General features: G+C 44.2%; 1 long non-coding RNA gene and 2 pseudogenes across 3 annotated transcripts; 1 reads left to right on the top strand and 2 right to left on the bottom strand.

Annotated features, from left to right (window-relative positions):
• The first annotated feature begins 289 nt into the window (after window positions 1–289).
• On the top strand, window positions 290–27,050 carry LOC141568560 (uncharacterized). Of its 3 annotated transcripts, XR_012491714.1 has the most exons (6): window positions 6,477–6,723; window positions 9,198–9,350; window positions 10,035–10,134; window positions 18,501–18,678; window positions 20,322–23,271; window positions 23,353–27,050. It is a non-coding gene; the product is annotated as an uncharacterized LOC141568560 (long non-coding RNA). The 3 variants fall into 3 exon arrangements; XR_012491712.1 differs by lacking the exon at window positions 6,477–6,723 and adding an exon at window positions 290–401 and having other exon boundaries at window positions 20,322–27,050; XR_012491713.1 differs by lacking the exon at window positions 9,198–9,350 and having other exon boundaries at window positions 20,322–27,050.
• Window positions 21,840–23,355, bottom strand: LOC109458619 (RNA polymerase II subunit A C-terminal domain phosphatase SSU72; annotated as a pseudogene).
• A 10,385-nt stretch (window positions 27,051–37,435) lies between the features above and the next one.
• LOC141568566 (RNA polymerase II subunit A C-terminal domain phosphatase SSU72 pseudogene) lies at window positions 37,436–38,026 on the bottom strand (annotated as a pseudogene).
• Between the last annotated feature and the right edge of the window lie 15,554 nt (window positions 38,027–53,580).

The following is a 53,580-nucleotide window of genomic DNA, read 5'->3' as shown; positions in this document are numbered from 1 at the left end:
TCTAATTAGAAAACTCCTTAGATCACTGATCTCATCCATTGTGTGTTGATTTTATAATGTGATTAGGTAGAAACTTATTTCCAAATCCATAAGCCCTGTCTCACTGTGGTTGCCCCCTTCTCCATGCCTCCTTCCCACCATGTAATGACCACATATCTTGTGGGCTACATATACCTTATATGTGAGGGTAAAATGACTTACTATAGAAAAAGACCATTGCATGGTGCCTGGACATATGAAGACTCAGTACATGTTCCTTTCCTGATTTCCCTTTTCCCCTAAGGTTGTTTGGAAACTGCCATCAATGACACTGAGGCCTGAACTTAGCAGCAGTGGGGGTGCTGTCCTGCCTTTTCATTTGAGATAAGAAGGGCACCTTCTTTCCTCCATGGCCCAACCTGGTGAGTAATCCCTTGTACTTATGATAAGTGATATGGAGAGAAAAGCTATGATAGTGCACTATAGAAATAATGCCAGTAGAGTTCCCCAGAAAATACTCAGGTTGTACTCACTAGAGCTAGGGACCACATCTAGACTGTGCCATCTTTCCTACCAACATGCCATATATATTATAGGACTTGTGCAACCCTGTTCTTGCCTCACATACATGTTGAACATTTATCTGGCTCTTAATCTCATCTTGGGAAATAGATGCAGCCCGACAGCATACTTAAGAGAAATGTATACTTTACTGAAGATATCGTCGGAATTCAGAAGGAAGAATTCACAATACATTCCACACTTGAAAAACATAATAAAACATCCTGTCAGACATTTCTTTTGCCTCCCACAAAGTGTTTCTTTTTCAACAGCTTTTTTGTCATTCTTTCTTCTCTTGCCTCAAAATCCTCTCTTTTCCTGAGCAATTCAGCTCAGTATTTCTTCTTCTATTCCAGCGTATCCTTTTAGGATCGTTTTCTTCTTTTAGATGTCCGTCCTTTAGAAGTTCCTTTGCTAAGAGGCTGTTAACGGTAAACTGCCTCAGTTTTTGTTTGGCCAAAATGTTTTTATTTCTTATCTTTCTCGAAAGATAATATTTCTGAGAATACAGTTCTAGATTGACAGTTATTTGCTGCCAGGCTTGATGCAGTTCCACGGTCTTCGGCTTCATTATTCCTGCTGGAAGTCTGCCGTCAGACCATAGTTATGCTATGGTAGGTGATCTTTGTTTTCCTTGTAGCTTTCAAGATTTTCTCTTCAACTTTGGTGTTTTATAGTTTCACATGATGTTCCTGGTGTGTGTGATCATTTTTTAAAAATGTGTCCTGTTTGGGATATATTATACCTCCTGTCTCTGAGGAGTTACTTATTTCATTAGTTCTGGCACTATCTTAGCTCTTATCTCTTCAAACAGGGTCTGTCCCTCATTCTTTCTATTCTCTCTTGTGTAATTTTGTTTGGATGTATGTTAGAACTTCTCATTCTTTCCTTCATTTCTCTCTGTTTTTTTTTTTTTTTTTTTTTTTTTAATCCATTTGTGTAGCATTCTGAGTGTTTTCTTAAAATCTGGCTTCAGTTCACTAACCCTCTCTTCATCCATGTTTATTTTGTTGTTTTACCATCTATCAGTAACACACACACACACACACACACACACACACACACACATACATCTGTCTATCTGTCATCTAATATGTGTATGTATGTATATGTTTACATGTTTTTAATTACATATAGTTTTATTTTTATTTCTATAAGTTCTTTTTTTTTTCTTTGTCATATCTGTTTGGTCACTTTTGATAGTCCCCTTTTCCTGTTCATTTTTCCAGCTTTTATGTCTTTCATCATTTCATACATAGCTATGTTATGTTCTATGTTTGATAATTCTATTCGATTTGAAGTACTTAGAGGTTTAAATCATGCTTGTTTCTGCTGACTCTCACTAATGGGGGTTGGTTACCTTGTGGTTTATTAATTTTTTTCTCTTTTTTAAAACTTTAATGGAATTTAAATTGTGGGACTCCTTATATGACTGGGTTAAGAAAGCTTTGATCTGGAGAGAATTTGCATTTCTCTCTGCCAGGCACACAGGTGTCACCAAACTGGGATACATTAATTTATTTTCTTTGTTTGGGGTTTTCAAGATTAGGTTTCACTATCCAGTGAGAATTTGAACTTGAGACTCATGTGACAGCAAGCCTATACTTACAAATTCCTAGGGGAGACCATCATTATCATTTTAAATTTTTATTATTACTACTCTTAATAATACTTTTCACCTGGAGCTGTGGCAGAACTAGACTTCTGTCCAAGTTGTTTTGCCAGCTGGTGTGTTTTTCTATTCAACCCTTTCCTGAAGAGTGAGCCCCTTGGAAGGGTCAAGCTTTATGTGAGTTACAGGTTCATCCTTCCACTTGATACAAACCCTAAGACCCCGTTTACCTGTACAACCATTAAGGGGTTTCTTAAAGGTTCAGCATAAATATTTTAGTCTTGCTGGCCATATGGTCTCTGATGCAACCACTCAACTCTGCCGTTGTAGCACAGATGCAGCCATCCACTATGCATAATTGAAAGGGTGTGGCTGTGTGCCAATAAAACTTTATTTACAAAACCAGGCGGTTGGCCTGCATGTTATGGTTCGAGAATCCCCACCCTGGAATCTTGGTATTGGCAATTACTTCCTGAGCAGCCCCAGCTCCTGAATTTTCTTACTTTTTTTTTTGCAATTTAGGTTACAAAAGTTTATCTCTCCTTTCAGCTAAACAAAACCTGGTATGTTAGCTAAATGACAACCATCTATTTTTCCTTAAGCATCTCCCCTAGTTCTTTAGCATCTGTCACACCAATTTATAGTTCCTCTTCCTTCTGACAGCTTATAGTCTCAGGTTAGCAAGATTTCAGAAGAGGTTTACTAAGACTGTGACTGCTTTTCTGTCATGTCAGAGGATGGAGTAGGGGAAATTTGGGTGTTATGTATGAATGTGGCCTTCTGAAAGCTCTTTCAGCCATGCTTATTGAGGCTTTCCTACGCGCCTCTCACTGCTCTAGGGGCTGGGGTGGAAGGGTGGAAGGGACAGAAAAAAATTCTGCTCTCTTAGATCTGGCATTTTAATGGGGAGGAGCAGAAAATAAATAAGTGGATAAAACCAGGAAATATCAGGAAATGAGAGTGCTATGTTGAAAATAAAAGGAGTTGTTTTAAGAGAGTGACTGGGAGATGGTTTTGGTTGTTGGTTTGTTTGTTTCGATTGGCTAGTAGGGGAGGTACGCTCAGTGAGGAGGAAACATTTAAACCTGACTTGAATGATATTAAGGAACAAGGTCCATTAAGACCTGAGGCCAGGGAGGGAAGAGGAGGGAAGGGGAGTGTGAAACACAGAGAGAGCTCCAGTGCAGAGGCTGCAAAAAAGGAGTATTCTTGGGATCAGAAGAGAATGCTGGTATGGCTGAGATATAGCAATGGCAAAATCGAAACAAAAAGGTCTCAAAGAAAAAGGAAAAAATGGGAATCTGAGAAACAGTAGAACTAACCCAGGAGTATATTGAAAAGGAACCCTGGGATGACAGCTGTGCAGCAGTCTTAGGAAACAATTGGTCCAAATTAGTACAGGAAAGCCGAAGGCCCCATAAAGAAGGTTTTCAATAAGAGAGGGAGTTCCATTACACACATTATATGATTAAGAACCTGGAAGGTTTTCCTATGTCTTCTGTTAATCAGAAAAAAAAAAAAATGTTGTTTGGTACAGAGAGATTCATAACTTTGTATATTCATTGTAAATTACATTCCTTATCATTATAAATGACTATTCTTTGTCACCTTTAATACTTGTTTGTCCTAGAGTTAACCTTGCCTCATATTAAAATTACCACCCCTGAAAAAAAACAAAAAACAAAACAAAACAAAAAAAAACCGGGAATATAAATTGTGAGAAAATTTTAAATTGTATAAGAAATGTATAGTTCAGATATGAAGTAAGCTGCAGTGTGGCATGATTTAGAGTCGCTGATGTAATTAAAGAAAAGAGAGTGCACTTGACTTTGATGCGGGGAACATTCTCCTTTGGGCACTGCAGATTTGTGGGGAACATTCTCCAGTGGCATACGGTCCAATTGCTGCACCAACTTTTCTGTGAGTACAATCTCATTACTCAGTGGATGATAGTTACACAGTAGCAGTCGTCTTATAGCTGTTGTTTTGGGGTTTAAAGTTTTTAGATTCAACCTATATTGACAAAGCAAGAAAGGCCACACGTAAGTAAAGACAGAGGGTAAAAGTTATAAAGCTTGACACTGTAAAAGTACGCACGGCAGCTGAAGGAGCCTGGGAGGACAACGTATTGGGGCTTCTCTTATTTCTTGTCTTATGTAGTGTGTCTGAGAGGTGAGGGTCTGAGGAAGGATGTAAATTTTCTGTTCTTTGGTGTGCTAAAAGCTTGTCAAATTCCCTGCTTGTCTTATTTTTATAACTTATTTTAGAAAGCAGTATCCTTCAGTTATTTTATTCCACAACATTTGCTACATTCCAGAAGCCATGTACTGGGGAGCAAGTGGGGACCAAGACAAAAAATATCCCTGTCCTCATGTAACTTATAGTTCAGTGGGGGAGAATGTGCCTTTCTACAAGTATCAAAAAGACCCAAGTGAAAGAAATGGAATATTAGTAATGTCTCAGTCATACTCAGCAACTCCCAATTCAATTGTTGCGTATGTATTGATGCGTCCTGAATCTCTATCTTCAGACCCGATCTCGTTCCTGAGCTTGAGATCTTATGTCTAGGTGCCTCATGAGCGTCTCTAAACTTGATCTTCTTCCAATTCCTGCAGCTCTGTCAGAAAACATCTTTCGTCTTCCGCCGTCCTTCCCTTCTCTACCCACCACCACCTCACGTCCAGTTACCAAACTCAGCTGGTTCTGTCTCCCGTGTAGAACGCAACTCCCTGCATTAGTGCTATGCTCACTACTCCTCAGTCATGACCATTGTTTTTTCACTGGGATTATTCCAACACATACTTCACTGCTCCCCAATCTGCTTTCTACACTGCAATCAGAGAAACATTTCCAACAAACAAATCTGATTATCTCCTTAATCTGCCTAAAGTCCTTCAGTGACTTCCCATGGCCCTTAGGAAAAAGTTCAAATCTTTAGTATGGCTTGCAAAGTCTCTCTCTCTCTCTCTCTCTCTCTCTCTTTCTCTCTCTCTCTCTCTCTCTCTCTCTCTCGTGTTTGTGTGTGTGTGTGCACAGGTGTGCACACACACGCACATGCACACACACATACACAGACACTTGGGCCTACATATATGTGGCTTTCTCTTTCTAGAATGTTCTCTCCATCAGCTAGCTCTCTTCTACAGAATCTTCCCACTCCTCCTGTGCACTCAGCTGCTTGTGTTGCTGACAAGACACAGGCCACACTTGGCCGTGAGGCTCTGCTTGTTTTTGGTGTCCCGTGGACTGTGTCTGGGGCACAGTGATTACAGAATGTAGACTCTGGGTTCAAATCCTGATTCTACCACTTCCTTGGGCAGGTTACTTAACTTCTCTTAAGCTGTGTGAACATCTGTAAAATGGGACCAGAGTGAACTTACCTCACAGGTGTTACAAGACATATGACGTGCCCACAGTGCGTCTTCACTAATGCTGTGACTCACGCTTCTGGGCTCAGCTTAATGAGTCTCCCAGGGAGGTCTTCCTTGAGATGCCCTTCATTGTCATGGCTTTCACATACCCCCTCCATGCATGCATCCACCTTGATCATTAGTAGCTTACTGCCAGTGTGTAGTAGCAGTAATTGTCTGCAGGTCTGTGAGCTTCATGAGTATGGAGACCAACCTCTTGTTTTCTACAACATTCCCAGTGTTCAGTGTAGCGCTTGGTGCATGGTAGGGCTCAGTAAAAAAGGAATAAATGAGAAATACATGAGATAGATGCAGAATTTAATTAATCTGACGACTCTGGAAAGAACTTTCTAACCTTGAGAATCAAGGGACCCTGGCACACCTGAGCAGACAGGCCCACATCTGGAAGTGCATTCTGTCATTCTATGGTTTAGAAGAGCTTTAAAAATGTATTTCTGTGTTGGTTTTTGAAAATGCCTGTTTTTCCAGCCATGTTTCTAACTTAGAGACTATTAGGAGATGTGTCTAAATGTCCAAATGGTGGAATCACCTCTCCCAGCTGAGTACAGAGATCTTTAGAGGTAGGCTTGCAGAGCACCACACACCCCTCACTCTGCCTTGGGAGGGTCCTCTTTTAAGAGACAGTGTCATTTCTTCATCTAGTCCCCCATGCAAACCAATCACAGGACCAGCCAGCATTTTCCGTTGACAATGTTGCTCTGACCTGAGGCTGGTAGACCAGTTTGAGGTGGTTATAACATGAGCTCAGGCAGCAGTTTGGCTCCTTTAAGAGCAGGGACAAGCTCCAGGAGTCCTGGGGCTCCCACCGTCACTGCCAGCCGCAAAGCCCAGCTGTCGGCAGGCCCCAGGGGACTTCACTGTGTTTACAGGAACCGTCATATGGTAACCTCTCCCAGCTCACGGACAGGCTGCAGTTACCTCATCTGCAGTCCAATGACCTCATCCACGTAAAATGTGGCAAGTGCGAGAGAGAGAGAGAGAGAGAGAGAGAGAGAGAGAGAGAGAGAGAGAGAGAGAGAGACTGCACCAGCCCAGCCTCTCACTGGGAGCTGGAGCGGGAGAAGCTGTCCTCCACGTGGGCTCAAAGAATCAGCTGGAGAGCTGTCCACTTAGTGATTGCTCCCAGCCAGGAGCCAATTCGTAAGTCAAGTGGTTATGTCTTCCAGGGGGTGGAGCTGGGAGGGGCCTGTGCAGAAATGTGTGTGCCCACACCTGGGACTGGCTTATTTCAGAGAATTTGTGAAGTACCACTGACCCCATGAGGTACCACTGACCCCAGGCTAGGCAGAGCCACTATCCACCATCCCCACCCCCAGCCACTCTTAGGCACTTTGTAGATGTGGACGCACAAACAGCATGAGAAATGCACCACAGACGCAGAGAAAGACACATGTTCTCGTAACTGGTGTGTGTGTGTGTATGTGTGTGTGTGTGTGTGTGTGTGTGTGTGTGTGTGTATCACTAAAGCATCACTAGATGTATTTTTTTTGTATTGTTTATCACTTTCTTTGAATTATATTTGCTCTCTCCCTCCAAAAAGTATTGCATGTGATGACTAGGAATATAAAATAAATTACCTTTGCCATAGGCCGCTGGGTTTATTAGCCCCTTTCAAGCTCTTCACAATGTAAAGGACAGGCTGACCTAGAGTGATCTCCTCCTCTCCTCTCTCTTGGTAACAGGAGCTCTGCTATTTGTGCATTTAAAAGCTTAACCCTTTGAGTTACTCCAGAGCTACATGTTCTTTCTGGAATTTCTTTTGGGAGGGTGTCCAGCTTTGGGAGGGCATTTTAAAATTTAAGGCCGCTGATTTGTGTTATCCAGAGCATGTGTATATTTTAAAAATATAAAACAGAGACGAAAAACAAGCCAAGGAAATAAAAATGGAAGAAACAACACAGAAGTTAGATAGCTTCAGAGGTCAAGAATTCTTTTGGATAAGGTCTGCATAATGAAAGTCTTGTGTGTGTGTGTGTGTGGGGGGGTGTGTAACTCATTTTAAGAAGCAAATGTTGATAAACATGCAGAATCATCTCCTGACAACATGGGGATCGATTAGCTATATAGGACCCATTGCTCTTCTTCTTTAAATGCCTGACAAAACTAGTTATTTAAGGTGGGATCTAAGTCTTCCAGGGAGGGAAGCAAATTCTTGGCTCTAATGAGCAAAAGAGCAGAGGTCATTGTTGCGATGGGGTGTTTGCTATTTACTCCCAGTCACGCACTTGACAGATTCTTTCTTATTAGCAAGCCTGGAGCAGCACTGTAGTGTTCAAATAATTTCCCCCAAAATCTGGATTCCAGGATACTCCCTCCTACACACAGATGAATGTCCCCACGAGCAAAAGGCCTCCCCAGCCTGTCCAGAGTCATCTAGGCTGCAGGGAAGTGGTTTTTCATAGCAAGGTAAGGACTACAGAGAACCCAAGGCTGTATATTTAAACAGTTACGGGCCTGTGTGTGTCTCTGCCTCCTGCTGCAGAGTCCGGAGCAAGATGGTGTAATCTGTGCGTTTTACATATCAATGGCAGAGGAGGCTGTTTCCAGATGGCTGTACCTATTTCAAAGCCACCTTTTTTATGCCGAAAGAAGACTGTGTGACCTCCCTCCAAGTAAATGTGTTTTGTAAGCCCTGGGAATGAATGCTTAAAAAATGGTCCTAGGCTATATTTCATGTCCAGTGCAACGTGTTGTGTATGCACAGCTGTTCGGGGCTGGCATGTGGTAGCATATTAAAAGGAAGATTACCATTTCCCATTTTTTTCCCTTTCTGAAGGCTTGATATGCATATATAAAACTTGTGGAAAAAAAAGAAAACAGGCATAATGAGACAAGGAAGCCTGGTCTCAAGGCACTAGTCGGTGCACATCTGGAGTTTGTAGCATTCTAGAGATAGTTACTTATTCCCAGGAGCGGCTGCCGGGGTGGGAATGGTGGCCCGGTATCCATGGTGAGCTTCCGTATCGCACTGTGCCAGGTGTGCGTGTGTGTTGTTTCTTGGAAAGGCTGTCCTCTGAGGGGGGTGGGGAGGGGAGAGGACAAGAGAGGAGAGGAGGGAGAAAAACAGAAGGGAGGTAATTAGGCGCCACCTTGCCCAGTGGAGTCAGCTCAGGCGTCTGAAATCAGAGGTGGGTATTGGACAGGCACTGGTGGAGTCAGATGGTGTGCTCAGAGGCGCCTGCCAGCTCCACGCTTGTTTCTATGGGGACAAGGCCAGGGAAAGGAGGCCCTGGGGTCAGAAGAGAGAGACACACAGATAACAACACCTAGCAGGATGGGCCTGGGAAGGTCCTTAACTTGCCTCCAATGCAGTGTGATATCCGTCTTGAATGGACAACCTGAATTCATGCTGTTTTTTCCCAGTTAAGACATTGGACGTGTTTCAAACCTCGCAGGCTGTTATTTAGAAAAAGCTTCATCGGGTTGCATTTTGACTGGATAGCTGACTAGCTGATTTTGATATTCCCACTTAATGAATAGGGAAAGTGAGGTTTTAGGAGCTGTGTGGGCCTGCCTTACAATGAGGGATAAACCAGGAGTGGGGCTGGGAGGTTTTCCCAGAAAGAGAGTTCGTTTCAGTTTCACAGATTCATGATTTTTTTTTTTTTTTTCAGCTGTAAGATTGTGAGGTTCCAGATGCTCTGTGTAAAACAATGCCCCACAGGGGAAAGTCGAGGAGTGGAAGTGTGAGGTCCAGCTTGAGGCCACCCTAAAAAGGCTACAAACAGCAGCTGTTTCTATTGTGTGTGCCAAGTGCCGCCTGTTAGGTAGGTCTCTCAACCCCTTGTTTCTTTCTCTTAAACCAGATGTGACCAACAGGAGTTTGTCAATTCATAGGTGGCCCCCAGGTGCTGGGGATCAGGGAAAGGAAGCTGAGGGGCACGTGGTGGGGGGTCTGAGGGCCCAGGTAGGTAAGGCTCTCTGCCCTTTCCTGGGTACTTGGTTTTCCTCCATCCCCACATCTGATCTGCTATCTGCCACCCAGTTCTGTAGATTCGGCAGCTGAGGTAAAGTGAGAAAAGGGTGCCTAACATGTCTGATCTTCACGCTCAGATGTGGGCGTGTGAAGAGCACCTGAGCAGGATAGGTGATGGCAGAGGAGGCACAGTTAGGGAGCCCCCAGATGGAGGGTCAGAAGAGGGTAAACAAAAGAACTCCATGCTGCTGGTACCACGCAGACCCTGGGTGATGAAACATGAGGACACAGGCAGGAAAAGACAGAGACATTTTACTCAGCCACACCTGGCGAAGCCCTCATCTGTTCCGCAGTTGGCGGGGAATAGACCGTCATCCTCAGAACCATATTGCTTCTAGTTCAGTGTGTGTGTGTGTGTGTGTGTGTGTGTGTGTGTGTGTGTGTGTGTGTGTTTACTGTTTAAGATACTGTGGATTCAGGTAATCTTAATTAATGCCTTCTTATTTCTCTTTCCCTCTTTCTTTCTTTTCCTAAGTTAGAGAACTTTTTGAGATATGAATCAAAAGAGCTGTATGAAATAAATTGTGCCCTGACGGGTACAGTCAAGAGTCAGAAGCACAGAATTGAGAGATGGGGTAAGCAGCATCTCTTAAACACCTTATTCTTGTCCCCACTTAGATGGCTGTGGCCCAGGTAAATGACCCACAAGCAACCTCTATCTTTTTGTGGAGTTGACAACAATCATTGCAAGACTTACCTTCTGAGGTCTTAAACTATGCTCCCAAAATGATTTCTGTCATTGTATTTGACAGCTATTTCCAAATTACATAGCAGTGAATTCTCATCCTCAGCTGGTAGAAGTGAGATAGGTGTAGACTTTCTGGAGAGTGATTTGAAAATACTTAGCCAAATTATATATTTTTGTATCTATGACACGGCACTCACAATACATGCCAGGGAAACTCTTGCATACGTCCATATGGGAACAAACATGTCAGGATGTTCTTCACAGCACTATTCTGGGTCTCAGGGAGCTGGAGGCAGCATAGCTATCCATCATTTGGGGAATGGATTGATGAATGTGATAGAAGCTTATGATGCAATATCGTGCAGTAAATGAAGCAATGCACAAACAGTTCTTTAGAAAGAATGTTAAATGAAAAAGTAAGAAATAGAACAAGGTCTATATAGCATGATACCTTTGGAAAGCTAAGAAAAGCATACAGATGCAAACAACACTCAATTTTCAAGATATGTACATTTCCAAAGGCAAATTCTTAATACATTAGATGGGTATCTATTGGTGGGAATCAAGAATAAAGGGGAACAATAAAATAAAATTAATGAAGAGAAGTATTATGCTGACCAATTATAAAATGTGCCATGAACTGAACGGACAGTGAACTCAGATCTGTACCTGAATTCCTGTGTATAAAAATTCCCTCTCTTTGATCTACCTACCTATCAAATACCATAGTTTCTGTGATAAGAGGTATCATAGAAATGCATAAAAGCATCCATAATATCACCACCAATAATCAATCATCAAGTACTCTTGAAACCTATATTATGGGTTTAATCCTGTGCTAGGTGTGACATAGGCCACGCAGAAGCACATGGTATGTCCGTGTTCTTATCATACAGCTTGGGAAATCTCTGTGAAATAATGGTATGCAATTCAAAACAGTTTATAATTAAGGCCTGAACTGTGTGTGACATACTACATGAGTTGCATGAGATTAAAAAAAAAAGATAGCTGGTAAGGGAAGGAGTGGTCAGGAAACATTTAATGGAGGGAGACGCTCTGTGCTGGGCCATGGAGGAAGGAAGGGCTTGGCTTGGAGCAGGGAGGAGGTCTTGGGGCTGTTGATGGGGCCATGCCTGGAGTAGCCAGACCCCACAGAAGGGGGCAGGTTTGAGGTGAGCAGAAAGTGAGATGCAGGGCACACTTACCCGTCACCTGTGTGGCTTTCATCTCCTGGGAACTGCACTTCCCCTCCCCTGGCTCCTCTGTCCCCTCAGAATCCTCAGGAAGCCATTTTGTGCAGTCTCTACAAAGCCTGTCTTGTGCCTGCTCAGGGCCTGGGCACTTGAGAGTGGGATTTGGGGTTTGGCCAGGAGGATGCATCTGCCAGCATTGCATTCCCTTGGACTTTATTTTCACTCTTACACTTGGGGCTGCCTCCCAGCTTTGCCTCCTTTCATAGGACAATGTGAAGGGTTCATGTTTTAAAGCAACGATCCTCCCTTGGCAATATTGCATAGGCCATTCTCACTCCACATACTCGTGGGCAGACCTCCTGATGATCGTTTTCACCATCTTTTTAAATTAAAATCACACTTGAAAGAGTCTAGCCAATACTGTGAGGTTTTCAGAAAAATGGGAGTCCCAGGCCCCTCCCCCTCCATTTCTTCTTACTCAGAGACAGTCACGTGGAGCTATTGACGGATTCCTTTTGTATATACTTCTATGTTTCTATTTAATAGGATTACACTGCTACATTTTAATTTTTCAGTTTCAGGCATTTAGGATTTCACTTTCTTGCCTCTTCTTCCCTTGACACAACAAACGTTTCCCATCCCCATCTTCCTGATTATAATCATATTATAATTTTAATTAAAAGAATATTCAGAGTATGTTATTTGAAGCTGAGCCATGTAGTAACTATGGTTATTTTTCTTTTTCCAAATACTTTTTGATCTCTCTAGATCTTAGCTGTCTAATTCAATAGCCACTAGGCATACGTGACGATTGAGTACTCAAAATGTGGCTAGTGTGACTAAGGAATTAATTTTTAATATTATTTAATTTAAATTATTTTACATCTAAATTTAAAAACCGATGGCTTTTGGGAAAAATTTAAGTATGTTTGAAACACCTTTGGTATGTGAATAACCTTTTCAACTACAAATTTAATAAAAACTAAATGTAGATAAAATCAAGTATTGCTGATAAATTTTAGTGTGCAAATTGAGATGGGCTGTAAATGCAAAATACACGCTGAATCTCAAAGATATAATATGAAAAACAAAGATAAACTATCTCATTAATAATTGTATATCAATTTTATATTGAAATAATATTTTGGATGTATTGGTTAAACAAAATATATTATTGATATTAATTAATTTCAACTCTTCCTTCTTAAAATGTCATTACTAATAAATTTAAAATTAGATATGGGGTTCATACATTGTTTCTATTGGAGAGCATTGCTCTGGTTTATAGTTGTTTCATTTATTTGTTTGATTTTCATTACACTTATCAACCTCTGATTCTATGCCAGTAGTATTCTAGCTCTCCTCTGGAGATGTGCATTCACATCAGACATTCTCTCTCTTCATCTCCTGGGGGAGTCTGTCCTGGAATCTCTGATGAGCTCTTGTCTGGACTGTCCATACTGTCATTCTGAGGTCCCTATTTCTTTCCCTTTATTGTTGTACTGTGTCGAAGCCCATTTCCTGGGTCTCATATCTTCTTCCTTTTTGCTCCATTTCTTTGTTTTATGAGACACACTTTCCCGTAGTTTCCTAAGAAAGAGTGTTGTAGAAGATTAATTTTTCATATGTTTGCAGTATATTTTCATTCTACATATGCCTTTGTCATAGTTTGTCTGGATACATAAGCCCATTATGGAGATAATGTTTTAGAATTTGGAAGGCATTGCACCATTGTCTTTTAGTTTCCCGTGTTGCTATTGAGAAGTCCCAAGTCATTTGATTTCTTAACATTTGTACATGACCTTTCTCTCAGTGTCTCTCTCTCTCTTTCTCTCCCCCTCCCTTCTTCCCTCCCTCCCTCCCTCTTTCTTTCCCTCCCTCCCTCCCTCCCTCTCTCCCTCTCTCCTTGCAATCTTTTTTTTCCCTCACAGATGTTGTAAGGTTTCATGATGATGTGACTTGATGTGGGTCATGCCTTTCAATTCTGGGAAATCCCCTTGAATTACTTTATTGGTGACTTCCTCCCCTCCATTTTTCTCTGTTCTTTCTCTTGGGAACTCTTTATTATTTGGATGAAACAGATCATTGTTGGTCTGTAGTGGTCCTCTAATTTTCTTATGTATTCCCTTTTATTTTCCATCTCTGTATTTTGCTCTCCTTTCTAAAAGCTTTCCTCAACTTATCTTCCAGCCCCTCTGCTGAGTTATTCACTTATACTACCATATATTTAATTTCCAAAAGCTCTGTTTTGTTCTTTGACTACTTTTTCGTTTTAATAGCATCCTGTTTTTGTTTCATGGGTGCAATACCTTCTCCTATACCTCCTTCTCGAGAACAACAGTGACCATTTTGCTTTTTAGTTTCCTTTTACCCCTCATAATCTCCTCTGTATCCCCTTTTGTCCAGTGTTCAGCCTCCCTTTCACATTAAAGCCTCTCTCACATGGCTAGCAATCCCGGGTTGTTTGCACATGCTAAGGGTGAGAAGCTGGCTGGAGGCTGTGTGCCTGTGGGGGTGGGATCCCCATGAAAGGTAGCTTCTCTGTAGGGTGGCTGTGGGGAGCTCCCATGGGAGTTGCTTTAGGTCTTTCCCCTAGAGCTGGTCAGCATTCCCAGAGGAGAATCTGTGTGTCTCCTTCCTGCAGGCTAGTATCCTGGCTGCAAGCATTCTGGGAACTGAGTTGAGGAAGAGCCCTTGGGATTTCGACATTCAGCTAGTGTAATTCACCAAACAAACCCACCTGTTTCTGTAAGGTACCCGAGGCTGCTGGTGGCTGCTTCTGCCTGCTGTCTATTTCTGTTTAAGAAACTAACCCTAAAACTTTGTGGCTTGGAATAACCATTTTATTTTACTCATGATATTTAGGGTCAGGAATTTGGTACCTCGGCTGGGTGGTATATCTCTGATCATATGGCCTCAGCTGGTGTAGCTGGGATGGAGGGTCCACTTCCCTGCTGGCGTCTCACTCCCAAGTCATGGTCTCTCTCTCCCCCCCCGTAAGATCTCTCTGTATGGCTTGGGCTTCTCATAGCAAGGTGGTCATATCTTTTACATGACTGCTGACTTCCAATGGGCGTGAAGCAAAAGCTGCCGGCCAGCTATGACCAGAGCTGGTACAGTGTCACTTCCAGTACATTCTATTGGTCAGAGAAGTCAGAGTGTCCCAGGCCCCTGCCCAAATTCAAGAATGTGAAGAAATAAACTCCTCCTCTTGATGGAAGAGGAAAGTCACATTGCGTATGAGTGTGTGAGTTGGGAGATTTGCCATCTTTGGAAATTTTTATCTGCCACACTGTCCATGTTACAGCTGATTAGAAAAAAATTCCAGTGAACATGATTTTCAAGATAGGAGTATTTGTCAATTGTTTCCTTTTTATAGCTCTTCTCCACGATGGCCTTTCAACATTGGTGAAAATTCATGTTAGTTCCTGCTTTTTGGAATCAGTTTATTTCATAGATAAGCATTTGCTCTGAGTCTTCAAATATGTTTTCTTTCCTTTTTGTGTTCTAAGTCTTTTCATGTGTTCTGTGATTTTTTAAATTTTGATTTGCTTTTTCCTTCAGAGGAGATCTATATTTGCCCAGTTTGGAAAGTTGAGAAGGTTTTATCAGCAAGTGTGTTGGTTCCTGTTGTCTTAGTCCCAGAGGGGAAATTTTAAGTTTTCATTTATTTAGTAGTTTTATTTTCCTTGCTTAGGGATCTAGTCCGCTGGGGGAAGTTGGAAGCAAATTACTGGGAAGGCATTTTTGCCTCAGGAATTCACTGCTGTTTCAAATAGTTCCCTCGAAGATTCTTGTGGTGGAGGTGCTGATGGGGTGGGAGGCTTCCCCAAATCTCTCCAGGGCAGCCAGCCTGTTTGTGAGGCACTGGTATAGTTGCCAGACTGCTCTCGTTTGCCCCCCACCGTCTCGCAATCCAGTGTCCCTCTTCCAGTTCTAGTGTGAGAATGTTCCAGGTCTTCGGGGGGAATTTCACTGATCTATTTCCCACAGGACCTTTCTTTGTCAGTGCTGAATACTTCTTGTTAGTATGTTGACCCATCCATTTTCACCTGCACCAAATCATGTCTATTTCTTCAAAGTTTCTAGCCCGCTGATACCATTCTTCCTTATTTTACATGAATGTTGTAGACTTTTATCTCTGCTGAGTATCACTGTTTCTTTTAGTGGGATTTGGGAAGGGAGGGCGTTAAACACGTCAGCTCAAATTGCCATCTGGAAGTCTCATTGGTCACTTTGTCTTTGGTTTTCATTAGCAGGTTTACTAAGATGTGCTCCAAACATTAAACTAAGCTTCAGTACGTGAATATTTTCATTTCTATGGCTAACGAGAGGTGCAAACATTATAGCAGTTGTTCTCAATCCTGGCTGGCTGCACAGTAGGATAACTTGGGGTGCTCTGACAAAATGCTGATGTCCAGGCTGCACCCCCAGAGGTATGATTTGATTGCCCTGGGGTGGGGCCTGATTTTCAGCTTTCATGCAAGCTCCCAGGGAGGTTTTGGTACTCAGTGCTTAGAACCATGAAAGTTAGAGTAATGGGAACGTGTACTAAGCCTGCGCATGCCTTTGGAGTGGAGAAAAGGAGGAAAAGGAAACAGCAGGAGAGGAAGGGAAGATATAGGGTTGAGGAAAAAGCATGGGATTTAGTGCCTCGTCTGATTCCCAGCTCCACAACTGAATGTCTGCATAACCTTATATTACCTCTTTGGGGCCCCATTTCACTCTGTAGAATAGCAATAATGACACCTACCTTGTGGCATTGATACAAAACAAAATTGAAGGTCTATGGGAGAAAATGCTTATTATTAAAAGAAAAAAAAAGGAAGAAGAAGAGAAAGAATGTAGTGTCAGAAAAGGGAGAGAAATAACATGAAAAAGAAAAAAAAAACAACCCCAAAATTCATGAGATTGAGAACAATGGTGTCTCTTTTGTTGGCTGTCTGACCTTGGCATGAACCTAAATCACTTATTTTTTAATGGTGAGAAACTGCAGGGAACATTCCAGGAAGGGAGACTAAAGGGGCCAAAATTTGGGTCCCAGATCTTTGAATACTTTCTGAGCTTTAGCAGCAGTCACAATTCCAGTGATGAGCTCACAGATTTCACCCTCATTAAGCGTTATCCGTGTTTCCTGCCCATCTTTCCAAAAGACTACTTGCAATGTAAGTTTAGGATTGATGGGCAAGTGGAGTTAAGTCCTGTAGAAGTGTTACAATCTTATTAGTACAATTTGTGCCAAGACCTCATATCTAAGCAGAGGCAAAGGAGTATTTATCGTGAGAAACCCATTAACCTGTCTACTTTGCCTGCTTAGGTTGATTTCATAAATAATGCCTTCATAGATTTAATTAATATGTGCTCAATAATATTAGATTTTGTGAGAAAACACAAGATTCTTTTTCTCCTTTCCCTTCCCCTCTGTAGTGAGATGAACTATGTACTCCCCAAAATATATGTCTAAGTCCGAACCTTTGTGGGGTGTATTCTCTAACATCAACCAGTTCTCCAAGTCTTCAACACCAAAACTGGGTGTCCAGCAATTGAGTTCAGTTCTGACACAAATTTACCCAGTTAGTGCAGACCCCACAGGTTAAGGGCTCAGTTCCACAAGAGTGTTCCCACTTCAGATGTCAGTTGCAAGTCTCAGGCCATCCATACTTGTGACTGACCAGGTATAAATTTAGGATCTCCACAACCCCCTCCTCAGGTTTGACAATTGGCTAGAATGGCTCATAGAACTCAGGAAAGCAATTTATGTTGACTGGTTTCTTATAAAGGATATAGTTCCGGAACAGCCAGGAGGAGGAGATGCACAGGCAAGGTCCAGGTCAGGGGCCTGCACTTTCATGCCCTCTCTGGGAACACCCACCACTGTCCCAGCATCTCGATGTGTTCGCCAACCTGGAAGCTCTCTGAATGTCATTATTTCAGAGTTTTTACAGAGATTATTTCCAGCTCTCAGACCTTCCCTTTACAAGAGATTAGCTGAAAGTTCTAATCCTTTGGTCTTTCTGGTACCAGCCCTATCCTGAGGGTATCAAGAGGCCCTGCCCTAAGTCACTTCATTATCATAAACTCCTGTGTGAATGAAAGGGCTTATTATGAATAACAAACGACACTCCTGTTACTCAGGAAACCCCAAGGGTTTTAGAAATTCTGTATCAGGAACGAAGGGTAAGGACCAAATATTTTTATATTATACCATTGTGGACAAAAAAATTTCTGTGGAAAGTAACCTCACAGGTTGATCATAAATTCCTAACTTGGCAGGTCTTGGTGCATAGTCATGTCCCAGGTATAAAACGTTTTAGTAAAAGATTTATCTTTGCCTTAAGCAAGACTTGTCCATTGTTTCTGTGCTTCTGATTAACGTACCTTTGAAATAACCCGTCAAGAAAACACACAATCTTAACTATTCTGTAATCCGCCCCCCACTTTGCTTTCTCCCACCTCCAAGTAATCTTTACATTCCCTCCTTAATTTCAAATTTCATGAAAGAAGCTGCAAAACTGTTATTCTCTGGAGCATTTGAGTTCTTGCTCCCCAGCATATGTTGTCAGTTTGGCTTAAATAAACTCTTATGAAAATTCTCTACAGGTTTGGACATTTCTTGTGTTAATACCACACCTTGGTGTCTGTGAAGGTGAAACAGGGTTTTGCAGATGCCATTAAGGATCTTGAGATGAGATTATTCTGGGTTTAGGTAGGCCCTAAATCCAATGACTGGTATCTTTATAAGAGACTAGAATGATGAGATAGACACACAGACACACAGAGGAGAAGGCCATGTGAAGATAGAGGCAGAAACAGGAATTATACCTCCATGACAAGAAGTGCATGGAGGCAACGGAACCTAGAAGAGGCAGGGATGGATTCAGAACTTTTGGAGGGAGCAGAGCCCTGCTAACACCTTGATTTGGGACTGCTGGTTTCCAGAACCGTGACAGAATACATTTTTGTTGTTTTGAGCTATGAATTTTGTGGTACTTTGTTATGGCAGCGCTAGGAAGCTAATATACCCTGCCCCACACCCTCTTCTTCCTTCTTCTTCCTCCAGCTTAATTATAATCTTTAAGAAATTATTCTTAATTCTTGAGAGATCTAATTACGCTGCAGCAATGAACACGTGTCCCAGCAGAAGTTAAATGATATGCAAGTTATATGACCAAACAGGACCACAAGATGAGGTGCCACAAGCCACCAGGCAGCCGAGTGCTAAGTGAAGAGTACATACAGTAAGTATGGGAGGTCAGGGGCTTCTTTGCCTTCAGACTGAATGTTTCCTTGATCAAACATTCCTTGATCCTGAGGACTAGTTTTCTCTTTATACCCTGCAAGATGCATCTCATTTAGCAGCATCACTTCGGTATCTCAATTCTGAACCTCTTGCTAGACTCTTTTAGATCTAAGATTTTTCCAGATCATGTTTTGAGCCTGTTTTATACTTTGCTTGACTCCTAAAGGGATTTTACGAATATACATGATTTAAGATGGCAGACTAAAATCACTCAGTTGTTTAATCTCTCGTGAGAGACCATGAGAAAGTTAAGACCCACATTGATGAAATGTTCTTTCATCTTTGGGAAAAACATGTACTTTGAACTTTGAATTAATAATTATTTTCTCTGTCTTGTTTCTAAATGAAAATCAATCACTACTGGGTAATGTCACAGGGATGTGGCAGAGTAGGAAGCTCCATGCATCGGCCCCTCCACCAAAACAGTGATTGAGCCACCGGAATGTCAGCCCATCATGGGCTAAAGCAAGTTCTGAAGGATTTAAAGAGACAGGACCTATTTTTCCCCCTCACCTCTTTTGACAGCCAGGTATTAGAGAAAAATTTTTTATTAAGTCACTGACTGACTGCAGATGTAACAAAATAGAAACATCAGGGAACACACAAAACAAGGAATATATGTTGCAAAATAGTTTGGAAAAGTTACAAATGGTTGGCTTTAGCTTTCAACAAGCAAGAGTCAGCAATCATTGAGGATATAATACCCCAGATGTTTAGTCAACAACAACAATACAAAATGTACCAAAAAAATCAGGAAAATACGGCCCATTCACAGAGGGGAAAAAAATAATTTAACAGAAATTATCCCTGAGGAATTCCAGACATTGGAATTATTAGTCAAAGATGTTAAATCTGCTGTTTTACATATGTTCAATGAACTAAAAGAAAACCTGGACAAAAAAAAACTAAAGGAAATCAAGAAAACAATGTATGTACAAAATGAGAATATAAGCAGAGATAGAAATTACATAAAGGAACCAAACAGAAATTCTGGAGGTGACAAGTACAATAACTGAAATGATGTCATGCGAGGCGGCTTGTGGGGCCTCTAGTCCCGCTCCCCACATAACGCAGGATATGGCTGGACCAAAAAGGAACACCCACGGAGCCATAGATAGGGGAATCATACCACTATATTCTCTCTGGCGGCCAGGCGAGACACACGCAGTAGTAGCCATACAATCCGATCCGCAGTCCGCCATTCACTTCTCTGCCTGCCAACCAACCAACCAATCAACGCAGCCCCACAGTTACCTCAGTAGGCAATTGGCTAACCGGTTACAGCTGATGGTCAACCAATCACAGTTGATGGTCATTCACTACCCGAACCAGCACCTCCCCACCCGAGGCCAAGGGCCTGGAAACTGCTCTCTGGGATTCTGTCCCCACAAATGAAAAACTCATTAGAGAGGGTAAACAGCAGATTTGAGCAGACGAAAGAAAGGATCAATAAACTTGAAGAGGTAACACAACTGAAATTATCCTGTCTGAGGGGCAGACAGAAAAAAGAATGAAGGAAAATGAACAGAGCACAAGGGTTGCATGGAATATCATGAAATATCACATTACATTACATTATAGGATCCCTAGCAGAAGAATGAAAAGGGAGGGGAAAAAAATTGAGTAATGGCCCGAACCTCTCCAAATCTGAACACAAGAATATACATGCCCAGGAAGCTCAATGAACTTCACGCAAGATAAACTCAAAAGAGATCTACACCAAGGTACTTGAGAGTCAAATTGTTTTAACACAAAGATAAATAGAATTTTGAAAGCTGCGAGAGAAATGACTTGTCATGTTCAAGGGAACTTCAATAAGATTAACAGCTGATTTCTCCTCAGAAACCATGGAGGCCAGAAGGCATTGAGATAACATAAATTCCTGAAAAAAAGAAAACCAACTATCAATCAAAAATTTTATATCTGGTAAAATGATCTTTCAATAATGAAGGAGAAATTAAAACATTTCCAGACAAACAACAGCTGGCGGAGTTCATTACTAGTTCACCTGCTCTGCAATGATTGTTAACGGGTTTTTCAGGCTGAAATGAAAAGTCGATGGTAAGTTGAATCCATAAGAAAAAAATAAAGAACACTGGTAAAGGTAACTACATAGGTAAGTATAAAATCCAGTATCATTTCACTGTTGGTATGGCTTGTAATTTATTTTTCCTACATGATTTAATAGGAAAGTGCATAAGACAATGAATATTAAACTATATTAATGGGTATACAATGTATTAAGATGTAATCTGTGACAATAACAATAAAAAGGGAGAGCTAGAGGTATAGAGGAATGGTGAGTTTGAATACTACTGAAGCTAAGTTGGTATTATTCAAACTAGATTGTTTCAAGTTTGCATTTTTATTTTTTTTAAAGATTTTATTGGGGAGGGGGAACAGGACTTTATTGGGGAACAGTGTGTACTTCCAGGACTTTTCCAAGTTGTCGTCCTTTCAATCTTAGTTGTGGAGGGCACAGCTCAGCTCCAGTTGCCATTGTTAGGTGCAGGGGTCACAGCCCACCATCCATTGTGGGAGTCAAACCCGCAACCTTGTGGTTGAGAGCCCGCGCTCCATCCAACTGAGCCATGTGGTCACCTGGGAGCTGAGCGGCAGCTCATTGACTTCACTCTAGTTTGGGAGGGCACAGCTCACTGGCCCATGTGGGAATCGAACCGGCAGCCCCATTGCCCAGAGCTCGCGCTCTAACTGAGCCACCCATCTGCCCCTAGATTGTTTTAAGTTTGTTAGTGGTCATCCCCAAGGGACCACTAAGAAAATAACTAAAAAAATACAGGAAAGTCAAAAAGAGGGAATCAAAATGGTAGACTACAAAATGAAGCACTACCAAAACACTTTAGGTTTTTTCAGAGTACCTTGTAATAGTTTTCATTTATGGGTTCTCAGAAGCCAGTCTGTGTGAGAGGAATCAGTAACATATTGTTACCTTTTTGTTTTTTTAACCACCAGCATCTGTTTATTGGATGATTGCAGGTTCTCTCATAAGATACATACAGCCCTTTGCTTTAATCAGGAATCTGTACATTCCAGCCAGGTAAGGGACGAGGGAGGAACGCATAATGAAAGACAAAGATATACTGAGGAAAATGCACTATAAACCGTTTTATTTTTTTAGTTACAGAAAAAAGAAAAGAAAAGAACTTCAGTATCAATATCCCACTCGTAAGTAAAAGAGGGATTAAAAAAGAAACTTGACAGTTAAAGTTCGCATTTACGTGTATCTTCTCATTTTGTATCTACAGTTCAACACTACTGTCCATCGGCGGACGCCCTAAAAGTCAACACAAATCTCAGGCAGGAAAAGCACCAACGGAAGGAAGAAGGAAGCGCGGCTCCGGCGGCCGGCGCGCCCGCAGGGCCGGGCCCGCTCAGCTCAGTAGAAGCAGACGGTGTGCAGGAAGGCCCGGCCGCTCTTCTCCTCGAACTCCAGCAGCAGCTCGTCGATCTCATTGTCCAGGTCCTCCGTGTGCTGCAGGCACTGGCACAGCTCGCAGATGAGGAACGCCCCCAGCGTGGCCTCTTCGTGGTTGTCCTGGATGTCCACGTTGATCACGTGCACGGGCTGGCAGGTCTCCTGCTCCCTGGAACTCAGATCCTCCACCACCTGGTCGTACACCCTCTCCTCGCAGGTCAGGATCAGGTCGAACAGGTCTTTGCAGTTCTGGAACCTCTCCGGCCGGGGCTTGATCCGCTTATTTCTGTCCAGCATGTGCAAAATCCCGTTCTGCGTGTAGAGCTCTTTGTCTTTCTTCAGGAGATCATTGTACATCTGATCGTACGTGGTACTGAAATCGTAAATATTGGGCTTGTCCGGGGCCGGTCCCGGAAGCTTCACGTGAGTTCCGGTCCCGAAGGACCGGACGTTGAATCCGCGTTTGCTGAGGATGTGGTGCGCCTCCATGCTCCGGTTCTGGTTGCTGGAGCACACCACCGCCACCTGCAGCGGTAAGGACGGCATGGCAGCGGCAGCACCTTCCACACTCGCGGCCCCGGGACTCTCACGCAGTCGTGGCTTCCGAGCGAGCAAGATGGCGTTCGTAGCCCCGGACGTCAAGACGCACGCCGGCGCTGGTGACGTAACCTGTGGCGCGCTGCGTGGCGTGTGCACGCGTCCCCGCGCCTGCCCAGAGCGCCGGGCCGTGGCCTGAGGGAGGCCCAGCTACGGGAGCCGGGAGGGCCCGTGCGCCGCTGCTCCAGTCACGGGTGGCGGAGGCCAGCGTTCTCACAGGGGCTCCACACTGGTCCCTTTGACAGCTTGGGACACTTAGCCGTGAGGTAGGTAGTTGCACTGACCCATTTTACCAGGCCAGTGAAGACGCTGGATTAAAGAGAGAGCATAATGCAATGAAAAAAGCACTGGACTAGAAGTCGAAGGGGGTTCCAGCTGCCTGGGTTCGTTGCTGCTAACCAGCCACGTGACGTTGCACCGCTGTTTTCTTACCTGTAAAGGGAGGATGTTGCAGTAGACAATTCCAGAGGTCTTTCCAGCCTGACGATGAGCACCCAGGTTTGCAAACAGTTCCCCGCGTTAGGGCACAGCCTCTGAAATGAGCATGAATAACGGAGACCTCTTTCTACCCATTTCCAGTGCAGGTGTGCAGTCTCTGAGGCTAATTTTAAAAGGGATGAAAGTACCAGAACGGCTGGAAGGAGCCTCGCAAAGTGCCGTAGTGCAAGAGCAATGACATGCAGCAACGCGGATGCCTTCTGTGTGTGCAGTTTCGGAGTGATCTTCAGAGGCAGCATGGCAAGTATCGCTTTGAGTATGTGAGGCAGGTAAGGCAGACGTTCAGTTTAAGGAGATAAGTAAATGAATGTTTATGGAGGGTCTTCTGTATGTCAGGCAATGTGCGCAAAGCTTCACACAGAAAAATAAGAGTGAGTCCTGCCTTTAAGGAGCCTGTAGTACATCTGCCCCAGGTGAGGAAACCGCCACTTAGGTCAGCTTTTGCGAGTGAAATCACACGAGAAGGGGCATAGCTGGGGCAGGAAGCCAAGTCTGATTTCTAGACCAGAGGATAGTATCAGCCCGTGCACCATTTTCATGGTCCCGAGAAAGGGCAGTTATGGAACAAACTCCTTTTGGAAATCAACGCTGCTCTCACACACCTGACTGTAGAGATTTTGTTCTAAACAGTAGTGTGAACATGTCCTGTTGAACTTAACACTTACTTCCTGTTGTTCTATTTAATTGAAAAACACACAGTCCCTGCCCTTTTTCACTTCTGGTCAGTGGCATAAGTTCCTCATTCAACACTTTGCAGAACACTTGCCTGCAGCACCCTGGGGACAGGATGAGAGGTGCAGGAGGGAGAAGCAGAACTGCCGACCTGAGTCCTGTGAGATCTTCAGGGCCCAAGAGCCGCACATGTCACAGCGGCAGGGTTTGCAAAGCTTGTACTTTCTTCATCTGGAAGTGAAGAAACAGGCCTGTTTCTTCTCCTGGGAACTTGGTGAAAACTTAATGTTTTAAAGGCCTTGCTTTCTCTTTACCCATTACATTAACTCGTAATTAATTTTAATGGGCTTTGGCAGGTCATCTGTTATAATTTGGTACGAGTTTTGTCACATCTTTCAAATCACTCTTATGTCCCTTATGTCATCAGACTCAAGGCCATAATTGTACAGTCAGTAGAAAATCAAGCATAAGGACTACAGTGGACTGAATGGTGGCCCCAAAAATATCAGGCCCTAATCCTTGAACCTTGTAAATGTTACCTTATTTGGAAGTACAACATTTGAATATGTGACTAAGTTAAGGATCCTGAGATGGGGAGATTGACCTGGATTATCCACGTGAGCCCTAAATGCCATCAAAACTGTCCTTATAAGAAAGAGGCACAGGGCGATGACACACACAAAAGGGAGGGGATGTGAAGACAGAGGCAGAGATTGGAGTGAAGTGGCCATGAGCAAAAGGATGCCGGCAGCCACCGGAAGCTGAGAGAGGTAAAGAACAGGTTCTCCTTTACGCCCAGTGGTGGGAGGACGGCCTGATGACGCCTTGATTTCTGCTCAGGGAGGCTGATGTTGAACTTCAGGGCTCCAGAACCATGAGAGAAGAAATTTCTGTTGTTTGAAGCCACCAGGGTTGTGGTAATTCGTTACAGCAGTCACAGGACACTAATACAGGTACAGAAAAGCTTATGCCTCTATTGTTAGTGTGGCAAAGCCTATGGATCTCTTCTCAGAAAAATGGCTTCAAATCGTAAAATCATAAGGTCATGTTAGAAGCCAAATATATTGAAATAACTATTGTTAGAATATAAGAAAACAACTTTGTATAGCTCTGAGCACATTCATCAAGATGACACATTTCAAATACAGGCAAGTTAGAGCTGATTGTATTTTTGGAAGACACCAGCCTGAAGGCTGCTATTGCCCAGTTTGAGTCACACTGCGTTGTGAAGTGGCCTGTGATACCCAAGGTTGAGATCATGTGTGATGGGCTAGGGGGTCTACTGCCCACTACTGATTTGAAGTAATGATGAAAATGCTGTGTTCCGAGGTGTGGACAATCGCTGGAATGCACTCACGGAAATACCTGGTATTCTCCGGTGACCAAGACACCAGTGCTCTGTGGTGTCTTGCCTTCATTGTCAATCGAGGGAAGTGCTAGATTTCAGATTGTGGACCTCAGGTGCAGGACTCTGGGCTCCATGGGACCGGCAGTAGGAGCGCCTGTGAGTATGTGCTGCAGGGAGGCTGAGGGGGGCCGGGCAGGCTTTGTCGGGACAGCAGCCTGTGTGGGAGCTGGACCCTTCGTGCGGGCAGTCTGAGAGGCCGCGGCTCCGAGGAGCTTCCCGGTGACAAAGCAGGCACAGCAAATTGGACAGGGTGTCAGGGTGACTGTGAAATATGACGGATTAACAACCGAGGCTGCTGGTGTGACTTGCTTTCAGACACTTCATTTAGAAGTTATCATGTTGCTGGATGCTTCCTATAATTTGTGATGATGCTGATTGTGATAAATCGTGAGTTTCTGGCAAACCCCCAGCCCGCGCCAATGGCTGAACAGAGAAAATGTGTAATTCTGTGGGAACATTCATGCCACGAACGAGAGCGGAGATCTGGCTGTAACAACGGAATGCTCAGTCAGTGAACAAAGTAATTAAATCAAGCTAATTAAATCATAATAAAAATAATTTTAATTTAATTAATTTCTCTGCATTGATTGAACATTATGTTGCAACCATGAGGCTTTCTGAACACTAATAGAATTTAGGGGCTGGGACGCCGAAGTTGTGGTCACTGGTGTGGTACATGGGTTATTGTTGAGGGAATGAAATTAAATACATTGAACGAGATGCTGAAATGTTGACTGAGCCACAAATGGAAAATGGTTTTAGAATTAAGATAATGGGGTCTTTTCCTTTCGCAGTTAGGCCTCTGTACTAACTAGCGCAATAAATGTCATATTTGGTAATAATTTAGAAGGTCTAGATAAAGTAGATGGTGCACAATTGCTTCTCTGTGTTGAGTTGGTGGGAAGCCTTCGGTCAGGATCTCGGTGGTGAACAGTACTGGGGGCATTTACCCACTGTAAGGTGGGGGGTACATTTACTCTCCAGCCCCTTGTACCTAATAAAGGCCCTAGAAGCATTAGAATTGGAATCCTCTGAGCTCCTCAGTCAGGACTAACCTAGTGGAAATGGATTTTTTAACAGCAGCGTGAAAGATTTAGGTGAGGCATGGAGAAGGGCTTTCTATCTGAGACACATATTAACCAATAACCAGTTATTTCTTGAAAATGTGAACCATGGTTCCCCCGACCCCATACTTATCCCCAGTACTAAGCAGAGAGCCTTGCACTAGCTGGTACTCAAAATATTTATTATTAAATTGAATCATTGAGGTCTCAAGGAATTTCTCTCCTTAGCACTTGAAAATTAGGTCGGATACTCTTCGTGGTTGTTTAGACATTGTTCAGTTCATAAGCAGGAGGGTGCTCACATAAGATGACCTCTCAAGGTCACCTCCTGAGACTCATTTTGTCATGTAAGCAACACTGGAATTCTGAGTGTGTGTTAGCAGGCGCCCACGTAATTACCAACTGTGATTTTAGAGGAGGCCTGTGCTTTGGATCCCAATATTGTTTATCATGCAAGTTATTTTAATTAATATTTTGTGTGTGTGCCAACATTTGAACCAGACCTCATTATGAGTGGTCGGGGCATGGCATTGTTTGTTGAGTGGAATTGTTTTCCTGGGTTGCAGCTGGTTTCCCTCCTCAGCAGCCAGGGAGAGCAGAGACCAAGGGCCAGCATTTGCAAAAGCCTCAGTTGCCACAAAAGTATGCGGTGATTCTCAGTCCTAGATGGCTCAGCAGCAAGAACCTGTTTCTCCATCTAAAGCTGAGTGGGGGTGTGGGGAGGCCCCTAGGGGAGGGCTCTGGACCCTGAAAGAGGTTTCCCAGGGAGAAGGAAGTGGGGGATCAGTGTTTCTGATGTCTGAATGCTGCAGGAACAGGGGTGTTCATGTGCCTTTGAAGAGCGAATTGGCACCTTTTCTGTTATCTGTTGTTATGTAATTGTGTAAACAGAGTGCAATCCAGGAAAGCAGGATACCCAGGAGCTCAGCTGGGCGGTCAGCTCAGTGGTAACTGAAGACCCCTAGGCTTCCCCTCTGCCTGCAGGACCTGTGAGCAGGTGCTCTTCTTTCTGGCACAGCTGCCCTGAGGTGAGAACAGGACCTTTCCCAGCAGACACATCTGTCATTTAGGAAAGGAGAGCACCCAGCTCAACCAGCCAGTTCTTCCCTCCTGCATTCTAACCGCGCGTGCCCCCGGCACTGGCTGGGTGCCTCCCTCCCTCACAGATAGAAATGTCCATCTTGGCTACTGGGAAGGGACAGGATGGGGGTGCAGAGCGAATCCCCCATTTCTCTGGAACCTGAGTTTAGAAAGATGGCATCCACAACTGTGAAGCATCCCGGGATTTGCTAATGAGGATTACAATCCTAACATCACATCCCTGTTCCTCACGCTCATGGAAGTGCACGGTCTAGTTCTATTCATGTCATTTTTTATTATGCTTCAAATAATACCATCCAACCTTCATTGGAGGTCAGATCTGTGCCCAGCGAAGTGCTAAGCGCCTGACCTGCGTCGTCTGGCATTTGGTTCTCACACAAATTCCCTGAGGTAGCTGCTACTTTTATTTCCTTCTCATAGACAAGGAAATGGTTACTTGCAGAAATTCAGTAACTTACCCCCAGGTCACAGCTAGTAAGTGGCAAAGCTGCTACTGGAATCAAGGTCCTTCTGTTTCTCAAACTCTTTCTCTTCACCACCATCCTGCCTTAAAATTAACCAACGACTGAGAAATATTGCCTAAGTGTCCTGCCCCTGTCCTTTCCAACACAGAGCTGCCAGGAACACACATGTTGTTCTGGGCTGGGGCTTCAGAATCCTTCCCCAAATCCTTTCTCAACCCTGGAAAGCTGTTTTACAGAAGGAAGATATCAGAGCCACTAAGAATGTTAGGAAGAACAATGCTTTTTCTTTTATAAATTACCCACTGTTAATTACCCACTGCATCTGTATTGGTCCAAGGATTCTGTCACGGGAGGAAATCCCTTTCAAGGGTCTGACTTAGAGACCAGAGGACATCTGGAACACTGGCCTTTAAAGCAGCACGAGGCCCAGGTCCTGTGCATGCGCAGCGGATGTCCTCGGTACTCTGCTTGGTTGGACCTTGCTTCCGAGATAAGAGATAATCGGTGTGAGCCCCAGGTGTGAGACCAGCCTGGACAGCTCAGTCTACCCAGCCGGAGAGCACCCCTCTCTTTGATTTCTCTCTCCTACTCTGCTTATTTTTCTCTCTTTCTCTCCCTCCTTCTTCCCTCCTCCCTCCCTCTTTCTTTCCCTCCCTCCTCCCTCCCTCTCTCCTCTCTCCTTGCAATCTTTTTTTTCCCTCACAGATGTTGTAAGGTTTCATGATGATGTGACTTGATGTGGGTCATGCCTTTCAATTCTGGGAAATCCCCTTGAATTACTTTATTGGTGACTTCCTCCCCTCCATTTTTCTCTGTTCTTTCTCTTGGGAACTCTTTATTATTTGGATGAAACAGATCATTGTTGGTCTGTAGTGGTCCTCTAATTTTCTTATGTATTCCCTTTTATTTTCCATCTCTGTATTTTGCTCTCCTTTCTAAAAGCTTTCCTCAACTTATCTTCCAGCCCCTCTGCTGAGTTACTCACGTATACTACCATATATTTAATTTCCAAAAGCTCTGTTTTGTTCTTTGGCTACTTTTTCGTTTTAATAGCATCCTGTTTTTGTTTCATGGGTGCAGTACCTTCTCCTATACCTCCTTCTCGAGAACAACAGTGACCATTTTGCTTTTTAGTTTCCTTTTACCCCTCATAATCTCCTCTGTATCCCCTTTTGTCCAGTGTTCAGCCTCCCTTTCACATTAAAGCCTCTCTCACATGTCTAGCAATCCCGGATTGTTTGCACATGCTAAGGGTGAGAAGCTGGTTGGAGGCTGTGTACCCGTGGGGGTGGGATCCCCATGAAAGGTAGCTTCTCTGTAGGGTGGCTGTGGGGAGCTCCCGTGGGAGTTGCTTTAGGTCTTTCCCCTAGAGCTGGTCAGCATTCCCAGAGGAGAATCTGTGTGTCTCCTTCCTGCAGGCTAGTATCCTGGCTGCAAGCATTCTGGGAACTGAGTTGAGGAAGAGGCCTTGGGATTTCGACATTCAGCTAGTGTACATTCAGCAAACAAACCCACCTGTTTCTGTAAGGTACCCTAGGCTGCTGGTGGCTGCTTCTGCCTGCTGTCTATTTCTGTTTAAGAAACTAACCCCAAAACTTTGTGGTCTGGAATAACCATTTTATTTTACTCATGATATTTAGGGTCAGGAATTTGGTAGCTCGCCTGGGTGGTATATCTCTGATCATATGGCCTCAGCTGGTGTAGCTGGGATGGAGGGTCCACTTCCCTGCTGGCGTCTCACTCCCAAGTCATGGTCTCTCTCTCTCCCCCTCCCCCCCTCACTCTGTAAGATCTCTCTGTATGGCTTGGGCTTCTCATAGCAAGGTGGTCACATCTTTTACATGACTGCTGACTTCCAATGGGCGTGAAGCAAAAGCTGCCAGCCAGCTATGACCAGAGCTGGTACAGTGTCACTTCCAGTACATTCTATTGGGCAGAGAAGTCAGAGTGTCCCAGCCCCCTGCCCAAATTCAAGAATGTGAAGAAATAAACTCCTCCTCTTGATGGAAGAGGAAAGTCACATTGCGTATGAGTGTGTGAGTTGGGAGATTTGCCATCTTTGGAAATTTTTATCTGCCACACTGTCCATGTTACAGCTGATTAGAAAAAAATTCCAGTGAACACGATTTTCAGGATAGGAGTATTTGTCAATTGTTTCCTTTTTATAGCTCTTCTCCACGATGGCCTTTCAACATTGGTGAAAATTCATGTTAGTTCCTGCTTTTTGGAATCAGTTTATTTCATAGATAAGCATTTGCTCTGAGTCTTCAAATATGTTTTCTTTCCTTTTTGTGTTCTAAGTCTTTTCATATGTTCTGTGAATTTTTAAATTTTGATTTGCTTTTTCCTTCAGAGGAGATCTATATTTGCCCAGTTTGGAAAGTTGAGAAGGTTTTATCAGCAAGTGTGTTGGTTCCTGTTGTCTTAGTCCCAAAGGGGAAATTTTAAGTTTTCATTTATTTAGTAGTTTTATTTTCCTTGCTTAGGGATCTAGCCCGCTGGGGGAAGTTGGAAGCAAATCACTGGGAAGGCATTTTTGCCTCAGGAATTCACTGCTGTTTCAAATAGTTCCCTCGAAGCTTCTTGTGGTGGAGGTGCTGATGGGGTGGGAGGCTTCCCCAAATCTCTCCAGGGCAGCCAGCCTGTTTGTGAGGCACTGGTATAGTTGCCAGACTGCTCTCGTTTGCCCCCCACCGTCTCACAATCCAGTGTCCCTCTTCCAGTTCTAGTGTGAGAATGTTCCAGGTCTTCGGGGGAATTTCACTGATCTATTTCCCACAGGACCTTTCTTTGTCAGTGCTGAATACTTCTTGTTAGTACGTTGACCCATCCGTTTTCACCTGCACCAAATCATGTCTATTTCTTCAAAGTTTCTAGCCCGCTGATACCATTCTTCCTTATTTTACATGAATGTTGTAGACTTTTATCTCTGCTGAGTATCACTGTTTCTTTTAGTGGGATTTGGGAAGGGAGGGCGTTAAACACGTCAGCTCAAATTGCCATCTGGAAGTCTCATTGGTCACTTTGTCTTTGGTTTTCATTAGCAGGTTTACTAAGATGTGCTCCAAACATTAAACTAAGCTTCAGTACGTGAATATTTTCATTTCTATGGCTAACGAGAGGTGCAAACATTATAGCAGTTGTTCTCAATCCTGGCTGGCTGCACAGTAGGATAACTTGGGGTGCTCTGACAAAATGCTGATGTCCAGGCTGCACCCTCAGAGGTATGATTTGATTGGCCTGGGGTGGGGCCTGGTTTTCAGCTTTCATGCAAGTTCCCAGGCAGGTTTTGGTACTCAGTGCTTAGAACCATGAAAGTTAGAGTAATGGGAACGTGTACTAAGCCTGTGCATGCCTTGGAGTGGAGAAAAGGAGGAAAAGGAAACAGCAGGAGAGGAAGGGAAGATATCATAGGGTTGAGGAAAAAGCATGGGATTTAGTGCCTCGTCTGATTCCCAGCTCCACAACTGAATGTCTGCATAACCTTATATTACCTCTTTGGGGCCCCATTTCACTCTGTAGAATAGCAATAATGACACCTACCTTGTGGCATTGATACAAAACAAAATTGAAGGTCTATGGGAGAAAATGCTTATTATTAAAAGAAAAAAAAAGGAAGAAGAAGAGAAAGAATGTAGTGTCAGAAAAGGGAGAGAAATAACATGAAAAAGAAAAAAAACAACCCCAAAATTCATGAGATTGAGAACAATGGTGTCTCTTTTGTTGGCTGTCTGACCTTGGCATGAACCTAAATCACTTATTTTTTAATGGTGAGAAACTGCAGGGAACATTCCAGGAAGGGAGACTAAAGGGGCCAAAATTTGGGTCCCAGATCTTTGAATACTTTCTGAGCTTTAGCAGCAGTCACAATTCCAGTGATGAGCTCACAGATTTCACCCTCATTAAGCGTTATCCGTGTTTCCTGCCCATCTTTCCAAAAGACTACTTGCAATGTAAGTTTAGGATTGATGGGCAAGTGGAGTTAAGTCCTGTAGAAGTGTTACAATCTTATTAGTACAATTTGTGCCAAGACCTCATATCTAAGCAGAGGCAAAGGAGTATTTATCGTGAGAAACCCATTAACCTATCTACTTTGCCTGCTTAGGTTGATTTCATAAATAACGCCTTCATAGATTTAATTAATATGTGCTCAGTAATATTAGATTTTGTGAGAAAACACAAGATTCTTTTTCTCCTTTCCCTTCCCCTCTGTAGTGAGATGAACTATGTACTCCCCAAAATATATGTCTAAGTCCGAACCTTTGTGGGGTGTATTCTCTAACATCAACCAGTTCTCCAACTCTTCAACACCAAAACTGGGTGTCCAGCAATTGAGTTCAGTTCTGACACAAATTTACCCGGTTAGTGCAGACCCCACAGGTTAAGGGCTCAGTTCCACAAGAGTGTTCCCACTTCAGATGTCAGTTGCAAGTCTCAGGCCATCCATACTTGTGACTGACCAGGTATAAATTTAGGATCTCCACAACCCCCTCCTCAGGTTTGACAATTGGCTAGAATGGCTCATAGAACTCAGGAAAGCAGTTTATGTTGACTGGTTTCTTATAAAGGATATAGTTCCAGAACAGCCAGGAGGAGGAGATGCACAGGCAAGGTCCAGGTCAGGGGCCTGGCACTTTCATGCCCTCTCTGGGAACACCCACCACTGTCCCAGCATCTCGATGTGTTCGCCAACCTGGAAGCTCTCTGAATGTCATTATTTCAGAGTTTTTACAGAGATTATTTCCAGCTCTCAGACCTTCCCTTTACAAGAGATTAGCTGAAAGTTCTAATCCTTTGGTCTTTCTGGTACCAGCCCTATCCTGAGGGTATCAAGAGGCCCTGCCCTAAGTCACTTCATTATCATAAACTCCTGTGTGAATGGAAGGGCTCATTATGAATAACAAACGACACTCCTATTACTCAGGAAACCCCAAGGGTTTTAGAAATTCTGTATCAGGAACGAAGGGTAAGGACCAAATATTTTTATATTATACCATTGTGGACAAAAAAATTTCTGTGGAAAATAACCTCACAGGTTGATCATAAATTCCTAACTTGGCAGGTCTTGGTGCATAGTCATGTCCCAGGTATAAAACGTTTTAGTAAAAGATTTATCTTTGCCTTAAGCAAGACTTGTCCATTGTTTCTGTGCTTCTGATTAATGTACCTTTGAAATAACCCCTGTCAAGAAAACACACAATCTTAACTATTCTGTAATCTGCCCCCCACTTTGCTTTCTCCCACCTCTAAGTAATCTTTACATTCCCTCCTTAATTTCAAATTTCATGAAAGAAGCTGCAAAACTGTTATTCTCTGGAGCATTTGAGTTCTTGCTCCCCAGCATATGTTGTCAGTTTGGCTTAAATAAACTCTTATGAAAATTCTCTACAGGTTTGGACATTTCTTGTGTTAATACCACACCTTGGTAGCTGTGAAGGTGAAACAGGGTTTTGCAGATGCCATTAAGGATCTTGAGATGAGATTATTCTGGGTTTAGGTAGGCCCTAAATCCAATGACTGGTATCTTTATAAGAGACTAGAATGATGAGATAGACACACAGACACACAGAGGAGAAGGCCATGTGAAGATAGAGGCAGAAACAGGAATTATACCACCATGACAAGAAGTGCATGGAGGCAACGGAACCTAGAAGAGGCAGGGATGGATTCAGAACTTTTGGAGGGAGCAGAGCCCTGCTAACACCTTGATTTGGGACTGCTGGTTTCCAGAACCGTGACAGAATACATTTTTGTTGTTTTGAGCTATGAATTTTGTGGTACTTTGTTATGGCAGCGCTAGGAAGCTAATATACCCTGCCCCACACCCTCTTCTTCCTTCTTCTTCCTCCAGCTTAATTATAATCTTTAAGAAATTATTCTTAATTCTTGAGAGATCTAATTACGCTGCAGCAATGAACACGTGTCCCAGCAGAAGTTAAATGATATGCAAGTTATATGACCAAACAGGACCACAAGATGAGGATGCCACAAGCCACCAGGCAGCCAAGTGCTAAGTGAAGAGTACATACGGTAAGTATGGGAGGTCAGGGGCTTCTTTGCCTTCAGACTGAATGTTTCCTTGATCAAACATTCCTTGATCCTGAGGACTAGTTTTCTCTTTACACCCTGCAAGATGCATCTCATTTAGCAGCATCACTTTGGTATCTCAATTCTGAACCTCTTGCTACACTTTTAGATCTAAGATTTTTCCAGATCATGTTTTGAGCCTGTTTTATACTTTGCTTGACTCCTAAAGGGATTTTATGAATATACATGATTTAAGATGGCAGACAAAAATCACTCAGTTGTTTAATCTCTCGTGAGAAACCATGAGAAAGTTAAGACCCACATTGATGAAATGTTCTTGCATCTTTGGGAAAAACATGTACTTTGAACTTTGAATTAATAATTATTTTCTCTGTCTTGTTTCTAAATGAAAATCAATCACTACTGGGTAATGTCACAGGGATGTGGCAGAGTAGGAAGCGCCATGCATCGGCCCCTCCACCAAAACAGTGATTGAGCCACCGGAATGTCAGCCCATGATGGGCTAAAGCAAGTTCTGAAGGATTTAAAGAGACAGGACCTGTTTTTCCCCCTCACCTCTTTTGACAGCCAGGTATTAAAGAAAAATTTTTTATTAAGTTACTGACTGACTGCTGATGTAACAAAATAGAAACATCAGGGTACACACAAAACAAGGAATATATGTTGCAAAATAGTTTGGAAAAGTTACAAATGGTTGGCTTTAGCTTTCAACAAGCAAGAGTCAGCAATCATTGAGGATATAATACCCCAGATGTTTAGTCAACAACAATACAAAATGTACCAAAAAAATCAGGAAAATACGGCCCATTCACAGAGGGGAAAAAAATAATTTAACAGAAATTATCCCTGAGGAATTCCAGACATTGGAATTATTAGTCAAAGATGTTAAATCTGCTGTTTTACATATGTTCAATGAACTAAAAGAAAACCTGGACAAAAAAAAACTAAAGGAAATCAAGAAAACAATGTATGTACAAAATGAGAATATAAGCAGAGATAGAAATTACATAAAGGAACCAAACAGAAATTCTGGAGGTGACAAGTACAATAACTGAAATGATGTCATGCGAGGCGGCTTGTGGGGCCTCTAGTCCCGCTCCCCACATAACGCAGGATATGGCTGGACCAAAAAGGAACACCCACGGAGCCATAGATAGGGGAATCATACCACTATATTCTCTCTGGCGGCCAGGCGAGACACACGCAGTAGTAGCCATACAATCCGATCCGCAGTCCGCCATTCACTTCTCTGCCTGCCAACCAACCAACCAATCAACGCAGCCCCACAGTTACCTCAGTAGGCAATTGGCCAACCGGTTACAGCTGATGGTCAACCAATCACAGTTGATGGTCATTCACTACCCGAACCAGCACCTCCCCACCCGAGGCCAAGGGCCTGGAAACTGCTCTCTGGGATTCTGTCCCCACAAATGAAAAACTCATTAGAGAGGGTAAACAGCAGATTTGAGCAGACGAAAGAAAGGATCAATAAACTTGAAGAGGTAACACAACTGAAATTATCCTGTCTGAGGGGCAGACAGAAAAAAGAATGAAGGAAAATGAACAGAGCACAAGGGTTGCATGGAATATCATGAAATATCACATTACATTACATTATAGGATCCCTAGCAGAAGAATGAAAAGGGAGGGGAAAAAAATTGAGTAACGGCCCGAACCTCTCCAAATCTGAACACAAGAATATACATGCCCAGGAAGCTCAATGAACTTCACGCAAGATAAACTCAAAAGAGATCTACACCAAGGTACTTGAGAGTCAAATTGTTTTAACACAAAGATAAATAGAATTTTGAAAGCTGCGAGAGAAATGACTTGTCATGTTCAAGGGAACTTCAATAAGATTAACAGCTGATTTCTCCTCAGAAACCATGGAGGCCAGAAAGCATTGAGATAACATAAATTCCTGAAAAAAAGAAAACCAACTATCAATCAAAAATTTTATATCTGGTAAAATGATCTTTCAATAACGAAGGAGAAATTAAAACATTTCCAGACAAACAACAGCTGGCGGAGTTCATTACTAGTTCACCTGCTCTGCAATGATTGTTAACGGGTTTTTCAGGCTGAAATGAAAAGTCGATGGTAAGTTGAATCCATAAGAAAAAAATAAAGAACACTGGTAAAGGTAACTACATAGGTAAGTATAAAATCCAGTATCATTTCACTGTTGGTATGGCTTGTAATTTATTTTTCCTACATGATTTAATAGGAAAGTGCATAAGACAATGAATATTAAACTATATTAATGGGTATACAATGTATTAAGATGTAATCTGTGACAATAACAATAAAAAGGGAGAGCTAGAGGTATAGAGGAATGGTGAGTTTGAATACTACTGAAGCTAAGTTGGTATTATTCAAACTAGATTGTTTCAAGTTTGCATTTTTATTTTTTTTTAAGATTTTATTGGGGAGGGGGAACAGGACTTTATTGGGGAACAGTGTGTACTTCCAGGACTTTTCCAAGTTGTCGTCCTTTCAATCTTAGTTGTGGAGGGCACAGCTCAGCTCCAGTTGCCATTGTTAGGTGCAGGGGTCACAGCCCACCATCCATTGTGGGAGTCAAACCCGCAACCTTGTGGTTGAGAGCCCGCGCTCCATCCAACTGAGCCATGTGGTCACCTGGGAGCTGAGCGGCAGCTCATTGACTTCACTCTAGTTTGGGAGGGCACAGCTCACTGGCCCATGTGGGAATCGAACCGGCAGCCCCATTGCCCAGAGCTCGCGCTCTAACTGAGCCACCCATCTGCCCCTAGATTGTTTTAAGTTTGTTAGTGGTCATCCCCAAGGGACCACTAAGAAAATAACTAAAAAAATACAGGAAAGTCAAAAAGAGGGAATCAAAATGGTAGACTACAAAATGAAGCACTACCAAAACACTTTAGGTTTTTTCAGAGTACCTTGTAATACTTTTCATTTATGGGTTCTCAGAAGCCAGTCTGTGTGAGAGGAATCAGTAACATATTGTTACCTTTTTGTTTTTTTAACCACCAGCATCTGTTTATTGGATGATTGCAGGTTCTCTCATAAGATACATACAGCCCTTTGCTTTAATCAGGAATCTGTACATTCCAGCCAGGTAAGGGACGAGGGAGGAACGCATAATGAAAGACAAAGATATACTGAGGAAAATGCACTATAAACCGTTTTATTTTTTTAGTTACAGAAAAAAGAAAAGAAAAGAACTTCAGTATCAATATCCCACTCGTAAGTAAAAGAGGGATTAAAAAAGAAACTTGACAGTTAAAGTTCGCATTTACGTGTATCTTCTCATTTTGTATCTACAGTTCAACACTACTGTCCATCGGCGGACGCCCTAAAAGTCAACACAAATCTCAGGCAGGAAAAGCACCAACGGAAGGAAGAAGGCGGCTCGGCTCCCGGGCCCGCTCAGCTCAGTAGAAGCAGACGGTGTGCAGGAAGGCCCGGCCGCTCTTCTCCTCGAACTCCAGCAGCAGCTCGTCGATCTCATTGTCCAGGTCCTCCGTGTGCTGCAGGCACTGGCACAGCTCGCAGATGAGGAACGCCCCCAGCGTGGCCTCTTCGTGGTTGTCCTGGATGTCCACGTTGATCACGTGCACGGGCTGGCAGGTCTCCTGCTCCCTGGAACTCAGATCCTCCACCACCTGGTCGTACACCCTCTCCTCGCAGGTCAGGATCAGGTCGAACAGGTCTTTGCAGTTCTGGAACCTCTCCGGCCGGGGCTTGATCCGCTTATTTCTGTCCAGCATGTGCAAAATCCCGTTCTGCGTGTAGAGCTCTTTGTCTTTCTTCAGGAGATCATTGTACATCTGATCGTACGTGGTACTGAAATCGTAAATATTGGGCTTGTCCGGGGCCGGTCCCGGAAGCTTCACGTGAGTTCCGGTCCCGAAGGACCGGACGTTGAATCCGCGTTTGCTGAGGATGTGGTGCGCCTCCATGCTCCGGTTCTGGTTGCTGGAGCACACCACCGCCACCTGCAGCGGTAAGGACGGCATGGCAGCGGCAGCACCTTCCACACTCGCGGCCCCGGGACTCTCACGCAGTCGTGGCTTCCGAGCGAGCAAGATGGCGTTCGTAGCCCCGGACGTCAAGACGCACGCCGGCGCTGGTGACGTAACCTGTGGCGCGCTGCGTGGCGTGTGCACGCGTCCCCGCGCCTGCCCAGAGCGCCGGGCCGTGGCCTGAGGGAGGCCCAGCTACGGGAGCCGGGAGGGCCCGTGCGCCGCTGCTCCAGTCACGGGTGGCGGAGGCCAGCGTTCTCACAGGGGCTCCACACTGGTCCCTTTGACAGCTTGGGACACTTAGCCGTGAGGTAGGTAGTTGCACTGACCCATTTTACCAGGCCAGTGAAGACGCTGGATTAAAGAGAGAGCATAATGCAATGAAAAAAGCACTGGACTAGAAGTCGAAGGGGGTTCCAGCTGCCTGGGTTCGTTGCTGCTAACCAGCCACGTGACGTTGCACCGCTGTTTTCTTACCTGTAAAGGGAGGATGTTGCAGTAGACAATTCCAGAGGGCTTTCCAGCCTGATGATGAGCACCCAGGTTTGCAAACAGTTCCCCGCGTTAGGGCACAGCCTCTGAAATGAGCATGAATAACGGAGACCTCTTTCTACCCATTTCCAGTGCAGGTGTGCAGTCTCTGAGGCTAATTTTAAAAGGGATGAAAGTACCAGAACGGCTGGAAGGAACCTCGCAAAGTGCCGTAGTGCAAGAGCAATGACATGCAGCAACGCGGATGCCTTCTGTGTGTGCAGTTTCGGAGTGATCTTCAGAGGCAGCATGGCAAGTATCGCTTTGAGTATGTGAGGCAGGTAAGGCAGACGTTCAGTTTAAGGAGATAAGTAAATGAATGTTTATGGAGGGTCTTCTGTATGTCAGGCAATGTGCGCAAAGCTTCACACAGAAAAATAAGAGTGAGTCCTGCCTTTAAGGAGCCTGTAGTACATCTGCCCCAGGTGAGGAAACCGCCACTTAGGTCAGCTTTTGCGAGTGAAATCACACGAGAAGGGGCATAGCTGGGGCAGGAAGCCAAGTCTGATTTCTAGACCAGAGGATAGTATCAGCCCATGCACCATTTTCATGGTCCCGAGAAAGGGCAGTTATGGAACAAACTCCTTTTGGAAATCAACGCTGCTCTCACACACCTGACTGTAGAGATTTTGTTCTAAACAGTAGTGTGAACATGTCCTGTTGAACTTAACACTTACTTCCTGTTGTTCTATTTAATTGAAAAACACACAGTCCCTGCCCTTTTTCACTTCTGGTCAGTGGCATAAGTTCCTCATTCAACACTTTGCAGAACACTTGCCTGCAGCACCCTGGGGACAGGATGAGAGGTGCAGGAGGGAGAAGCAGAACTGCCGACCTGAGTCCTGTGAGATCTTCAGGGCCCAAGATCCGCACATGTCACAGCGGCAGGGTTTGCAAAGCTTGTACTTTCTTCATCTGGAAGTGAAGAAACAGGCCTGTTTCTTCTCCTGGGAACTTGGTGAAAACTTAATGTTTTAAAGGCCTTGCTTTCTCTTTACCCATTACATTAACTCGTAATTAATTTTAATGGGCTTTGGCAGGTCATCTGTTATAATTTGGTACGAGTTTTGTCACATCTTTCAAATCACTCTTATGTCCCTTATGTCATCAGACTCAAGGCCATAATTGTACAGTCAGTAGAAAATCAAGCATAAGGACTACAGTGGACTGAATGGTGGCCCCAAAAATATCAGGCCCTAATCCTTGAACCTTGTAAATGTTACCTTATTTGGAAGTACAACATTTGAATATGTGACTAAGTTAAGGATCCTGAGATGGGGAGATTGACCTGGATTATCCACGTGAGCCCTAAATGCCATCAAAACTGTCCTTATAAGAAAGAGGCACAGGGCGATGACACACACAAAAGGGAGGGGATGTGAAGACAGAGGCAGAGATTGGAGTGAAGTGGCCATGAGCAAAAGGATGCCGGCAGCCACCGGAAGCTGAGAGAGGTAAAGAACAGGTTCTCCTTTACGCCCAGTGGTGGGAGGACGGCCTGATGACGCCTTGATTTCTGCTCAGGGAGGCTGATGTTGAACTTCAGGGCTCCAGAACCATGAGAGAAGAAATTTCTGTTGTTTGAAGCCACCAGGGTTGTGGTAATTCGTTACAGCAGTCACAGGACACTAATACAGGTACAGAAAAGCTTATGCCTCTATTGTTAGTGTGGCAAAGCCTATGGATCTCTTCTCAGAAAAATGGCTTCAAATCGTAAAATCATAAGGTCATGTTAGAAGCCAAATATATTGAAATAACTATTGTTAGAATATAAGAAAACAACTTTGTATAGCTCTGAGCACATTCATCAAGATGACACATTTCAAATACAGGCAAGTTAGAGCTGATTGTATTTTTGGAAGACACCAGCCTGAAGGCTGCTATTGCCCAGTTTGAGTCACACTGCGTTGTGAAGTGGCCTGTGATACCCAAGGTTGAGATCATGTGTGATGGGCTAGGGGGTCTACTGCCCACTACTGATTTGAAGTAATGATGAAAATGCTGTGTTCCGAGGTGTGGACAATCGCTGGAATGCACTCACGGAAATACCTGGTATTCTCCGGTGACCAAGACACCAGTGCTCTGTGGTGTCTTGCCTTCATTGTCAATCGAGGGAAGTGCTAGATTTCAGATTGTGGACCTCAGGTGCAGGACTCTGGGCTCCATGGGACCGGCAGTAGGAGCGCCTGTGAGTATGTGCTGCAGGGAGGCTGAGGGGGGCCGGGCAGGCTTTGTCGGGACAGCAGCCTGTGTGGGAGCTGGACCCTTCGTGCCGGCAGTCTGAGAGGCCGCGGCGGGGAGGAGCTTCCCGGTGACAAAGCAGGCACAGCAAATTGGACAGGGTGTCAGGGTGACTGTGAAATATGACGGATTAACAACCGAGGCTGCTGGTGTGACTTGCTTTCAGACACTTCATTTAGAAGTTATCATGTTGCTGGATGCTTCCTATAATTTGTGATGATGCTGATTGTGATAAATCGTGAGTTTCTGGCAAACCCCAGCCAGCGCCAATGGCTGAACAGAGAAAATGTGTAATTCTGTGGGAACATTCATGCCACTTAACGAGAGCGGAGATCTGGCTGTAACAACGGAATGCTCAGTCAGTGAACAAAGTAATTAAATCAAGCTAATTAAATCATAATAAAAATAATTTTAATTTAATTAATTTCTCTGCATTGATTGAACATTATGTTGCAACCATGAGGCTTTCTGAACACTAATAGAATTTAGGGGCTGGGACGCCAAGTTGTGGTCACTGGTGTGGTACATGGGTTATTGTTGAGGGAATGAAATTAAATACATTGAACGAGATGCTGAAATGTTGACTGAGCCACAAATGGAAAATGGTTTTAGAATTAAGATAATGGGGTCTTTTCCTTTCGCAGTTAGGCCTCTGTACTAACTAGCGCAATAAATGTCATATTTGGTAATAATTTAGAAGGTCTAGATAAAGTAGATGGTGCACAATTGCTTCTCTGTGTTGAGTTGGTGGGAAGCCTTCGGTCAGGATCTCGGTGGTGAACAGTACTGGGGGCATTTACCCACTGTAAGGTGGGGGGTACATTTACTCTCCAGCCCCTTGTACCTAATAAAGGCCCTAGAAGCATTAGAATTGGAATCCTCTGAGCTCCTCAGTCAGGACTAACCTAGTGGAAATGGATTTTTTAACAGCAGCGTGAAAGATTTAGGTGAGGCATGGAGAAGGGCTTTCTATCTGAGACACATATTAACCAATAACCAGTTATTTCTTGAAAATGTGAACCATGGTTCCCCCGACCCCATACTTATCCCCAGTACTAAGCAGAGAGCCTTGCACTAGCTGGTACTCAAAATATTTATTATTAAATTGAATCATTGAGGTCTCAAGGAATTTCTCTCCTTAGCACTTGAAAATTAGGTCGGATACTCTTTGTGGTTGTTTAGACATTGTTCAGTTCATAAGCAGGAGGGTGCTCACATAAGATGACCTCTCAAGGTCACCTCCTGAGACTCATTTTGTCATGTAAGCAACACTGGAATTCTGAGTGTGTGTTAGCAGGCGCCCACGTAATTACCAACTGTGATTTTAGAGGAGGCCTGTGCTTTGGATCCCAATATTGTTTATCATGCAAGTTATTTTAATTAATATTTTGTGTGTGTGCCAACATTTGAACCAGACCTCATTATGAGTGGTCGGGGCATGGCATTGTTTGTTGAGTGGAATTGTTTTCCTGGGTTGCAGCTGGTTTCCCTCCTCAGCAGCCAGGGAGAGCAGAGACCAAGGGCCAGCATTTGCAAAAGCCTCAGTTGCCACAAAAGTATGCCGGTGATTCTCAGTCCTAGATGGCTCAGCAGCAAGAACCTGTTTCTCCATCTAAAGCTGAGTGGGGGTGTGGGGAGGCCCCTAGGGGAGGGCTCTGGACCCTGAAAGAGGTTTCCCAGGGAGAAGGAAGTGGGGGATCAGTGTTTCTGATGTCTGAATGCTGCAGGAACAGGGGTGTTCATGTGCCTTTGAAGAGCGAATTGGCACCTTTTCTGTTATCTGTTGTTATGTAATTGTGTAAACAGAGTGCAATCCAGGAAAGCAGGATACCCAGGAGCTCAGCTGGGCGGTCAGCTCAGTGGTAACTGAAGACCCCTAGGCTTCCCCTCTGCCTGCAGGACCTGTGAGCAGGTGCTCTTCTTTCTGGCACAGCTGCCCTGAGGTGAGAACAGGACCTTTCCCAGCAGACACATCTGTCATTTAGGAAAGGAGAGCACCCAGCTCAACCAGCCAGTTCTTCCCTCCTGCATTCTAACCGCGCGTGCCCCCGGCACTGGCTGGGTGCCTCCCTCCCTCACAGATAGAAATGTCCATCTTGGCTACTGGGAAGGGACAGGATGGGGGTGCAGAGCGAATCCCCCATTTCTCTGGAACCTGAGTTTAGAAAGATGGCATCCACAACTGTGAAGCATCCCGGGATTTGCTAATGAGGATTACAATCCTAACATCACATCCCTGTTCCTCACGCTCATGGAAGTGCACGGTCTAGTTCTATTCATGTCATTTTTTATTATGCTTCAAATAATACCATCCAACCTTCATTGGAGGTCAGATCTGTGCCCAGCGAAGTGCTAAGCGCCTGACCTGCGTCGTCTGGCATTTGGTTCTCACACAAATTCCCTGAGGTAGCTGCTACTTTTATTTCCTTCTCATAGACAAGGAAATGGTTACTTGCAGAAATTCAGTAACTTACCCCCAGGTCACAGCTAGTAAGTGGCAAAGCTGCTACTGGAATCAAGGTCCTTCTGTTTCTCAAACTCTTTCTCTTCACCACCATCCTGCCTTAAAATTAACCAACGACTGAGAAATATTGCCTAAGTGTCCTACCCCTGTCCTTTCCAACACAGAGCTGCCAGGAACACACATGTTGTTCTGGGCTGGGGCTTCAGAATCCTTCCCCAAATCCTTTCTCAACCCTGGAAAGCTGTTTTACAGAAGGAAGATATCAGACCCACTAAGAATGTTAGGAAGAACAATGCTTTTTCTTTTATAAATTACCCACTGTTAATTACCCATTGCATCTGTATTGGTCCAAGGATTCTGTCACGGGAGGAAATCCCTTTCAAGGGTCTGACTTAGAGACCAGAGGACATCTGGAACACTGGCCTTTAAAGCAGCACGAGGCCCAGGTCCTGTGCATGCGCAGCGGATGTCCTCGGTACTCTGCTTGGTTGGACCTTGCTTCCGAGATAAGAGATAATCGGTGTGAGCCCCAGGTGTGAGACCAGCCTGGACAGCTCAGTCTACCCAGCCGGAGAGCACCCCTCTCTTTGATTTCTCTCTCCTACTCTGCTTATTTTTCTCTCTTTTTCTCTCCCAATTGACTTTGTCAATTCTTCATGCCCATTGCTGGGCCAGCCCCTCACTTTCCTGTCAAATTCACTGTGTAGTTGACCCCCCACTACAGCATTCAGGTGGCCTTTGCCTGTTTCATGATTCTCTCCTGGAAACGTGTAATAATGGAAAACCCAAAAAGAGGAAATATTTACCAGTTCCGAAAAGGCTCGAAGTAATAAAATAATGTTTGGGGGCGTTTAATTTGAACTGGTGTAACTGTAAATTGCAAAGTATGATACTAGCTCATGCAGCGATATCGTTTTGTGCTGTTTTACCTTCAGGTTTTTGTTAATCCAGTGGGTTTGGTGGAATTAGAGAGCTGCTGTGGAAAAAAAAACCCCCCAAAAAAACACCAAAAATCTGAGCAACCTGCTGGCCGGGGAACAGCCTTGTCAAACTAGCAGGTAGCAGCGTGGTTAGCCTTTATCCAGCATACAATGAGGCCAATCACCGCGGCCTCTCGTAAGAGTATTGAACTGTCGACACAGGACATTTTTGTTGAAAGTAGTCCTTTTGATTTCATCTTCCCAGCCTAATGTAATAAAAACAGACATTACAGAATACATTCATCTCCGTTGGATGGGGCCCATCACGAATGCCCAGCTACGTGTGCAGTCGCAAAGGTTATCCAACTGCCGGAAGTGACTTGGGACACAATTGTGGATCCAAAGGTCGGAATCACCTCACCCCTTCGAGGAGGGGTGGCTGTCACGGGAGCAGAGTAGGAACATGCTGCTTCTACGAGGAGAAGATTTCACTTTTCAGACATTCTAAGGTTCAGCCACAGGCCCATTTTCTCTAATTAACAAAACCTTGAGGGGTTATCTCAAAGGCAGAAGAAAGGAAAACAAAGTAGAAACTCTTGAACTTATTTTTGCTGATCGGATGGCCATTTCTATGGCAATAGAAAGGGAGGCAGGACCCTGCCGTCGGAGGCCTGGTTCCTGTCAGCTTCTCCTTTCCATATTCTGGCTCTGGGAGTTTATGACCTCACTGGGGACCAACCGCAAAGAAAAGAGCTTCACATAACTGGAGACTTTCGGGGTTTCCCCCCAGACAAGAAGCTCACAGAAGTTAGCCTGACTCTGGCACTTGGGAGGATTCAAAGTTACTAAACCTTCTAATTTCTTTAACTACTTGAAACATTCCAAGTTTGCTGTCACATGGTAAACATGACTCCCAATATTTATTTGTGTAGTTGCTAGGGTGCTGTTTTCCATGTACTTGCTAAAGTGCCCTGCAAAGAATTGCTCATGCTCCATCAATTACACTCTAACACGAGTTTATAGGTAACATTTTGCGGGGTGTTAGAATGAGAACAGGTGTGTAATTGCAGATTGCTGAAAATAGTATGTAAATATTCTTCAGACTGAATAAAAGCATGATTGATATTCTTTGAGATTCAAAGGCTTATGTCTCATTGTTCTAATAATTACCATTGAATTAATTGTATTTCATACTATTTGCTCGTGTTCATTCAGTAAACTGTCATTGAGCACCCACTGTACGCCAGGGTTCAGGTACTGGATCCTGGGAGTTCACACACAAAAGACACAGTCTCTGCCCTCAGGCAGGTTACAGTCCAGAAGTGTTTCTGAGACAAGGCGGGTGGTTACAACATAGTACGATAAGCTCTGTGATAGGGAAATGCCCAGGGCACAGTCAGGAGCCAGGAGGGTGTGTGCGTTCATGGAGTTTGGAACTGTCTGGCTTTAAAGTAGGTTTCCTGGTGGAGATGGTGTCTAAAATAAATCTTGAAGGAAAATAGAAGTTAGACAATGAAAAAGGGTTACATTCTCGATAAGAAGAATAACAAGAAGGGATGGTATTTTAAGAATGGTGTTATTTGTTAATGAGCGCTACTGTTACTTGTGGTTGTGGTGAGGGACGATTCTGGAGAAACTGGCAGTGCTCTTGTGTTTCCTGCCAAGGGGTTTATCTGGAAAGGAAAAAGAAGGAAGAAAGGAAAGGAGGGAGGGAGGGAAGGAGGGAAGACTGGCAACAGGGAGTCTTGAACAGGAAAGTATCTAAGATTTATTTTCTGCTTGTGCCCGATGATTTAAGTATCCATTATGTCTTTTAATGTTTAACCTCTGAACTCAGTTTCCTCATTTATGAAAAAGAGATATCCCTCCAACACAGGGAAGTTGTGAGGGTCAAGTGAGATACTGATAGAAGGTGCTTAGTACAGTCGCGGGTACATTATTAATAAACAGTGGTCATTATTATTATGGTATGCGTGGACGCTGGATTGCAAGGGGCAAGATCTGAAGCAGTAAACAGGCTGTAATGAAAGAGCCAGTGTGAGATGATGGTGCCTGAAATGGGGCGGAAAGATAGCAAATGATGTGAGAGATATTTGGGGAAGCAAGATCAGCAGGGCTGGTGACCGAGGGTGAGAAAGAGATAAAAAACGACTTCCGGGTGGCTGGGCACATGGCGTGCCCTCCACTGAGATGGACACGGAGGGAACCACAGGCAGTGTCCACAAAGTGAAAGACCATACAACACCCAAACCCAAACCAGTCCACGGTCTGTAGAGCCTGGTTTCAAAACTGGACTCAAATCTGGAGCGTGTGAAGCAGGGGTGGGTGCTGGTAAGTGGGGTGCAGAGACATCTCACTAGCGTGGGGATTCCTAGAAGTTCCTCCCACGTGACCCTTCCTCAGTGCCACGTGGCCACCTGTACCTCCTCCTCCTCACTGGCCCTGCTTCTCTCCAGCTCCCTGACCACCTGTGAGAACCATGCCCCTCTATGCCTCCTCCCATCAGCCCAGGTTTCTCACCTTGTCCCACCGTCGGTGATGCTGGTGACCTTTGATCCTCCCTACACACCAGACCCAGCGTCGTTGCATATAAACCTGCTGCTGGGGAAAAAAAAGAGTTATGAATTCTGCTTCTTTGTGTTCTAGCCAAAGCAATAAAATATATTCCCAATACTAATACTGCAATTTAAATTTATTATCTTTGTGCTTTACAGTATCCATTGCAGTAAAATCTATTCCCAAGAGTACTATTACAATTTCCAACTACTTAAGGAATTCTTTTTGTTTACGTTTTAAAGCCACAGCAATAAAATTTAACACCAACCATAATACTACAACTTTGTATGGTCTTAAAACTTGTCATAAATGATAATTGTGAGAAGAATGTCAGTAAACATGTAAATGTTTTTTCCAGGAGAAAGCAGCCTTGTTGATTTGTCTCATGCTGAGGCCCAGGTCCTCCCCCCCCCTTCTTCTGCCTCCCTCCCACTTGCCACTCCGGTTCAAGCCGTTGTTTCTCAGTCTAGTTGTGTAGGACACAGCTCCCTGGCCCATGCTGGTGTTATGAGCCTTGTGCTCCCCTGGCTGAGCCAGTCGGTGGCAGGTCATCAGTCCACCATCAGTCCACCGCTCAGGGCAGCTCATGGCAGCTCCCACGGCAGCACAGCTCCAGGCAGAGCTGTTGTTCACAATCTTAGCTGTAGAGGGCGCAGCTCACTGGCCCATGTGGGAATCGAACCGGCGACCTTGGCGTTAGGAGTACAGTGCTCCAACCACCTGAGCCACTGCAGCTCCGAGGCCCAGATTCTTAACACGTCCTGGAGAAGCACACCTTTCCAATTAGCCAACGAGGCTTGTCGATCCTGTCTCCTAAGGACTTCTCCAATCAGCCCATTTCTCTGTGCCCACGCGGCCCCTGAAGCTACCTGTCATGGCTGTAATCTTGGGAGCTCTTCTCTCCTCCTGGGTAACTAACACAGCCTCTCCTTGTCCACTTTCACACCACATAGCAGCTTGGATGGTTTTCAAAACACAAATGTTGCCTGTTTCCAGGAAAGTGGGGGGTAGAAAACAAGTTATACCTGTGATACTGCAGAGAAACAATCAGCCAAATGCAGGCTGGGGACTCTGTGTAGTGCAAGTGACCAGGTCTCGCTAACACATCCAAGGCACAAAAGAGGGAGGAAGGCAGGAGAAGAGAGAGAGCTGGTGCAGGTGCAACGGGAGAGCTGTGAGAGCTACAGACACAAGGACCAAATGTGGGCTTTGCGTGGTTGCTGAGTTCAACAAGCAACTGTCTGCAGACGTTTGTGAGGAAAATCAGGGGAATCTGAGTGCATCTGAGGTGATCCTGCTGGTAATTTTGTTGGCAGGTGCTTATGTTCTTAAAGCAAAGGCTTTATCGGTTAGAGGTGCATTCTCGGGTATTTACAGAGGAAATGACATGTCTTACATTTGTTTTAAAATACCGCAGCCCTCTACTTCCCCAAAATGGATGGGTGGTGGGGACAGATGAGAATCAAGATGGCGTGGGGGTTCATTGTATATTCTGTCTACTCTTTTTTTCCTATCTACTGGAAAAGTGGCATAATGAAAAGTAAAAAAAAAATTCAAGAGACTGGGCCAGATAAAGCATTTGTTCTTTTTAATAGTAACTGATTTATTCAACAAATATTACTTTTTCATCACCCACTTGAATTCAGCGTATTTTTACTTAACACCTACCTCATGCAAAATTGAGTAAGACACAGCTTCTGCCCCACAGAAGCTTACCATCTGGTAAGGGAGGAGAAACCTACATTTGTGAAAAGGTAACTCATACTAATACTAAGAGCTAAATCGACAATATGCAAAACAGCGAAAGCTATCACAAAAATTCAAGGTACAGAACAATGCATGGTATGCTACCTTTTGAATAGATACGGAGAAAAGAATCTCTAGTCTTACGTGCTTGTATAAATCTGAAAAGTCAGGAGAAACACATAAGAAACTATAAAAAATTGATTATCTGTTTAGGAAAGAGGCAAACTGGGCAAGGAAAGACCTTTTACTAAATACCTTTTCATACTTTCTGGTTTTTGAAATCGTGAATGTATTGCATAGCCTAACATTTTAAATAAAAAGTAAAGTAATTTCTCAGCTCCTCTCCCTTATCAGAACATGTCTCTGTTTAAAACTCTTTACCAGGTCCTATTACCTTTGGTCTATAACACACAGTCCTTTCGGTGGCTTTTCAGGATGGCCGTGGTCTGGCTTCTGCATCCTCTCACCTCCTGCCTGTTGTACTGGATTCTGCAGCCTCTCAGCTCGCCAAGCTCGCTCTAGTGCGGGAAGCCAGCCATCTCTCGTTTGGCCTGACCAACCCCTGATCATTCTTCAGGTTTCTCTGCAGGTGCCACTTCTCAGGGCTGCCTATTCAGCAGCTCTGCCCTATGCGCCCAGAGAACACCGTCCTTCTGTATTTTGGTCAAGTATCAAATTTGTAAGTAATGTCTGATGTTATCTTTTTTACTCACCTGTAAACTCTACAACAGTGCAACGACGTCTCATTTCTTTTTGTGTTCCTCACCTATTTCCAAGCCTCCTATTAATATATAGAATGTTTAAGTGAAGGGGCCACAGTTACAGAAAATAAAGAGATGACCAGTTTGCATGTGTACGATGTAGAGAACGCGGGAGTCAGTGGACTTTCCATGAGAAGTGAAGGAAAGAGCAGAGAAAGACTGTTAGCATGATCAAACAGGAAGTGGCATAAGACAACACGACAGGAAGTGAACAGAAGGATGCTATTTGAGGCGAAAGCCTTCCTTGAATCAGTGTAATGGAAGGCAAGCATGTGTACTGGAGAGAAGAAGGTTGTGGAAGAAACAAGGGATGAAGAGAAAAGACGTAATGTTTACTAGATAAGGAGAAGAAACATCCAGGCAGGGCAGGGGTGTCCATGTTTCTGCAGGTCTGTGAAGCTCTAGCAACCACATGGAAGCTTCCATGGAGCTTTTTACATGCATATTTTCTTTTTCTGAGTAAACTTCATAGGTTTTTGAGGCTTAGAAAGTCTGTAGATTTAAGAAGGACTAACGATCTTAGCCTTGGACAAACCAGATGAACTAAGGAGAAGAGAAAGATGTGACGCCATGAGAGCTGGACTGTGACACTGGATGACCAGGAGGGGATTGCGGGAAGTGTTTTGCAGAAACAGCCGCAGTGAGCTGGAGGTGGGTGGGGACTGGAGTTAGGGAAGGTCACAGAAGGTCATTGAAACCCCATGGTGGAGCCTTCTCTCCCCCTGGCTTGTGAGCACGTCATTTGCTTCATTGCCCCTCATTTTCACTACTAGGGAGAAGGAACGGTGGGTGAGCATTACAAGAATACCTTCTTGTCTACCTCATAGGGTGTCACAAGGGGATAAGAAAGACTGCTAACATCTGGAAAGTTGTGGGGCTTTTTTCTTTCATTTGTTCTTTGTGCAATTTCCATTAAATTTCACATAAAAATAACTACAGTCCCACTGAATGGTGGGGAGGGGAGGCCCCTAGCACTGTTTGGTCTTTAGCCCCTCATTGACCTTCTGGAACTATGAAAAGAGATTGACAACATCTTCCAAAAGTACAGAATCGTTTCCCATTTAGTTTGTCTGTTGTCCGTTTGGAATAGGCTTTGCTTGTTTTCTATACAGTTCCAAGCATGGGATTCTGCTCCAGACCTCACTCCCCAGAAGCAGTTCTGTGCAGTGGGAAGTACTTGGACCCTTGTGCCAGCCTGGGCTCTTGTCCTGCTCTGCATCTTGCTCATTGGTGACCCTGAGCCCATGTCTTGGGCTTCTCATCTATAAAATAGGATAGTCCTGAGCTCATGGGGTGGGGGCGAGGGTTATCTGGTGTCATACGCCGTGGGACACCCTGCGAGGAGAACCTGCCCACAAAAGCTGCTTGGTAGTTGGTTCCTCTGGTTGTCTCCCCTCGTCTGGACGTCTGACAGAAGGGACGCTCCTCTCAAGCGGCAGGAGATGGGTGAGCCTCATTGGGGCCCCTCACTGACCTCCCCACCAGTAATTTCTCTAGAACTACCCCAGGGCGTCAGGTTTAAGGGGATGCCCGCTCATCTGTGGGGAAGGGCGTTTGGTCCAGTGCTTCTCTTGTCTTTAGTGGCTGGGAAACTGCATTGTCTTTTCAAGGCCCCTGAGTCAAAGCCAGAAGAAGTGAGTATTGTCGGTTGTCGGTCCTGCTCTGCCACCTCCTAGTTTTGGTTCTGGACAAGTTACTTTCTATCACTGAGCCTTTGTGTCCTCACTTCTAAATGGAATTTACAGGCTGTAGGGGACGTTCCTTAGTCTGCTAGGGCTGCCATACAAAATACCACAGACGGGGGTGGGGGGGTGGGGGTGCTGAAACAACATCAATCTACTTCTCACAGTTCTGGGGGCCAGACGTCTGAGATCAGGTGTGTGCAGGGCTGGCTTCTTCGGAGGCTTCTCTCCTTGGTTTGTAGATGGCCTCCTCCTCCCCATGTCATCATGTGGTCTTCCCTTGTCTGCATCCTAATCTCTTATAAGGACACCAGTCAGATTAGATTAGGGCCTGCCCTAGCCTTGTTTTACCTTAGCTACTGTGTTTCCCCGAAAATAAGACCTAGCCGGACCATCAGCTCTAATGTGTCTTTTGGAGCAAAAATTAATATAAGACACGGTATATTATATTATATTATATTATATTATATTATATTATATTATATTATATTATATTATATTATACCCAGGCTTATATTATGTTATATAAGATCGGGTCTTATATTATAGTAAAATAAGACAGAGTCTTACATTAATTTTTGCTGCAAAAGACGCATTAGGTCTGGCTAGGTCTTATTTTCGGGAAACACGGTACCCCTTTAAAGACCCTCTCTCCAAATGCAGTCATACTGGGAGGTACTGAGGTTTATGACATCAGCATACACATCTGGGCAGGAGAGCATAATCCAGCCCATAACAGAAAGCTGGATGAGAACGTGTTTGTTAAAACTTGGCACTTGGTAAGCCTCCTGGTTACCAAACGCCAGCATTTGGTAAGTGCTGGTTACATATGTTGCCACATGTCTCTGTGCTGTATTTTGCTCAGACAACCTGTGGGGCATGAAGAGGATGGGCCTGCTGCTCCGACTTGGCTGAACTGGTCATCGGGCTTATGTTTGTCTCTTTCCCAGCACACTCCCTCCGTCCCATGGCTGTGTGGATGGTGTGCCAGGGCTGGGGCTGGCAAGCAGCACGAGTGGAAAGCTAAGAACTTTTTTTTTTTTTTTTTGGTGGTAATGCTATTGAATGGAAAATACTTGGTCAGTCTCTTCAGGCCACATATTATTAGGGGTTTTAGGACATCATTTCTGTTGTATGGATTTTTATTTTTAACTTTTTTTATTTATTTAAGAGTGTTTTTCCAGGACCCATCAGCTCCAAGTCAAATAGTTGTTTCAATCTAGTTGTGGAGGGCACAGTTCACTGGCCCACGTGGGGATTGAACCGGCGACCCAGCTGTTAAGAGCACCGCACTCTAACCCACTGAGCTAACGGGCCACCCCTGATGTGTGGACTTGGCTCTCACTGGTCCCCATTTCACTGGAGCACACGCTCACAGTTACCCTCTCATAAATGAAGGCACATCTGTCCTGAGCCATTGGGTGCCTGCGATATCTTACACAATAGCTTTCAAGTATTTCTTCAATTAAACAAAAGCAAGCAAAAGCAGCAGTAACAACAACCATAAAAATGAAGGAAGGGGGAATAAGAGCTCCTTGGTTCCAAAGATAAGAAAAGCGTGCAGCTCTCTTGAACATTCTCCCGCCGGGCCCACCTCCGCCCTGGTTTCCGAGCAGTACAGCTACTGCTGTTGGACCTTGCCTCTGTCTGTCCTCTCTTCTTGTGTCCAGGCTCCTGCGTCCTGCAAATGCCATCACTAGTTATGTATTCATTTGAGTGGTGCTCTGGTGGCTCTCTGTCACTCAGAATGTCCCTCTGGCCAGGGTTAATGACAGCGAGCAAGGACTTGCTGGTTAGCACCTTCCCTTCTTCTGGGAAGAAGCAGACAGAGGCTTTCAAACCCACGTGCGGTTGCCTGCAACCTTTGCCTCTCCAGGGCGTCTGCATTCCGACCTCCTCTGCTCCTTTGGTTAATGACAATTATAAATGTCCAGAAGGCACATCTCTGAGGCAAGTGGCCTCAGCTAATTGGGCAAAACTATTACACGGAGGCAGACTTTATTTTCTTCAGCATACCGTGATATATATTCCAAGAGCATAAGTAACGGATTTAAGAAAAACAAATTAAGAATGGAACTTAACGGAGATTTAAAAGAAAAGATAATTAATTCTGGATTTTGGGAAAGAAAACACTTCTGGTTACAATTTTGGATTTCCTTGCTGGATGGATTTGCTTCAGGTGGGAGATGTCAAAGGCTCAGGTGTGTGTGGCAGGGGGAGGGTGGACGGCAGCTGCGGTACAGAGAGGCCAGATGGCTTGCAAGGACGGAGCGAAAACTCAGGGAATTCTAATGATGAGAATCCCTCAAAGAGCTTTCAGAGAGCAGCCAGACGTGCTGGGAACCCTGGGAGCCAGGGCAATTACCATCTAGAAACGATCGTGGGACATCCTTGCCTAAAATACAGGTCTGTAGTGCAATGCAGTCGTAGTGTCTGGAGTGTGTGCTCAGAACAAACAATATATCTAGCATAGATACGTACGCAAGTGTCTACATATTTTATGTACATTTATCTATGATTTATACATAAAACACATTTGTTAAATCCATGCTGATTAGATTAAGATCAAATGGGGAGAAGGGTAGCTGAGCACAAGTTTTCCCAGTCTCCATCCGTAGTCAACTTTCCCATGTTGCTATGGGAACAA

This window comes from Rhinolophus sinicus, linkage group LG14 (assembly GCF_036562045.2).
Source record: "Rhinolophus sinicus isolate RSC01 linkage group LG14, ASM3656204v1, whole genome shotgun sequence".
Taxonomy (NCBI): Eukaryota; Metazoa; Chordata; class Mammalia; order Chiroptera; family Rhinolophidae; genus Rhinolophus; species Rhinolophus sinicus.
Note: the sequence above shows the minus strand (reverse complement) of the source record. Positions and strands in the feature narration are given on the sequence as shown.